This window comes from Castanea sativa, chromosome 4 (assembly GCF_040712315.1).
Source record: "Castanea sativa cultivar Marrone di Chiusa Pesio chromosome 4, ASM4071231v1".
Lineage (NCBI taxonomy): Eukaryota > Viridiplantae > Streptophyta > Magnoliopsida > Fagales > Fagaceae > Castanea > Castanea sativa.
Window position 1 is genome coordinate 46929935 of NC_134016.1, and position 62972 is coordinate 46992906.

Below are 62972 nucleotides of genomic sequence, written 5' to 3' on the forward strand. Positions count from 1 at the left end.
AGAGACATTTGAATTTATTGATTGGGATAAGAATTGTGATAAATAAAAAAATTTGAGTTTTGAACAAAAAAAAGATGATATACATTAGTGTGGATAGATGAGAATTTGTGATAATTGTATAGAATTTGGATAACAAAAATTTTGGAATGTTTTAAAGAATTAAAAAAAAAAATAACCATAGAAATTTCGGGATAAGAATGAATACATGAGGTAGTGGGTTTTTTTTTTTTTTGAAGTAATTTTGTGTGTGTGTGTGTGTATAAAGATAATTGAAGTATTTGAATTCAAATAGACTAGCCTCATCACACCAGCTTCGCGCGTGTAATGAGGCTTTTTTTTTAATTGTCCTATTTTGTAGAAAAAAAATGTGTTTTTTTATTTTATATATATAATTTTTATTTTAAAAATCTAATTTATAAGTGGATAAAGTAATTTAAAAATTAACAAGAGAGTAGTCCTATTTTTTAGAAAATATTTTTGTGGGAGTCAGAGCTGCATTTTTACCGGAGTGTCCTTTAGTTTTGTCTCTACTTAAACATAAGGGTGTAAAGGTATTTTTGAACTAAAAAATGAGAAATTCAAACAGGAGAAGCCCTTTAAATAATAGTATAGATAACCAATACAAATAGGAATTAGACCTTTGAATACAAATGAGTGATGAAAATAACGGTTTTTTTTTTCTTTTGTACATGAGATAGTATTACTGTTTTAACATTTTTTTGCTTTTTGTAGGGAAAAAAATTAAACTAAAGGGTATGTTATTTCAAAATTTGTATGAGAATATTTTAATACGCCAAAAATTGAAGACAAAATAAGAAAATCATATTATTAATAGTTTAGATTATGTTGTTCATTATCAAATGGTCAAATGTGAATAGTAAATTGCAATATATATATATATATATATATATATATTAATAATTAACATACCATTAATTTTAGGATTAAATATACTGCCACATGTCAGATGTGATGTGTTATGGGCAAATCCAATGATGTCTGCAACAAATATAGTTTTTTTTTTTCTTTTTTTTGAGAAAGTGCAACAAATATAGTTGATTAAGTAATTTGAAACATAATTATTTTTAAAAAGAAAATTGAGACTTTTTAGGCTACCTGTCAAAAGGTCTATTTTCCTCTATTTTACTTGTAGGCTGATAACTATCTTTTTCTTTGTAAGGATCTACTCGAAAATTGGACACTGAATATAACTGTACTTCTTGTAGTTGTGGCCTGAACTTCTTCACACTGATTTTTTGACTTGTAGCATGTATAGTATCATCCTACTAGTTAAGTAAGTAATTTGTTAGTCAAATCTAACTTGATTAGTTCAAGATTTTTTCAGTTGACAGCTTCCCACATTCTAGAATTTCTAACCTAATTAGTTCAAGTTATTTTTGAAATTGATAATATAGTCATTAGTTAGACTTGATTGAGTTGAACTATTTTTAGAACAAAAATAGCCCTAATAAAAATTCAACGATGTACATAACTAAGTATTTCTAAAATTTTCAACCATCTTCGTTCATCTTATGAAACAGAAGTATATAATATACATACCTTGTACATAAGGAAAATTTGTTTTTCCAATATCTTGTAGTTGGAAGCTCTGTCTCTATTGTTATAAAGTACATTCTCTTGCTAGTTGTAATTTGTATGGTATGGTTATCAATAAAAAATAGACAACATACTCGTCTTAAATAGTTGTAGATTTGGTTACGTTAGTGGAATGTGAAAGGTTTTTTTTTTCCCTGGCTTTTCAAGGGAATATAAAGGCATTTATTTAGTTTGGTCTTAATCAATTAATGATTTGGTTGTAATGGAAGTAATAATGGCCTTATTTTTTAAATTTAATGTATTTAGTGGTTAGGTTAGTGGTATGTCAAAGTTTCTAAAAAAGGATATGTGACTTTTTTAATGGTAGAAAAATAATTGTTTTAATTATTTTATTCATAAATTATTTTAATTATAGCATATGAATATATAAATGCAAAGTTAAATGTAAAGTTAAAACCATCCATGATGAACATGTCTAGTCAATTTTTGTTGTCTATACATATTCATCATTTTCTTTTTAAGAGATTTTAAAATTTAGGAAAAGTACTTTAAAATTATAGGAGAAATTCAGGAAAAAAAAAATAGTAATGACAAGGTTGCTGACGTGGCTCAACGAGAGCGTAGCAACATTAAATTCTACGTCTAAGCTTTTAGATATAATAATAATAATAATATAGATAGATTGTAGATAGATAAATGGAGATTCATTTACATATTTAACATAATATTGATTAACCTTTTGCATATCTTTCATTTTCTCAAAAGTGAAAAACTGTACAATGTTATAAAAGGGAGATAGTAGTTGCAAGAAATAAAACTAAAGAGTAATAGAAATTTTGTATTTAAGTGTTCATCCAATTTATTTTCTTATTGCCGGAAGTACAATAAGTAGTGTTCTCTCGAAAAGTTATATCTCCCATTCTTTACAACAATGCTCTTATTTATAGCCTTTAACTTGCGGTTGGTTTTGACATATTTACTAAATCAAGTGGAATATTATTGGATCATTTTGGTGGCAGTAAGGGCTAAAGTATTACTGCTAAAATCTACGTAATACAAAGCTGAAATTGGCAACAATTTTATTGCAGAGTCCACCTAGCACATGCAGTAAAATCCAGCTAGCAATTATCTCAATTTCCAACAATAAAAAGATTATAATTTTTTTTTTTGAGTATGAATAGTATACTAATAGTCATTTGCTTTTTTTTATATATATAAGATTTGCTTTTCTTTCTTAAGAGGGTATTTGGACACAACTTTTTGTTGAAAACTTATTTGCAGAAGAGTATGTACTATTTTTTTTTATTAAAAAAAAAGGTGAAGTCTTAAAAACTTTACATAAATAAATATCCAAAAAGAAATAACCCATGCCAAACATAGTAACATACACATAGAAATCTCGCTTTTCACTTAGAGAGAGAGGGGTAGAGGTGAGAAATAGGTTTTTGCTACTTGACCCAAAGAAACCTTATTGGAAGAAAGTCCTAATAAAAGAAAGAGGCAATGAGATGAATTAGTGAATGATGATGTTGAAAATCGTCAATAAGCCATACAATCCTCACAAGCTCAAAACAACACCTGCACAACACCGAAAGAAAAGATCTCAAGAGGGTATCGATGTGGTATCGGCTAAAAACCCTCCAAAGGTTAAGTCAAAAAATTGTCACAACTCTAAAGTACCAAAGCTAGGTAAATTATCTGTACCTTGGTGTCTGAGGGTTTTGGGTTTTTATAGTAGTGGGGGAACTGACCTTGGTTCCTTGGCTGAGAGGAACATTTCCTTGTAAAGAAGATCCTCATAAATGCACATATTTGACGTGATCCTTTCCATATAGAGATTTTGTTGACTTGGGTTAAACATGAAGCACAAGTTACTTCCATTTGAGATTCCTTGAGAACCAAGTAAACCATGTAGGTGTCACGTGGTTGTGGCCACCGTCCACCTTAGTGTTCGTCTACCTTCTTGTTCGTCCAACAAGATTAATCCGTTCACTCACTATGTCGTCGCGTTACCTACTTTATTTGTCTGTCACCCTAGTGCAGCCGCCCAAAGTTGTTTCTGTAAAATTTGACTGTCCATCTCAATTTTATCCACTTCAACGAACAAGGATAATCATACCCACATTTTATGTAGGTCTAAATGGTAGAAATCTACTCTATACTTATACTTTGTCATGCTCATCAAAAATACATCTCACATAAACAAGACTGTGACATACTTAGATTTCTATGAAAATTTCAATTTGCAAAATGAAAAATTCAGTTCCACATAACCACCACATGAATGAACTGGTTGCTTTTAAATTTTTAATCCTCAAAGTTCTAGCTGGGTGGGTCCCTCCTCTGTGGTGTATTTTTGGGCTTATACAGGTCGAATGGGCAGTTAGGGGTGTTAATTCAGGTTAGCGTGTCGGGTTCGTGTCATGTCGAGCTATGGGTATTCGACTAAATGGCTCAACCCTAACTTGATTCATTTAATAATCATGTCATGATCTTTCAACTCTAACCTGACTTGTTAACAATGCAGATTGACTTGACCCAACCCATTTGACACGCTTAATAAAAGAATTGTGTTGAGTTGACATGAATGCAACACAATCCATTTCAACTTGCATAATATTTAATGTACCATCCATCTAGAAATATATATATATATATATATATTTATTTTTTTTTTTTATATCCCAAAAGTAGTGTATACACTTAAAGTCTTCAATCCACATTCAAAATAATATAGTTCAACAAAAATATAACATTCATCTAAAAATAAGTTCTTTACATTCTAAAAGAAGTGCATACACTTCAAACCAAATTCAAAATAACATAATTTAACAAAAATAACATAGTTCAACAAAAATATAATATCCTTGGAACTCGCCAAATGCCAAGTATCAATATTGAAAGAACTGGAGCAAATAGTAGAATAATCCTAACTATGACTACGATTATCATCCAGAGAGAGAGAGAGAGAGAGCAATAACAGGTTTGAGATTTTGAGTTTGAGAATTGGGCATGAGACTATAAGATAGTAGAGTGAATAGTACGACTGAAATTAAAAAATAAAATAAAATAAAATATGATATTTATAAGAAGGTTTAGAGGTTTAGAGATTTAGAGTCTGTAGGGTTTAGAGATCTAGGGTTTGTAAAATTTCAATTTCCAATTATATTCCTTGTAAGTTGTTGTAATTACTCACTTTTTTTTTAATTTAAAAAATATGTTGAATATAAAAGGTATTTGACAAATCTAAAATAAAATGAATATTATTTGTTATACGAATTAAACTGATTGTGTTAAATGGGTCATTTTGAGTTGACACAAATAAATTGACGTGTCGAACATATCTATTGTGAGTTATGCGAATTAACCTACTTATGACACATTTCTTATCGTGTTGCTTTTGAGTCAACCAGTTTATGGCCCAAATCCATTAAGGCACAACCCTAACCTGCAAAAACTCGTGTCAGATTTGTGTTGTGCTCGTGTGTTGAGCCAAACATTAACACTGGCCAGACTCTATTGGGTAGACTCTGTTTTTCTTGTTCATAAATCATTAGTGCTCTCTCTATATGGGCTTCTTGTAGGACTCCACCTATGAAATTATATTGGGTTAAAATTATCTTGGGCTTGAGCACCAATTTAGCTAGGTGCAAAATTTCCAAATCCGCCTTTCTATTTTAGGGTGGTCCAATGGGCTATTACTAGCCCAAAAGTAATTCTTATGGGTCAAAACAAAAGTCTTATAGTAGATAATGACTTGCATACTGCTTTACTACCCAATAGCTTTCATTGTCACCTATTGCTTTTTTTCTTTTTCTTTTTTTTTCCAAATGAAATTTAATAAACTGGAAATAAAAAGTATAAATTTTTGATAAGTTGACACCCTAAACATATGTGGAATGGGATTTAATAACGAATTTCTCGTATTAATCCCTCACCTGTAGTATTCATGATCGGCCTATTCAATTATGTATTGATTAAAAGGCATGGCAACATAGGTCAAGTGGTGGTCAACATCTAAAAAAACAAACAAAAGAAAGTTAAACATAGAAGTAAAATAAAAGGCTTATATAACAATAAAAATTATAAATAATTACCTTGTTAAAAATTTACTAGACTTGAGACTCTTATTGAATTCAACCTCATCCATTGCTATTTGAAGATTAATTGAATATGTAAATCTTAAACCAATTGTAAGTACAAATTAACATTTCTATCGTGTTTGGACACAAAGAACTTCAAAATTGGTCAAACACAACTCTTAGTACTAAAAACTAACTTAAAGGCAATTGTGATACAAGAATATCTAATACATCATGTGCTACTTTCGAGAGAAGACAATATTTTTATTGGAATTCATCTTTAACCTATTCAAAATACAACATGTAATGACTATTTTCTTCCACTCCATCAAACAAATATCCATCCACCTCTGATTTGCTTTCCATATTACCTTTTCTTTGCCAAATACACCGTATAAATAAATTTCACCATTACATGAGAATGTTGTTCAAGTGTTAAGTGTAATCTCAATATTGTATGGAGGAAAGGAGCTATCTTGACCTTGCCTACTTGAACACCCACCCCACACACACAATAGTGCACATACATACAAACAAGAGCTCTTTCTACTTCACAAACCTCAACTTATACCGCTGGTCTAGCAAAACAACAATAAACAACACAAAATTAAGTTTATCAATGTCCCCCTAATACTTACCAAAATTTTTCATGCATATTCCTTGCCATTATGCTAAAAATAGGATTTTTTTTTTTTTTTGTTGATACAATGTTCATTCAAAAGTAACAAGATTGAAAATTTCAATCTTGTCAAAAAAAAAAAGAAAAGAAAAAAAAGAAGTGGGTCATAAACATAAAACACAAAAAGATAGAGGACTAAAATAAAAATTCCACGATTGTCCTAACTCCGAAGCCGCCTCCACAGACCACAACGAAATCTCTATATATATAGCATACACCCTATCAAAAAACGCGTATTCGCAGAAAGAAACACAGAGCCTTCGAAGCTGTGCGTTTTGAGCCATCGCCTTTCTCTCTGTCTTTCCGATTTCGGAGCTCCTCCGTTTCTCTCTCTCTCTTTCATTCAATTTCTCGCTGTATCGCTCGCCGCCGGTAAGGCCTTCGATACCTGTGAATTTCTCAAAGGCGAAGCTTTGAAAAAAAAAAAGCTCAATATTGATTTCTAGGGTTTCGTTGTTGATCTCATTCAATTTAGCTGGAAAAAAAAAATCGAAGATTTTTGTTTTCTCTGCCTGATTCTGATATCTGTTATTGAATTTCACCAGTTTTTGGTTCTATTTTTTTGTGTTAATTTCGATATTCAGTTTGTGTTCTCTCTCTATTTTGTGCTTTATTAAAGAAAAGAAACTGAATTGTTGATTTTGGGATTGGGATTGGGATTATTAGGGGTGGATTAGAGTTAAAGTTTGAAAAAAGAAATTGATTTTGGGGGTTAGGGTTTGGTTGTTCTGTTTTCTGGAATTGTTGAATTGGGGGTTAGGGTTTGGTTGTTTTGTATCCTGGAATTGTTGGAATTGTTGAATTGGGGGTTAGGGTTTGGGGAGTTGGGATTTGATTAGGGATTGTGTGATTGTTATATTTTTTTTGAGTTTGATTATTGATTGAGAAGAGTTGTGGTTGTGAATCAAATGGCGGCAGGGCAAGTTGATGTTTTGAGAAGGGACTTTTATAAGCATTCCAAAAGACAGAATGATCATTACAGGAATGATCCTCATGGCGCTGGATATGGTCGGGGCCGTGATCATGGTGCTAGACGTAAGAATGGGTACCATTATTCTTCGAGAACTCGTGACTGGGGGTCTAGAAGAGATGGGTTTGGCAGTAGAATCGAGGAGAGAAAGGTGGAAGATTTGTCAAAGGGTGATAAAGTTGCAGGTTATGAAGATGGGATTCGGTTGCCTGCAGAAAAGAAGCGGAAGATCTCTCCAATTGTGTGGGATAGAGAAGAGAAGGATGTGAGGGTCTCATCTAAGAATAGAGTTGTACTGGTTGCTCCACTGCCGTCTCCTTGCCCGCCTGCACCCAGCTCGAGTGGTGTGGCATGTCATGATGTTTTGGATGTGGATGTTTCGAAGTGTGCTGTTTCAGGAGTTGAGATTCAGGGATTTGATGATTTGGCAGATAAGGCTGCTGTGGAAGATGGGTTGGTGGGTGAATTGAATTCTCAAACTGATTTGTCCTCTTCATTGCCTTCTGAGCAATCTGGGGATGACTGTAGACAAGAACATGTGGAAGAGGAAGAGTTTGTTGGAGCACGGAATATCTCAATGTCAAGGTGGGCTTCTGATGATGAAGCTTTGGATGACTCTAGGAGGTCGAGTCCTGAGAGTGGGGAGATTTGTACAGAACTCTCAGGAGAGGGTAGGGCTAGGTCATCTAGCTTTGATGGAGACAGTTGTTCTGTGGGACCTGTCAGTGGAAATGCTTATTGTGAGAGTGAGTTGTTAGATGCTGATTCGATGGGTATTGACGACAAACAAGATGAGAATGCTAGTGTTAATGGGTCAGATGCAGACTCAGAGGATGATGGTGATACCCATCATATTGAAGAGACTAGAGTCCCTATCCAAAGAAGCACAAACATGCTTCAGGGTTGTAGAAGCGTGTACGAGTTTGAATACCTTAAAAAGATAAATGAAGGCACTTATGGGGTTGTGTTTAAAGCCAAGGATAAGAAGACAGGGGAAATTGTGGCCTTGAAGAAGGTGAAGATGGGTGTAGAAAAGGGGGATGGTTTCCCTTTGTCATCATTGAGGGAAATAAACATTCTCATGTCTTTCAATCACCCTTCTGTTGTTGGTGTTAAAGAAGTTGTTATGGATGAGGATGACTTTGATAGTGTTTTCATGGTTATGGAGCACATGGAATCTGATGTCAAGGGTGTATTGGAGACGATGAAAGTCAAGAAACAGCTTTATTGTATGAGTGAAGTTAAATGCTTGATGCGGCAGCTGTTGGAGGGTGTCAAGTATCTTCATGACAATTGGGTGATTCATAGAGATTTGAAGACATCAAACCTTCTATTGAGCAATGAGGGTGAGTTGAAAATATGTGACTTCGGGCTGTCTCGCCAATACGGGAGCCCACTAAAGCCCTATACCCCTCTTGTGGTGACCCTCTGGTACAGGTAAGCTGCAGCTATTTAGTTTTTATTTGTGCCCACTGGCTAGCAGTCATGATGTTTTCTATAGTTTACTTTTATTGTATGCATGTCAGGAACTTCCATTGTCAACGTATGAAATTGTTTATATCCTTTTTCTCAACATCAAATAATTTATGTATTGTTTTCACTTTGCAGAGCACCTGAACTTCTGCTAGGTGCAAAGAAGTACTCAACAGCAATTGATATGTGGTCAGTGGGATGTATAATGGCTGAATTGGTAGCGCAGGAAGCACTTTTCAGAGGGAAAAATGAAATTGATCAGCTTGGCAAGGTATTCCTACTTTCTTTTCTTTTTTCCTTTTTCCCTGTTACATGTTTTACACTGCTTTTTTGAGTCATTTCAGTGATGCAATTGGTTAAAATGTTTGCAGATTTTTCAAATTCTTGGCACACCAAATGATAATATTTGGCCTGGATTAACAAAATTGTCAGGAATTAGACCAAACATAAAGCAACCGTAAGTATATCTCTTTATGCATCTTAATCTTTAATTAAGTTGTGGCTTTCCTTTCTATTTATAATCCTCCAAGTGGCAGTGTTTCTCCAACCTTATGCCTTGGGTGGACCTGCTTACGATGTGTGGATCTTGTATATGAAATTTAGTTTTTCAGCATATTTTCTCTCTTTTAGTAATGTAATTACTGAATTTGTTTCAGGTATAATCTGTTGCGGAAAAAGTTTCCTGCCAGATCCTTCATAGGATCTCCTGTTCTTTGTGATTCAGGATTTGACTTGTTGAACAAATTTTTAACTTACGACCCAGAGAAGGTATATCTATGTGCAAATTAATAAATTAGAATTTGATTCCACATTCTGGAAATTTTATGGTTTTTTTTTTGTTGTTGATAAGTTAGGAATTTTATGGTCATGAAATTTATGAGTGCTTCCTTTTGTCTTTGCAGCGGATAACTGCAGAGGCCGCTCTTAAGCATGACTGGTTTAGCAATCTGGCAGCCTGATAATGCTTTAGAGCAAAGCTTTGTGCCACATCTTCTTCAGCAAACTTTATATCCACCTATTTGGTAAGCTTCTTCAAAAGTAACAGAGTCAGAATCCTTTAGAAGAGGAGTGAGAAAGGATTTGTGATGAGCGTTAGATGGTTCACTTGATCGAGAATGCAAGGCAGCCTGATAGCACTACAAAGCAATTTTTTTAGCTTTGTGCCTTACATTCTTTACCAAACTTTCTTATCTACCTAATTGTTAAGCATCTGAAAAAAAAAAAAAAAAGCCAGGATCCTTTAGAAGAGGAGTGAGAAAGGAGTTGTGACGAGAATTAGATGCTTCACCCGTTCAAGAATGGTGGATTGATGCATAATGGATTTGGCAGGTGTAGACTAACAACTGACATTTTATTTTTTGCAATGTACATCTTTCTTTGAAGACATTTTTCAGTTGAAACTTGTCTAAATATTTCAGGAATATATCTTTGTAAATGATGCAGCTCTGGCTGTAACTACTATTGATACAATGTCAATTTTATTCCTACTACTTCTTCCCTTTATTTATGCTGTATCACTTTGTTTGCTAGAGTTTATGGGTGTACAAGAGGGTGCTTTTTTGGCTAATGGGACCATGAGGCTGTTGTCTATGTTTTGTTAATGATTGTGTTGATCGACTTTCTTTGGTAAGAATATTATATAATATAGTTGATAATAATCCTTGTGCCCTCATCCCTTCCAAAATAAACAAAAAACTTAAGTAACTAGAAAATCAATTTTCAAGATTATTTGTAGCCTATGTGATTGATACAAATATTTTTATGTGGTCTGTAAAGGTATCAGGGTGGCTTCGTAAGTTGTGACCTCAGATCTTGAAGTCTTGAAATCTAGTCAGTACACAGCTCAACTGGCTTCTATTTGAGATTTTCTTCCTTTCCATTGCAATTCATAACCCTCAAAAAATTCACACATGGTATGTTGATACGGAGGAATGTCTTGTTTTACCTTTGTCTTTGGCAAAGTATTGATTTTGCTCATTATATGTTGCTAAACTACTTTTTTTTTTTTTAAAAAAAAAAAAAAAAAAAAGAAGTTTATAGATTTCTTCATTTACATGTTCTCTTTGTTATTTCCATCTTTTTTCCTCTCGTTTTTCCACTTACTTCGTTAATTCTTTATCATTATTTATGTTCTCTTCATTTATGACTTTTTTCTGCCTGTGTAAATTTATGAGTTAGGAATTATCACTTGCTGTGTTAACAGAGTGACCTTGCCCTTCAGTTGTACATTGGTAAGCAATTGGCTGGTATGTTCCAAACTTGCTCTTGTAGGAGTGCTGATGAGATACCTTCTGTTTCTACTACATGGTAGGTTATTATTAGTTATTATGGGTGGGCAAAAAAGTAATTTCCTTATGATAAAATGACACTGAGCTGCTAATAATCACCTGAAAATTCTGTTCTACTTTCTTTTGAAGTGAGATATTATTTGTTAGATCATTTTAATTTTATCTCATATTGGATACTAAACGAGTTACTGAAGGTTCTTGATACTTATTAGCTATTCAAATTGAAATAGCTGACACTCTCCTTGCAAACACTAACCATTACATACAAATGCATGATCACAGTTTCTATTTACCTATTTTATATTTTTACTCATGGAATGTATTTAGTTTTTCAATCTAGTTTTCTATCAAAGCAGTAAAGATGGTGGATGATGAGGTCCAATGTTTCTATGATAGTGAGATGATCAACGATGTTGAAATGTTGTTGTTGTAACGTTAGCAGTATGGATAAGATGCACGGTTTATTCAAAGTTATGTGAATTTTAATTTGTGTTTATTCAGTAATTTGATCCATAAAAATATGAATCTGCACTTCCTCATATTTTTGCAATAAAATAAACTATTTGTTATTCATTACCTGGTTTCTACAAGTGCATTTTGTCGGTTGTTAATTACTGATGTTGTAATTCTTCTTAGTAGCGGACAAACAAATAAACAGCTATGGGCCTTCAAATTATTCCATTGCATTCACCATTTTCCTCAAGTATAAGCTTTTACCGACTTACGCTTGTGCTCTGGTCCTAAGAATTAAATTAGTGGGCTCAATCAAGTAGCCTAATTTTTTTAACAATTCGATCAAAGCACATGATTTATCATATTTCTATGTATTGTCTGATACATATGATTTATGCATCATATGATTTGTGAGCATGATCAATACATAACAATGATAAGCTACTTTTTACCTTCAACCGATACATTACAGGATACGTATGATACAACTATGCGATACTAACAACTATGCTACATAACACGGTACATATGATACTAAAAATACTAACAAATATGATTATTTTTTGGTAGAAAGAATGGATGTTTTATTTGATTAAGTAGTAGTTACAAAAGTTGGTCAATTAGTCATCCTTGGACGGAGTCTAGCGTTCCAGGATGTTAAGGGACACTTTAGGAGTGCTTTTTCTTGAAAGATCACATATATAGGAATGAGAGCATCCCATCACATATATAGGAATGAGAGCATCCCATCAATATGTGTATAAATGTGCAAAATGGAAAAAGTAACTATTTTTACACATTTTGAGCAAGAAAACACCTGCATCAGTCGGTATAAACTTGTGTATAAATATACAACTGCTATTATAGTAATTGTGTATATATGTATGCACGGTTACTATAGTATGTGTATTAAATATTTTAATAATTTTTTCTCTCCTAGTCTCTGCTCTCACTCTTACCTGACCTGACTCTGTCCTTGTCTCTGCACTCACCTCACCTCACCTCACTCTCCCTTTTCCTCATTTGCTATCACTCTCGCCTGGGTTTTGATTTTTCAAGATCATTCTCTGCATTTGAGCCCTCTGATGATACTACAGTAGTAGTATTCTCAAAATTTTGACTAGCATTCTCAGCAACCGCCATGATCACCCCCACACTTTGTATCAAAATCTGTTCTTTTTATCTTTCTCAGATTTCTCTGTAATAATTATGTCAAAGATACAATTTTTATCAAAAACCATCAGAATATATAGCTCATGAAATGATACATACCTGGCTTATCCTAAGCATTTCCATTGAAATAAGACCAAACCCACCTCAGGATCGTTTAGCACAAAAAGATTAGAAACCCAGAAACCAAAAAAAAGTGAAAGTAAAAAACAAAAAAATTATATGGTCTCTGTAGATTGATAAGAAAGTGGCAGATATGAAACAGAGCACAACTTTTCTCTTTTCTTTTTCTTCTTTATATATATTATATATACATATAAATTTTTGTTTTACTGAGGATATTTCTACAGAGAGAGATGAAATGGGTGTGTTTTTAACTTTTTATTATTCTTCGGATTGTCCGTTTGAGCTGCACTGCCTCTTCGGACCTTTTTTTTTTTTTTTTCACAACGGTGGCTGGGTGTGAGTGATCATTAGTATTATTGGGTCTCAGAGAGAGAGGAACAGTGAGGGAGAAAATAATAAAAAAAATTGTAAAAAAAAAAAAAATTTATTGTATAAATGTGTAAAATAGATAAACTGATATAGGTGTTTTGTAAAATTGAATGTGTAAAATAGAAAAAAGTAGGTTTTTTGTGTAAAATAGAAGGAAAATTTGCACTCATTGATGTGGATGCTCTTAATTACAAAAGTAGAACATTGTGCATATTTTACTAAGCTACTTTTTTGCATTACTCCTCTCTTGGCCAAACCATTTGTGATATTGTTAGCTTCACGAAAGATGTAACATGGTAGGACGGTCCATGCTCTGCTTAATAGGGCCTTACAATCACAAATTAATGGAGTCATAGCAAGAGTTATAGTCTCATTTGATGTTAACATACATATCACAATATCATGATTAATTTGTAGGTCTATAATTTGTAAACAAGTTCCCAGGCAATTAATAAACCCGGTCTAACTTCCCATAATTTTGCAGCATTATTTGTGTCAAAATCAATATGCATTGAAGTCATTAATCCAATTCCCTTGGCTATATCGGTCCCCCCGCAAATCCTGGGTTACCTTGTACACTATCATTAGTATTCAAAGTAATAAAAAGATTTTGTGGGGGGGGGGGGGGGGGCTGCCATGAAATATGCACGGTGATTTTAGTTTTTGTAAAAACAAAGGAGTGTGCTAAATAGAAAAATTCTGAGGCTAGTTTTTGTGTCCTGTAAATTCCTTGATAGTGAGAAGCTGAAGGGGGACAAAAAATCCTATCATTACGAGCAAGCGAGAGTTACCAAAGGCCATAAGCAAATATAATGTTCCAATGTGTGAAAGAAGACCCTACTAGGTTTGTATTGGTGAGATTTGCTTTTAACCAATTAACCGTAGGAGAGTGAAAAAAAAAAACTGTCCTGGTAAATTTATCCAGAATTCTTTATCCCAAGGACAATTTCTAATAACATGTGAGGTTGTTTCAATATGACTGCATCGAGGACAAGTAGGATCAATATCATGGTGTATATTTGCTAAAAAGAATCTGGTAGGGAGTCGATTATGGCAACATTTCCATATGAAAATTTGAATTTTGTATAAACATGGAATTTTCCATATCCAATTCCAATCACTAGGACCAGCTGTTGTATCCTTGATTTCGTATAGATATCTAGTTGCTTCTTTAATAGTACACTTACCCACAATAGTAGGCCATACTAATTGATCCTGTTGAGAAGACACCATGGCAGTAGGCCATATTAATTGATACTAACAACTATGCTGGTAACGTAAATTGTTGATGAGTATGAGGAACACTTACGCACCGAGTATGGTAAACAGGATTACACAACATTTTTGCTGGAGAGATGTATGCTTTTCAGCCATAACTTAAAATTTCTTAGTTGAAAGGACCTTTAAACTGATGATTGATAGTGTTATCTCACGGCACTGGCAAATAGAATGAGCCGTGTGAAATTACTTCATTATATCATATGGTCTTACAAAAAAAGGAAAGGTCCAATAATATCTGTCAGTCATACCTGGAAATAATATTATGCCAGGCATAAATGAAGTTTTAATATTCGATTAGAAGAGAATGAACTGCAAGGCACAAGCAGTCTTGCTGGTGTAATCAGTCTGCTGCCTTAAAAAAAAAACAGGCCAGACAAAAGATTGCCTCGCCACTATTTTCAAAGTGGGTTCTTAACACCGTCACTTCGTAGTGAAAGTTATGGTCTTCCCTAGTACAAAAGAAACTAGGGAGAACTCGATAAAGAAAATTGTATTAATAAGCGGCCTATCAATCGTCCATCCGTATATGGTTGCTCCGCCAAGGTTGGACTGCATGTACATAACTGCAAAACCAAGTGAAGTTGATTAAAACTTGATGCGCATGTACGTAAATTCAGAGCAATAAGTGTATCCATTGTGTGTGAATATTGAATAATAAAGATGATATGTGTGATACGATCAGTTTAGTGTAAAGCAGTATGTAGCAAGGGCATGACTTGGACAAAAATTGAAGGTGAAGACTTATTGACCTTAAATATAGAAGAATGATAAAAAGGGAAATCTGCAGCTGAAATTAATTATTTATCAAGTTGAGGTGTAACAAACATCTCTAATCTGTGTCTATTTGTGAGGAAGAGAGAGTAATCCTGAGTCTCTTGAAAGACTTGCAACAAGAGAGACATTGCATTTCTGATGCAATAAAGCTCTCACTCGATTGAGTGTTAGCTTGCTGACACTAATTTAATCAACATGTCCTAACTATCAGTGAGAAAACAAAACTGATGCATCACAAAACGACTATCATATAGAACGTAAATCAATTAGTCAAGTTATTCTAGTCAATGGCTATCTCCAGCTGCATTTTTTTTAAGACAATGGTACAGAAAGTGTTTGTAGATGTACCAAAAGCTTGTCTCTTATGATACATGGATATGTAAGAGGCCATTTGAGTATTTGTAGGTACTGGGAAATAATCGATCGACTCCAGATCACTTTCTGAGTAGGTGATGGGCAATGAACCTGCTGGAATAGCAGCCTCCAAGTTCCCACCATTACTTGAAATTCCCCTTTGAGAAACATCATTGGGGTTGCACGTAACTAAAGCATGCCATCTGCTTGAAATTGCTGCAAGACTTAGAGATCTATATGAAATCTTTGCAGCTGAATGAAGGCAAATTATGAGCCCAACAAGCTCAATGATAGAGGATACCTGCCACAGCCCCAATTAAGCACGGTAAGAATGAAAATTATGCGAGTTCTTGAACTATTATACAAAACTAGTCGCAGACCCACGCAATGCGCAAGAAAATTTGATATCATAATTTTTTATTCGAACATTATTAAATTAATATATTATACATTGTATATTTTTAAAAAATTCAGTATGTGTTATTTGAAATTGGGTTTTAAATTACAACATATGAACAAATCCCATGGTATATATAGCCCTTTAAATTCATAACTTTCATGATTACTTGGATTATATGGTAAAATAAGACCAACCTACCATCATTGCATTGCAGAGTCATCTAAATATAGTCATATAAAACCCCTCTTTTGTTGATCTTGTCTCTTAAACCATAAGTGCCATCTATACAACTAATAAGATCTTTAGAGTAACATATGACAGAGAATTCTAGTAGACTGCCTTCAACATTGCCGTCAACCATGTGAGTTTTCTCTTTGATTTTCCTGGTTTCTCACTTTTTAGAATGAAGATAACATTGGCATATACAAAACACAGTGATTGTAGAGTAGTTATACAAAACTTTTCAATACATTATTGTTCATGTTATCTAAAAGTTTATTCTCCATTTAGACTTACATTACAAATACCAAAGACTTCATCTTAAAAACCAACACTATTGAATTGGGTAAAAGTGGGGGCACCGTAGGCATTGCATTTGTTGTTCCCACAATATAAGCTTAATCTAGTGCTGACTGTTATAATAGAAGTTGTGCAATTTCAAGGCTTGCACGGTGACTAAAAGGGGAAAATTAATAATAATAAAATATTAATTCAAAAATATTAAATGAAATAAGCATTGCATATATGTAATATTTAAGTAAATAATAAGACACCACAAAGGATGTCATTATTGCTAGGCTATCACTTTGAACTCCCAAAAATTAATATAAGGGTCTAGATATAAGGATAATTGGAATAATAATAAGTGCCAACAAAAAAATAATCCAGCTACTCAAGTATTTATACATAAAAACATTAATAGGATAATGATGTTCTCAAGTAAACTATATTTAATCTTATTCTCCTTTTGGTCTTTTCCTAAAGATGATCAACTAAGTAAATTAGAAGCTTACCAAGAAAGCTTAGGTCAATAAGAAATTTGATGGAAGAGATGTTTATTATTTGTAATAGAATGACCAAAAATTAAAAAAAAAAATATACGGTTTTGAGAATAAAATATAAGATGTGTAAAAAGAACTTTACCAAACACATGGGATGCAACAATAACAAAATAGCTACATTAAAGATTTTATGACTGTTCTTATACTCTACAAATACGTATGAATTCACCATTTTGTTCATATATAAAAGAAACGCGGAAATTTTTCATTATCAATTTGCTGCATGTCAACATCAACAAATTTGACAATAATAATGGGCTAAATAAAACAGTCTTAATTTCCATCTGCATCCCATAAAATAAAGCAATTATGAGTCCATATTTAGGGGTGGTGTCTCTATTAGCTCCAAAATGGCAAACAGTTTTCTAAGTGAAGGCTCTTCAAAGTAAAAATTTGTGAGCTTCAATAGCCGATTGAGCTTGATTGTTTCCAACAACAAAACATTTATAAATTAGTTTCAAAGTAACATTGGATTTTGTATTAATAACTTTTTTTTTTGTTTGGTGATTTGTTATTTTTATAATTAGAAAAATTTCTAGATTATTTAGCTTTTCAAGTCATGTCTATAAAATTATAAATAAAAAAAGTGTAAAGTATAGTTTTACAACAATCAACAATGCAAACCCGCATACCCACATCGAACATCTTGTTTCTACTACTAACAAACAAAGTCTTTTCCCCCTTCAATCTTATGCTTGCAATTACTTACAAAAAGAAAGTGCACATGCAAATGTGACCAATAGAAACACAAATATTAAAATAAAAAATCCTCACCATAAGGAGCTGTAATTCATGCAATATGTAAATAGCATTCATGGACATAAACTTAAGAAACCTCTCCCAACCATTAGGAGCCACAAAAACATTTGAAGCTCAACTGTGGAGACATCCATTAAGAGAATGGTGCTCAAGTTTAGAAATAGTGTTCAAAGGTATTCTCCCCATTGATAACCTGCTTCTTTCATAACATCAAATTTGTCAAAATTTATGTCTTAAAACTTTATCTAAGAGACATTCCATACCACACATCTAAGAGAAATTTCATCCAAGTATATGTCATGAAACAATAACCAAAAAAGCAAAATTGTCTGTCATTCCACATGGGATAAACAAACAAATGGGTGACAATTAAAGAGTTTGTATTGACAAAAAGAAGAAAATTTTCTAACAGAAAATTAAGCCTAAAGATTGATCGTTTTATTTTTGCAGTTTCATCAATATGTCTCTTTTGCTTTTGTACTGTCTAGTTCTCCCGTTTTCTCAATAGATTAAATTAGATGGACAACAGAGTAACCGAGTGCATGAAACACAAATTGGGTCTTAGTAGTTTGGGTTTTGGTAAATAGAGAAAAATGAGATAGTATGAGAGACAAATTGGTTACCTGGTTGATTGTAAAAGAGCAAAAAAACCGTAGCATTACCGAGTCCAATGGTGTTTTTACAGCATTTGTAGAAGTGGAGAGGGAGCAATAGCAATTTGTATAGAAAATAAATCAATAGGGGGAGAATAGGAGTTGAGATTAAAGAATTGAAGTAGTATTGAATTGATGTTAAAATGGAGTTAATAAGGTAATGGAAAAGAAGGGTGATGTTAACCGTTTGTTTGATGGAGAGAGACCAAGGAGGACTGTTAATTGTGAATTCGAATAGTTAGCTGGTTGGGTTTAATGGAGTAATTGGGGAAGGTGAGTGGGTTGCAGTTAGATCAATCATTATGAAGAAGTTATCCACAAAAAAAAAAAAAAAAAGGGAAGATAAAAAATGGGAAAACATTCAATGAATAGTTGAGGAATTACTTCTTTTTTTTTTTTTTAAAGAAGTTTTTGAGTAATAGGAGGGGAGCATAATTTAATGCAAAAGAGTTAAGACTTTTTTTTTTTTTTTTAATTGTGAGTTAAGACTATTTAGAATGTGTAAAGTCATGAGAATATATAAAGTCATCATATGTTTTGCACAATTTATAAAAAGGAAGCAAAATAACAATAATAAAAGGAAAATAAAAAACAAATAAAGAGATGACACAGATGATGACGTGACTCAATAGAAGCGTAACAACATTAATTACTATGCTTCAGCTTTTAGATATATATACATAATGAAATTTTCATTTAGTTGTGTAAAATACTATGAAGCTCTATGCACATATTAAATCCATGTGAATATTTTTTTTTCTTGAAAAAAGAAGATGAAAAAAATATATATATATAAATAAATAAAGGATTAATGTCCAAAATAGAAGAAATTTTTAATCAGATTTCTTAAAATTATGTTTGAAATATTAATATCAACTTTTTAAGATTCAATATGATATCATCTATGAAATCTCTACGTATGAAGGAACACACTTTCTGCACTTACTGCAAAATCACCACCATTGATGAAGTTAATAATATCAGAGTTTCCCGTAGTCTCTAGCAGAGCCATAAATTGACCAGCTGTCACAAATAACAACTCCAGCGCAAGATATATTCGGAACCTGTGGCTAATTTTGGATAGGTTATGCTTTAGACGAACGTGTTCCTCTATGTACACTGAAACATCTAGATCCCTTTCCAAAAGCTTCCCATAGTTTTCAAAGTGTATTATTTGCAAGTTGCACACCAAATTGAAAAGAGCACTGCCTGATAGAAAGATTGTGGTTGAATATGTCCATGAAACCAACGAGGCAAATAATGTAGCAACAGATTGCCACCATGAATCATTGTGTGCATATACCACATGAATGACCTCACGAGCAGTCTTTAAAAGGAAGCATGGTAATAGCCACACTCCCAACAAGCGGAAGAAACCCTGAAGAAAGAGAATTGTCTATTCAATAATTTACTGCTGTGTTATAAGGTGAATACATAAGAAAATGATATCTGCCCAGATATTGATGCAGGACAATTAAGAGGAAAATAAAATAACAAGAAAATTAAAGATAACCCTATGAATTAGCAGTTAGGGGTTGCCTAGAATTAGCATCAAGCAAGAAAATTTAGGCATTAACACCTAATTTGAAAAATCTCCAATTTGAAATTTCATTAATCAGTTGTCTAATATAAAATAAACCACCTGAAATCCCTGTCCAATCTAATCCTCATTTGAACTCAAAATAAAATGAAATCCTAAACTAATCCAACTACATAAGAAATCCAATCTAATACGGTGTGCTGTCTGCAACAGATATCAGTGCAAAAAAACTATAATTGTAGATATGCTGATGGACCAGATAGACCAATAAAGTGCTATTCACTTTGATTTACCAAACGCTCAAAATGCTAAATTGTGTATTCAATAATTTACTGCTGTCGTTTAAGTTGAGTACATAAGAAAAGGAGACCTGCCCAGATAGTGCAAAACAGCTACAATAGCAGATGATCTCATGAACCATGTAGATTGTAGACCCTTAAAGAACTATTCACTGTAATTTGCCTATAGTTCAAAATATTAAAGCTTTTTTCACTTAAAGCACTTTATCACAAAAAGCTCTGCAACTAAAGCTCTATAGATAAAAGCTATACTTCCTATGACAATACCAATCGGACACACAGTCATATATAGCACACAGAGAAATGAATTCTATAATTTCTATGGGTTTCTCTAGCTGTGTTAGTACAAACTTCACCCCAAGTTCAAATTGTTCAATAAACTAATTCATTAGATAAACATGACAGTTCCAATTATATAATAAAAACTCCAAATACGGAATACTAAACACTAGTAGATGTGTGTTTTGAAAGGCTCTAAATTGCAAGCAAGAAAGAAGAAAGTTGGGTATTTCTCACGTTGATCTTTTGTATGTACTCTTCACGAAACTGTGTCATATAACCATGATACCGATCCACAAACAGAAACTTCCTCATACCATACTTGCGAAGATTGTGTGAAATGAACAGCAGAGAAATAGCTGCCACAAGGGACTCAGAAACCAGAATCTCAAGCTCAAATTTTCTGATCTGATACTTCTCGCAGTTGGAACAATAAGCGAGCTCGATTATAGAAAGTGGAAGTGCAACACCTAGAAGAAGAAATACGAGCCATGACAGAGTGATGCTTAAAGCAGAGTATTGGCAGAAGCCAAAGATTCTGAGAAATGTTTCTAAGCGATGGAGGGAGTGATTTAGTTGAGTGTCATTTAGTAGTTCTTGTTGGTTCGAGTCTAATATAATAAGTGGGGTTTGAGCTGAAGAGGGTGGCTCTGTTTGTGTGTTAGGAACTGCCATAAAGTGGTGAAAGTGTGTGTTATGTCGAAGTTAAAAATGGTTATATTTCATGGATTCAAAGGCTGAGTTGAGTTTAACTGAAGGGTATGATGTATAAATCAAATGAAAGAGAGAGACAGTGTTGTTGGTAGGTATTGAAGATGAAAGGTGGAAAAAAGCACACTTTAACTTATTTCTTGTATTTTTTTCTGTCCATATTTAAACCTGTACCAAAAAGGCAAGTGAAAAAGTATTAAAAGAAAGTATTATCGTGAATCGCTTTTCAACTTTTTGGACTGGAAGGTGAAATAGCTAAATTAATTTCATGACAATTTGTCAATCACTGATGTATGCCTCAATATCAGTGGCGACTCTAGGAATTTTGTTCAAGGTGTTCCTATTTCACTTTGAAAAAATTTTGGGTCATTTCCGTCTATTTCGGGTGTTTCGGGACATTTCTGTAAATACTGGCCTCAATTCAATATTTGGCAAGCATGAAGTTTGTACTTAAAAAAAAATTCTTAAAACCAAAACAAATTTGCATTCTGCACACCGAAAAACCTCAAAAGAAAAAAAAAGGAAAAAAAAAAGAAAAGAAATTAATGAACAAAGGTACCGGTACAATAAACTATAAGTTCATTTGAAATATTAATCAAATTATTAATTATTGTTGTTTAGTTGTTTCATAAATTTGTTTGTCTTTTATAAACTATAATTTGTTGTATTGTTCTTTCATTAATTATTAAATTATAAAATTATTAATTTTTGTTTAGCTTAACATAATTTAATTTGTTTGTCTTTTATAATGTATTAGTTAATTAAATTATTAATTATTGGTGTTTAGTTGCTTCATTCATTTTTTTTATTAACTATTAGGAGTCTAACACACACTTCACTGTTCGAAAACACACACCTCATGTGTGCACACACCCCTGCCTCTGCATGCCTTTTAGTTCAAAATTTGTTTAGCATAAAAATTTTGAGGGTGTTCCTAATATTGCTTGAGGGTGTTCCTTTTTTTTTTTTTAAAGGTAAACAAATAAAAAAAATTAAATTATTATATATAAAAAAAAAAAAAATTCAAGCCAGGGTGTTCCTAGGAACACCCTGGCTACTGAGTGGCGTCGCCACTGGTCAATATTGAATCCGGACTTGTTATATATTTAATTATGACTTAAATTTTTTTTTCATATTACTTAAACTTTATTTTCTCGTTTTAGATACAAAATTATTAATTATGTACGAAGATTTTTTTTTTAGAAAACCTATGGATACAAAAATCAACGATGGTTTCCTATCACACTTACTTGTTATAAAAAATTACTATATATCATATATTTTTGTATGCAAGACCTATACAGCTATACTCATGAACTGTTTCAGATATATGTACATGTACTATCTTCATTATCAAAAGAATATTTTGGATAGAATTCTGCTGAAACTGAAGCAAGACATCTGCAGGAGCAATTAAAGAAAACGGCATCGTTTTCTGTCAAAGGAAAGGAGCAACTACAGAGGAAAAATGCAGTCGTATTGTTAAATGAAACTTCAGTTGCTGGCACGTGATACAAGCAATTGGATGGACACGTGTTGTAATTTTATTTGTTTTCCCTTTTAGCTGATTAGATTACTTTCTGTTTTAGTTAGTTAACTTTGCTTAATTCTCGCCCTAATTTTCCGGGCTCATGTAACTGATTGCTATGATGTATAAATAGCAAATTGAGAAATGATATGTCCACAATATTTTCACAACATTTTTACAACAAATCTTAAGTGACAGGTTGTTACTGGTTGTTATTATTGGAGCAAAAAAGTAATCTTAATGTTAAGTTCAAATTTGAACCAATAATAACTAATTACCTATGATTTGTTGTAAAAATATTGTGGACGTAGCAGCTCTCAATTATTTAGTTCATTTCATTTTCTTTGTGAATACAAAGTTTCCTTTAAGAGAATATCTCTTTTCTTCTAGAAACTTTCTTTCCTAACAAATTCCTTGCAAGAATTGGTAAACAAAGATATTGTCAGTTGATCACTGTCTGATGAATGCAATAGGAGTCTAGGACACTGAAAAGGACTAGTTAGTCTAATTATGAGTGAGCTGGTCGGCAGGGGTGGAGCTACATGTTAGGGCCCCAAAATTTTTTGAAAATTTCTTTTTATAGAAATATTTAATATTTTAATAATTAGTCGCCAAAAAGGGGACTTGGCCCCCAACTATTTGAATTAGTCCAATAATATTCTTAAAAAAATTGTCCAATTTGTCTAGTAGTTATAGAGAACGTATTGTTTCTCAAATTTATTTTTTATGGTAAAATGTGTTCTCGTATTTTTTAAAATTTTGGATCATTCATGTCTTTGAACACTTCATTAATCCAATTGAAATTTTTTTACTCACAATGGTAGAGAATTTGGTAACTTATATTGAAAATAAAAATTGTAAAGATTTCACTATGGAAGATGGTGAAATATTAATTTAATTCTATAAAACGTTTAATTTTTAGGATTCATTATGAAAGATACTAATTTTTGTGTATGTGTATAGATACATGTGTTTGTGTACGTGTATAAAAGTTTATATAAACTAATAAATTAACAACACAAATTGGCCCCCAAACAAAACTTTCTAGCTCCGCCCCTACTGGTGGGTGGAATATTTCAGATTTCCATTGGCTTGTGGGAAAAAGAATTCAACGCAATGGGTCCATGGACGCAACGAACAATTCCAAACCTAACGGTCTTTAGTTTTGGCTTTTCTTTAATTTTGAGCTTTTTTTTTTATTCTTTTCAAATTGAGTTGGCCCAAAGTTGAAATATTTAGTTTTATAATCGAACGTCAATATTGGGGTTTGTAGGCCTGCTTGGACATGCATGAGCAACATGAAACTTGCATGGTGCTGATAGGCTAGGGACTTGGACATCAACTTCGTTCACGTGGATGAAAAGGAAATTATTTTTGTCACAATTTAAAATCTGAATCTCTACAGGATTTAGCCTGCTCCATTTGTTCCATATAGACTCGTTTTCTATAAAACATTTTTATTTTTTGTGTTTGGTTGTGACATTGAAAATTAAAAAAAAAAAAAACACTTCTTAATCTTTTTCATATATATATATATATTGTGCATACCCAATTTTCTGCTGATGGGTCAACCTAGTAATTGGGCTCACAATTTACTTGTTTTGGTGGGTTTTTGAGTTTTCTATAATGGGTAGCTCCTAAGTAGATTCACTCAAAGCCTGTTAAAGTAGCAAGCCTCTCTCACCGACTACCTTTCTTTCTATGCTTAGTCACTTTCCTAATCTCTCCTCTCCAGTGTCTAACCCCTTCTTTGTCTTCTCTTCACCTATTTATGCCTTGATGGTAATGGGCTGATAATGATTGCCCTCTGGCACTACTTGTGCGGGTGGAGCCTAATTTGATTAGGCCTGACAGGAATTTATTTTGCATTGGGAATTGGAGTTTGGATGTTAGAACTTGTGTTAGTCGTCGAATGTTGCTCGGTAGCAATGTTTCCCAAGGCACTCTCAATGCATCGAGGTATAGCCAAACAATGGTGCTGTTGAGACTACTATTTATGAAGACGGTCTTGCTGTGCACTAAATTCCCAAATGATGGGCCGACATCTTTGGGCCACTTAAGATTGGCCATAAGGAATGGTGGGCCCAAGGCTGGATACTGTTCATGGACCAAGTAGGATTGGGCCCGAGGGAAGATGTGGCTCTTTCTGTATGCAGTACATACATACATACATACATACATATATATATATATATATAAGTTATATTTAAGTTATGACAACTTTTTTAAAATTTATTTACTTTTAAATGGAATTCTAGTTTTATTCATCTTTTTTTAATTAATAAATTTTAATCTTTTTAATATAATTCTAGTCTTGTCGAGTATGTAATGTTTAGAATTTTTTTTTTAGAGCTTGAAAAATGGGAAATTTTTTCCATTCGATTGGACTTGTTTTTACTTTTTACTTGATTACAGAAACATTTTCCTATGGTACCAAAATTAGAAAATAAGTTCTCACTTAAACAAGCACAGAGAAAAAAGGTAGAATAAAAATCTCAAATTCAAATATTTACATATATCTAAATGGCACAAGGAGGGAGTTGAAGAGATGCAATAGTACTATGTTCTATTAGGACCGTTGGGTTCACTTGTCAAGCCATTATCACAGTGGCTCAACATTTTCGGACTATTAGACTTAAAAATAATAAATAAAAATAAATAAAAAAAAGAGAAGAAATGTTGTAGTTTTCAAAGGATGCATGGATCAATTGAGTTTCAAGTTTTGAGTTTTGACAAATGTTCGATCGATTGAAAGAAAGTTTCAACAATTCTTAGATCGATACTTGATTGATTGATAGTTCCAGGCTCAGTAGTTTCACTTACGTATTTTAATTGAAGTTAGTGTACTAATTTTTTAACCATACATAAGGACTTCATGTTTCGACTTTAGTACAACTTAGAGAGGCAAAAACAAAGTACTACATAGAAAGAATATTGTAGATTTGTAGCCTCCATTTTGAGTGATTATGTGAATTCAGAATATGCATATATAATCTTAAGTGTGTATCCATACTTGTGATCAACGATCTTGAAACCTCAACCTAATAAGAAGTTCATTATAGTTTCAAACCTTCAAGGAAGTGTCTTGGAGTCGGTGTTTTGACCCATAACACAAGAGGGTCGTTCATGAAAGGGTCCATAAATGAGAAGTTACTTTTGAGAGATTTCGAAGCTGTTGTTTGCCACATCAATGAGTTTATTTATTGGATGTAGTGTCTAGGTAACGAGGGCAGTGGCGGAGGGACATATAGCCTTGCCCCCCCCCCCCCCCCCAAATTTTTGAAACCCTTATAGTATTGTATAAAAATAAATTGGGCCTCTACAAAATGTAATGATTGGCCCCTCCAAAATTTTTTACAGAGGCAAGATTAGTCCTAACTTAGCTTAAATCATATCATGCTAAAGGAAAAGACCTAGTAGTCCACCTACTTGCATTACATGCCAAAAAAACTAAAGTTTTCTAAACTATTGAATAGAAAGAACCCTAGTTTTAGAGTTCCAATTAACTATGGATGTTCATCATCTTCACAGTTCATGCTTATTTTTTACTGTTGTTTTGCTTTGTTTTCGAATAATGAAAACTTATGACTTTCCTTAAAAAATGTCAAAAATGTTAGTCCAATGCTAGTTTTTATGTTTGTTTCCCTTTAAAATCTAGTAATGACTGCGTTTAGCTATTTAAAATTCCAATATTTAGTTAGTTTCTCAAGTGTACACCCAAACAAAACACACACTTTTACCAAAACCAAATAAAACCCTACCCTCCAAGTGCCTTTCTTTTTTTTCTAAGAATACAAATTGTTTACAATTGTGAAATTCAATGTTCATTGCTCGAATTGGTGTGTTTTTCTTTATCATTCTTGGTCTTCAAATGTAATATATTTATTTTTCTTATCTATATCACCACAATCATCATTTTTTCCCACAAAATTTGATCTTTTTCTCATATCACCAATTTGTTTTCCTCATAGTTATATATATTTTTTCTCACATTATCATCATAGTTACAATTATATTTCAATAATAAAATATGGTTATTGGTTATGAGTTATGACTAACCTATAAATACATGATTGCCCCCCCCCCCCCCCCCCCAAGTGAAAAATCCTTACTACACCCCTAAACGAGGGTCTTGTTCTAGATTGTAACTCATTCTTTTACAGTAGATTTTTTTACAAGGAACTAGCATGTCACCTTTATAGTAATTTTTCTTTTGGAAATGTTATGCCTTGAATTTCCACTTCATCACCAAATCTTTGTCTCATTGCTTTGCTTATTGATTGGGTTTTTTTTTTTTTTTGGTATATGTGATCACATAATTGAATTAATTGATAATTACACTAGATCTGGATAGTTGATTTGGGGTTTCGAGTTTCAACCAATCTCTTCTAAACTAACGTAGCACAATGATAACCCATGAAAGCAATGAATTAATAGGTATTTATCAAAGAAAAAGAATATTAGAACCGAATTTCAGATATTCCAATTTTTCTTGTATTCTTGAATTGCTTTAGAACAAAATTTAGTTAGTATAGTCCTTTAGTTTTGACATAAAATATTTTCCCATTTTATACTGTGTTTATTTTGCAGTAAAATATTTTCAATTAACCAAATCAATAAATTTATGAAAAATATTTTACACTTAAAATTTTGGTAAAATATTTTATACTTGATCTCAAGCTCTCACCCCGATACTCTCTCTCCCTAATACGTCAATCCCTTTCACGCTCTCTCCCTTCTCATTCTCAAGTTCTCCCTCCCCACTCTCAAGGTCTCCCTTCAGTGACACTCGTCTTCGGCAGCTCTCATCGCCTACTCCTCCTTTGCCATTGTCGGCTCTACATCTCCACCCATTGATTCTTGGTTCGACCACTCAAATCCACATATTCTTTTTTTGGTCCGACCATACATGGGCTTAACTCTACCAATTCTTATATTCTCTATTATACCGAATCTACCTCCACCTTCGTCAACTCACCCAATGGCTCTCAAATTTGGTTTTTTTATTTTTTACCATTGCATGGATTTATTAATTTGGGCTTTTTGGCTGGTTTATGGTTTTGGTGGGTGGGTGGGATTTTGGGTGGCTGGTATGGTTTGTGGGTCCATTAATGGCTGAGTTGTTGGGTGGCCTTAATGGAAGGCTGAGGATGGGTAAAAGATTTTCAGATAGAGGGGTTCCACAGTACAAAGCAGGTTGTTTCTAAAAGGCTTAATAATCCATTGGCACAACCAATTAACTTAAATTGATGAACAGCACAGCTCCTTAGTGGGAGGTCAAATTGTTTGAACGAATCATTGGTATAGTCAATTACTTTGTATTTGTAGTGCTCTATATGGGGTGTGCATCACAGTGCCTAACAATCAATTTATTGGGTGTACCTGAAAGGTTGAAAATGAATGGATGAGTTGGGAATTGATAAAGGAAAAGCTTGTGTGGATTAGAAGGTGGTTGGTAGAGTGGCGATGAGTTGGTTTTTGCCAGATCAGGTGGTAGTTTTGAGATTGTAAAATTCTTTCATTTTGCTAAAATATACTCTTCTTCTTCTTTTTTGCATTTTCGAGAATGCAAACCAAATACTGTAAAATGAAAATATTTTCAGTAAAATGTTTTGCATGTAAAATATTTTACCTTTGCAAATATTTTAGGTCAAAATAAACAGAGGGTAAATTTTATAAATTTGAAATTAGTAGACTAAAACCTGCCAACTTATTAATTAGAGGGGCCTGACCTATGGATAATTTTTTTTCATAAATTGGAATCTATTTATTTTGAAATTGATGAAGCAGTATCTCGTCAGTTCCTCTGGGATTCGTCCAGTTGGTTCCTGGCAGTACTCTGACAACCTTTAGGGAGCAAGAACTTATTTGAGTGGTCACCGGTGTGGTGCCTGCCACAACGCCTCTGATGGCAAAGTCAGTACGAAAGAAGGCAATAGCTGAAATATCAAGAATAAAATTAGTTCAGGTTGTGATGTCGTTTCTTGTACCTTGTATTGGTGTTGTGAGGGTTTTATATACCCTTGGGGATTATAACCGTTGGAGTGTTAATGACTCCCTGATAACGTCTCTGGTGGAGTTTTGGACTTTAATGCGTTCCCATCGGTTCGTCCAGCTGGTCTTGTAACGGTTGGAGCTTTATTGGCAGCATTGAATGGCATTAATTCTTTTTGATGACGCGGATACTGGTCATGTTTGTCCGTGAAGGCAGCTTCGTCTATACTTATCTTCGTCAGTCCCATCTTCGTCAGTACCATCAGATGCCCCCCGAGCTTCATGGTCGTCGGTGACGTTCGTGGAAGCCGAACAGTTTTTTTTTTTTTTGCCCTTTGGGATTTCGTGCCGCATTGAATGCGTTATGGCGGCGTTATGTGGGTTGTGGCCACGTGGCGTGATGTGGTTGGAAAGGGACTGACCCTTGGGTTTCCCGCCGATTTTCGGTTTTCACCTCTATTTGGTTTTTAAACTCCTTTCTTTGTACTTTACTTTTCATTTTCTTTCAAACTTCAGTTCTTCTCCTCTAAGCACCCTCTTCATATATTTCTTTGCTTCTTTCCGAGTTTGGTTGTTTGCTTCACTGTTGGGCTTCTCGCTTCTTCGAGGTAAGCTTTTTCTTCCTCTCCCTTCTTCTTTTTTCCTTCTTCGCAAGTATCTGATTTTTGGTTTTTTTGTTTCTTGGTTCTTTCTGTGTTTTTGTTTGTTTCTCCCCTCTTTTTTGTGGGAATTTTAGTATTTTTCTTTTTAGACTAGGAGTTCATGGTCAGTAATTTAGAGGTTAGGGAAGCTTGTCCTTCAATTTCTTTTCTCTTTGCTCGCTTAAGGGGGTCTTTAGGCGCTTTTCCCAATTTGAGGGGTTTTTTTTCTGAGGGTAGCAACTTAGGTGTTGTTTTAGGTGACTTATTTCCATTGCTCCGAGAGTCGGTCGATTGGTTTGAAGGCTTGGTGAAGAAGTTGCAGTTGATGTCTGAGGTTAGGTCTAGTGACCTCGATACTGGGTTGTCTTCTAGCGACGACCCTATGGAGGGCGATACAGCCGTCTCGACTTTTAGAGAGGTTAGGGCTTTTCATGCCCTCGTGGAGCCGTGCGGGTTAGATTCCGACGCCGTCAGTCGGTTTAGGGATAGGTTTCAGTTTCCAGAGCGGGTCCGTGTTCGTCGCCCCACTGACGACGATAGGGCTTGCCAGTTTTTCCCCGATGAAGTGTGCTTCTATAAGGCCACTTTCACTTGTGGACTTAGGCTTCCTATCCACCCGTTTATGATGGAGCTCCTGGCATATCTAGGGATTGCCCCTGGGCAGCTTATGCCCAATTCGTGGAGAATAGTGGTCAATTGTATGGAAATATGGTTGGCCGCTAACGGGGATATGATTAAGGTAAACGAGCTTGTCTATTTATACCGTCTAAAAGAGTCCAAAGAGTACGGGTATTACGAGCTAGTACCTTGGGAGAGAAGAACCAAGATCGTCAAGGGCTTACCTTCGTCCTTCAGGTACTGGAAGTACAGATTTGTGTTTATGTCTGGGGACGATTTTGAGACTCCCTCTAGCCAAGACTGGGGTGAGATCCCCAGGTTGCTTCGTCGGTGGGGAACCCCGACCTTAGGTGCGTCAGTCTCCTTTCTCGGTTTTTTTTTTTTTTTTTGAGGTTATTGTTACTAACTTTCTTCGTTCTGGTGCAGTTAAACGAAGACCAAAGTTGAAAAGTAGGTACAAGGAGCACGTCGAGGCGGCCATCACGTATTCCCAGTCCATTGAAAACTGGGACGACTTGGTAGACTCGAGGACACTCGCTTTCTACAACCCCGGCCCCGATCTGTCTCCCTACGTCTTGCGGAGCCTTGATATCGAAGGAAAGAAGAGTAAGCTTCTGAGTTCGTCGGACTCGACCCTGTGGCTGTACTTATTTGACTTGCTCTTTCTCTTATAAAATTTTTCCCTTTCGCAGAGATGACGACGAAATTCAACAAGGGTATGTATGAGAAAATGAGGTCTAAGAAAGACGAACCCTTGTCGAACCTCGGGAAGAAGGTGGTTCGTGTGAAAATCAAAGTCTCTTCCGTCACTCCGACGGCCACGACCACACCCGTGGTTTCGGGTGCCGAGACGACGAGGACGGCTTCTCCAGCCACCTCGGTAGAAGAAATCCCGACACCTGCTTCCAAGAGGCCTCATACATCGGACAGAGGAAAGGAGGCCGCTTGTTCGTCCACTATTTGGGACGACGAGAGATTGGCGACGGATCGGGCTCATGGGGTCGTGAATGCTGAGGACCTAAAGGTGCTCTCAGGTTCGACCCCAAGTGAGTTGATGGGTCATCACATCCATAAGCTCGTCCAGGTAACCTGTTTGTTTTACATGACGCATCTACATATATGCCCCCCCTTCTTATTTATTCCTTCGCATGTCTCCTTCTTTTCTTTTCTTTTTTTAGGTGTTGGGGGAAGCCGTCCATTTTTCAGCGGAGTATCTGGCTCAGGAAGCCAAGGTCGAGTCCTCGCTTTCTCGGATCAAAGTCCTGGAGATGGAGAACTCGAAGCTGAAGAGGGACCTGATAGCCGCGATAGAGGACGTTCACCAATACAAGGACGAGGTCAAAAAGCTGGGTGACGATCTTAAGGTTGAGCAGCAGCTGGTTCTGGAAAAGGACGAGCAACTCACAGCCGCGAAGGAAAACATTAAGGTCGTCGCCTCTAGGGCCATCGAGGGCTTCCAGCATACCGAGGAGTACAACTCCGTGCTCTTCAGCTGTTATTTTAAGGGGTTCGAGCTCTTGAGGAGGTATTGCATCAAGCATCCTTCCGGGGTAGATTTGGAGGCGCTAGATATGGAGGAGGTTGACAAGGAGATCTCTGCTGACGAAGCCGCCCAAGCCGCCGCCGCCGAAGCTCTTAGGGACGTTCTTGATGCTCGCGTCATCGATGCCCCTGCCCTCGATGCCCCAGCTGAAGACGATGCCGATCCGGATGTTTGAACCTGTTATTAAGAAGTTTCTTTCTTTTCTTTTTTTTCTTTTTTTGAGGTGCCTGACATGTTTTTAAGGCTCAATTTCCAGGACAACTAAAAAATTTTCATGTGTATTTTTAGCCCAGTGTTTATGGGTTTTTTTTTTTTATGAACAATGGCCTTTGGTTTTTAGGCTTTTATAATATCGTATCTACTTGGACATGTTCTCCTGTATGTCAATTTTTTGCATTCATCATCAATGTATGTTCATCCGGTGGGAACGTTATTGCTTAAGCTTTCCTCTGTACTTAGGCATTTTTTGTTTATGCCTTCGTCAGTAATGTACATCCGTCGATACGGAATCTTATTACTTAGGCATTTTTTTTTTTTTTGCCTTCGTCAGTAATGTACATCCGTCGATGCAGAATCTTATTACTTAGGCATTTTTTTTGTTTTTGCCTTCGTCAGTAATGTACATCCGTCGATGCGGAATCTTATTACTTAGGCTTTTTTTTTTTTTTTGCCTTCGTCAGTAATGTACATCCGTCGATGCGGAATCTTATTACTTAGGCTTTTTTTTTTTTTTTTGCCTTCGTCAGTAATGTACATCCGTCGATGCGAAATCTTATTACTTAGGCTTTTTTTTTTTTTTTTTTGTCTTCGTCAGTAATATACATCCGTCGATGCGAAATCTTATTACTTAGGCATTTTTTTGTTTTTTTGGGTCTCCGGGACTTGGTACCTGTATGAACACATTATTTGAACCATCATTTCATTAATTTTGACGAATTGGTACATTCTCGATTTACATCTGTGGGTGGTACTTCTTCAAGTGTTCTATGTTCCAAGGTCGCGGGAGTTTCTGTCCGTCTAGGGTCTCCAAATGATAGCTACCTTGTCGGGAGTAGTGCACGACTTTGTAAGGTCCTTCCCAGGTGGGACCGAGTTTCCCGTGGGCGGAGTTTCTAGTTGCAATCGTCACCTTACGTAAGACGAGGTCGCCAATTTCTAATCTTCTGAGCCTGACCCTTTTGTTATAGTATTCAATCATCTTCTGCTGGTACTTCATCGTCATGTTCGAGGCTTTGTCCCTTACCTCGTCTAAGCAATCCAGATTGATTCGAAGCTGGTCGTCGTTGTTCTCCTCGTGGAATACTTCTTGCCTGGTGCTAGCCATACCCACCTCGACTGGGATTACTGCTTCAGTGCCATAAGTGAGCCTGAAAGGCGTCTCTCCCGTGGGGGTTCTTGCTGTTGTTCTGTAGGCCCACAAGACATTGGGCAATTCTTCTGGCCACGAGCCCTTAGCTTCGTCTAGTCGTGCTTTGATGATTCTGAGCAGCGTTCGATTAGTTACTTCCGTTTGCCCGTTAGACTGTGGGTGCCCAGGTGACGAGAACTTATTCTTGATACCTAGCCCTGAGCAAAAGTCTCTAAATCCCTGGCTGTCGAATTGTTGGCCATTATCTGAAATGATCGTTTGCGGAATCCCGAACCTGCAAATTATATTTCTCCACACGAAGCTACGGGTTCTCACTTCTGTGATCGTTGCTATTGCTTCTGCTTCGACCCATTTAGTGAAGTAGTCGATAGCGACAAGCAAGAATCGTACCTGTCCTTTTCCAAGGGGTAATGGGCCGACGATATCGATCTCCCATTGTGCGAATGGCCAGGGTGAGGTAATCATTGTCATCTTTTCGTCGGCCTCGGACGTTCCGAACCTCGGCACTTATCGCACCTCTTGACGAGCTCCATAGCGTCTGCCTGCATAGTTGGCCAGAAATATCCTGCTCTAATAACATTGCTTACCAAGGATCTAGGCCCGGCGTGGTCTCCGCAAATCCCTTCGTGGATTTCGTGGAGGACGTACTTAGCTTCTTCCTCGTCGATACACTTCAAATAAGGCAAGGAGAACCCTCTTTTGTATAAGGTATCATTCAAAATTGTAAATCTGGCCGCCCTTGCTTTAATCTTCCTGGCCTCCATTGAGTCATGAGGGAGATGCCCGTCTTGAAGGTATGAGACGATTGGTGCCATCCAACCACCTATGTTTTGGATGGGGAATACTGGAACTTCCTCGATGCTAGGGTATTTCTGAATCTCCATGAGAATCTCATTGTTCGTTGGTTCTTCTTCGGACGAGGCCATTTTTGCGACCTCGTCCGCCGCAGCATTCTGGTTTCTTGGGATCCGGACGAAATTCAACTTGTCGAACCCACGAGCTAAATGTTTAATCAGCTTGAGGTACTTCTGCATCCTCTCTTCCTTCGCCTCATACTCTTCCCTGATCTGCCCTATTGCCAGTTTCGAGTCGCTCTGTATAAGCAGGTTCTTAATCCCGAGGGCTTTGCCAAGTCTCAGTCCCGTCAGTATGCCTTCGTACTCAGCCTCGTTGTTGGTTGCCGGGAATTTTAATTGGACTCCATATTGGAGTTTTTCTCCATCGGGGGTGTTTATAATGACCCCTACTCCTCCCCTCTTTTGGGTTGACGATCTGTCCGTCTGAATCGTCCACCGTTCCGCCTCATTTTTGTCGTCGTCATCGTCTGGAAGGGTGAACTCCGCTATGAAGTCTGCCAGAGCTTGCGCCTTGACGGCCGTTCTGGGATGGTATTCGATGTCGAACTGGATAAGTTCGATTGCCCATTGGACCATTCTCCCAGCTGCTTCAGGCTTGTTCATGTATTTCCTGATGGGTTGATCCGTCATTACAAGGATAGGGTGTGCTTCGAAGTATGGTCGTAGCTTTCGTGAAGCCATTATTAGGGCGAAAACAATCTTCTCAATCCTGGGATACCTGGCCTCTGCTCCTTGGAAGGCTTGGCTGACATAGTAAATTGGGAACTGCTTCTTATTTTCCTCTCGAATTAAGGTCGCACTGACGGCCGTAGCTGATGCTGCCAGGTATAGATAATTGCTTTCCCCTACTTTTGAGGGACTCAAGATGGGTGGGCTACCGAGGTAACGCTTGAGCTCTTGAAAAGTAGCCTCACATTCGTCAGTCCAGGCGAAGGCTTGCTTCAATGTTTTGAAAAATGGAAGACATTTATCCGTCGCTTTAGAGACAAACCTATTGAGTGCAGCTATCCTTCCCGTGAGCTTTTGGACTTCCTTGACGGTCTTGGGTGATGCCATGTTGAGTATTGCTTGCACCTTCTCTGGGTTTGCTTCTATTCCTCTCTGGGATACCATAAACCCTAAGAACTTTCATGAAGCTACTCCAAACACACACTTACTAGGATTGAGTTTCATCTGGTATTTTCGGAGGGTGCTAAATGTCTCTCCCAGGTTGTCCAGGTGAGTTAACTCTTCTTTGCTCTTGATGAGCATATCGTCCACATATACCTCCATATTTCTCCCAATTTGCTTGCTGAACATCTTGTTTACCAGTCTTTGGCATGTTGCTCCTGCGTTCTTTAGCCCGAAGGGCATTACCTTATAGCAGTAGAGTCCTTGGCTTGTGATGAAAGCAGTTTTTTCCTGATCTTCCTCAGCCATCTTTATCTGGTTGTAACCTGAAAATGCATCCATGAATGTTAGTAATTTATGTCCAGCCGTAGAGTCTACCAACTGATCTATCCTCGGTAGGGGAAAACTATCCTTCGGGCAGCCTTGTTCAGGTCCGTGAAGTCCACACACATTCTCCACTTTCCATTTGCTTTCTTCACTAGCACGACGTTGGCCAGCCATTCGGGATAGTAAACTTCTCGGATGAAGTATGCCTGCAACAATCTGTTAACTTCTTCCGTGATTGCTTGGTTTTGTTCGGGGGCAAAGACCCGTCGTTTCTGCTGGACGGGTTTTTTCTCGGGATCTGTCTTCAACTCGTGCTGGATTACCTGGCATGGTATACCCGGCATATCTTCGTGACTCCATGCAAATATGTCCAAATTTCCTTTAAGGAAACGGACGAGTTCATTCCTCATCTCGGGACTTATGGTTGTACCTATCCTCGTCACCTTTGAGTTTTCCCCCTCAATGAGTTCCACCGTTTCCAGGGCTTTCATGTTGTCTTCTTTTTCTCCCTCGATCGTCCATGTGTGGTTTTCTTTTGCAGCCAACACGGCCTGGTAGCATTCTCTGGCCAAAACTTGGTCTCCTTTTACCTCACCGACTCCGTCTTCGGTTGGGAATTTTATCTTTAGGCAATAGGTGGACGTTGCTGCTTTCCACCGGTTGAGCGTGGGTCTCCCAATGATCACATTGTATGAAGAGGGGCAATCTACCACTAAGAAGTCCAGATGACAGGTCTGCTGCTTCAGGTAGGCGCCTATTGTGACTTTTAGTGTCACAATGCCCTTGGGATATACTCTGTCAACGCTAAAGCTGACGAGGGGGGACTCAAACGGGCGCAATCTACCAGGACCTAGTTTCAACTGTTGGAAGGCCGATAGGTACATGATGTCTACAGAGCTACCGTTGTCGACGAGGATCCTTTTAGTGTTGAACCCTTCAATTGTGAGTGCTATCACCAGAGGGTCGTTATGGGGCTGCCTGACTCCCCTTGCATCCTCTTCGCTGAAGAATATATCCTGGTTCGTCCGTCTTTGTTTCAATAGGGGTTCCATATGGACACTGTTTACTTGTCTCTGGCATGCTTTCTTGAGGGACTTGTATGATCCCCCCATGAAAGGTCCTCCTGCTATTGTGCTTATCTCCCCGATCACCTCTTGTGGTTGAGATTGGCGACTCTCGTTCTTAGACGAGGGCTCTCGTTGGCTCGTGTCGCCCTCCCTGAACCTGCTGGAGTCCACCTTCTTTACGTACTTCTGAAGTTTTCCTTTCCGTATCAATTCTTCCTTTCAGATCTCGGCAATCTTCTGTGTAATGGCCGTGATCCTTGTGGAATCGGCAGTATTTGCTTTTGTCCCGCACACTTAGTGACGAGTGCAAGGGCCTCGGCCACTTTAGGTGGTGTTGATCCTGGATTTGTGTCAAAATCTTGTCAACAGGCATAATTAGAGGTGTGAATTTTACCGGTCGTGGAGCTTTCTCGTCTTTTCGTCTGTCAATGTCACCTCCCCGGTGGCTTGGGCACTCCTTCTTTTGTCCCCTGCGTTCGTCTTCCTTCCTTCCTTCCATCTTCGGCTTCCCTTCGTCTACGATGGCCGCCAGGGCGTCCTCAGCATTCATGTACTTTTGGGCCTTCAATAGCATCTCCGCCATTGTCCGGGGCGGATTCTTTGCTAACGAGACGACAAATTCTCTGGACTTGAGCCCTGCTTTAAATGTCGTCAGCTGGACCTTATCGTCCGCATCGTCCACTTCTAGGGTCTCTCGAGTGAAGCATTTTACGTACGACCACAAGGTCTCCCTCTCTCCTTGCTTAATAGTGAGTAGGTGATCTGCTGGTCTCTTGGGCGTTGCCCCCCGACAAAATGGCGCAGGAAAGCGTTACTTAACTGCTCAAAGTTGTCGATGGACGAAGTGGGCAATCTCGTGAACCACTCTCGTCCAACTCCCTTCAGCGTAGTGGGGAAAGATTGACACATGATCTCATCAGGGGACTGTTGAAGGCCTAAAGTCGTCTTGAAGGTGTTAAGGTGATCTTGGGGATCCTTGAGTTCGTCAAAAAGCTCGAGCTGAGGCAACCGAAATTTCGCCGGTACCGGTCGTTCTAGGACTGCCATGGTAAAAGGGGAGTCCATTGCTTTGACCATTTTATCCAGGCTTCGATCGGTCTTTTCTTTGATGGCATTTCTTAATTCATCCATCTCATTTCTCATCTCTTGGAGGATGTCAGAATACTGTTCCTCTGGGGTTACCGTTCTCCGTTGGTCACTTCTTCCATGGCTATCCCCTTCGTCCTCTTGGACAGCTCTTGACCGGTCTCTTCTTGCTGTAACCTCTGTCTTATCTCTTGATTTGGTAAGTTCTTCGACCGTAGGTCGCGAGAGTTCGGACTTGCTTGCGCCAAGGCCGCCGAGTCCCGGTTGGATTCCATCCGGAGCCGGTAGGGACCACGTCTCGGTTGTATGAGAAAGTCGTTTTCCCACGGCACGGCGCCAAACTCGATGAAGCAAGTATCTCGTCGGGCCTTCCGGGATTCGGGCCCGGATGGTTCCTGGCAGTACTCTGACAACCTTTAGGGAGCAAGAACTTATTTGAGTGGTCACCGGTGTGGTGCCTGCCACAACGCCTCCGATGACAAAGTCAGTACGAAAGAAGGCAATAGCCGAAATATCAAGAATAAAATTAGTTCAGGTTGTGATGTCGTTTCTTGTACCTTGTATTGGTGTTGTGAGGGTTTTATATACCCTTGGGGATTATAGCCGTTGGAGTGTTAATGACTCCCTGATAACGTCTCTAGTGGAGTTATGGACTTTAATGCGTTCCCATCGGTTCGTCCAGCTGGTCTTGTAACGGTTGAAGCTTTATTGGCAGCATTGAATGGCATTAATTCTTTTTGATGACGCGAATACTGGTCATGTTCGTCCGTGAAGGCAGCTTCGTCTATACTTATCTTCGTCAGTCCCATCTTCGTCAGTACCATCAGAAATCATAGCTGAGAAGATTTTAAGTTGCCATCTACTTATGTAAAAACTGTCTTGGTGTAATAGTAACCAAATGGCATTATTTTACGAAATAAAAATCACTCAATTTATAATTTGTATTAATCAAAAGTCATATTTTTAAATAACTCACCATTAAAAAAAAAAAAACCCTTTGTTTAGGGTAATGTTAGTGCCGTATACCTTTTCGTCTTGCTTAAGCATCCATTCAATTCATTACTATCGTCCGAAGTCATATATGTCATATAAAGATCGATTTTTTTATTTAAAAAAAATTACTAGCTTCAAATTAAATGTTACATCATAATATGCAACAACCAATTTTTCCTCTTACACTTTCTTCTTCATAGACAAAAGTTTTTGAATAGTACCTTCAGCATATATCTATATCATATATGTTGTCTTTTAATCAATGATTATTAATATTTTATTTGAATTGCATATACACTAATATGACTTGTTGATCATTGTTTTTATCAACCAATATCTTCTTTTAAAATCTCTAAAATAAGTGATTTGATCAAATATATTGTGAATATTAGATCATCCCTTCTCACATGTTCATTCGAAAGTAATTGCAATATTATAAATTTATAAGTATACATGATTTTTTTGAAAATAACAAAAAACTATTTTGAAATAACCAAAAGGTATTACCTAAACTAGAGGCAAACCAATATAAAAATGCTACTTCAAATTTCATTAATAATGCTTATTTTAACAAAAGTATTTCCAGCATAAATCAATTTATAGATTTAGCTCTTTTTTTAACAGTCTCTAATCATTCAATTAAATATAAGGCATAAGGGTTTATTTCTTAGTTATTGTTTTGAACTTAATTTCAAAACGGGAACATCTCTAAAGTGGTAGAAGATGGCTAGGAATGTCATGAGAGAACTTATGACTGTGATGATAGATTTGGTTATCCTTATAGTTGTTGAAGTACAAGCTAATGATCCAAGCTCAAGCTCTTTTCATCTCAATTCACATCTAATCTCACCTTCAATTCTCATCCTTTCAACCTTGATTATGAGCATCTAATATTTTCTACTTGCTTTCTAGAAAAGGTTGAGAGATGCAAGAAAATTAAAACACAAGTACCCGAACTGACCTATGCATTTTGTGTTATTAATAGTTTTAGTCGTTGTATGAGGGTGGAGTTTCTAGATGACCCATTGCTTAAGAAAGCTTTAGTTGCTGAATCATTATGCTACAAGAAATTTAAGGAGCATAAGAGTATTCTTATTTTTGGAGATTGTTTATTTCAATGGTACAAATGATATGTTGAAGAGTATTGAGTTGCCGTTTATGTACAAAATCCAAAAGCTAGCTCCAATTTTTCATTTAGTAATTAATTCCTAATCTCTCTCTCTCTCTCTCTCTCAAAAGAAATCAATAAATTTTCATTAATCAAAATTACTTAGGTGAAACCCATCCCAAAGATGGGTCTAAAATTATGCCAATAGCCTCATGGAATAGGGTGTGAGAAAAGATTTCTTTTCTTTTCTTTTTCTTTTTCTTTTTTTTTTTTTTGCGAAGCAAAAGATTTCCAAATTGGTTTTATTGACTAGTGGAACCAAATATAACCCTATTGACAAAATTCTAACTTACCATTTAGTTGTGCGCAAATTTAGACTAATTAATAATTAAGCAGGTAGTTTAATCCATGTGTGCTTTCATAATTCCTCTCATGTTATAATTCATTTTGTTTGAAAATTAATGAATTATACTACTTTTAAAATGGATTTTTGTGAGAATAAAAAAAAACTATTTCTCATTGCCATATTCCTACTAAGGATATTAGAATAGATTATAGAAATTATGAATTTTACAAAAAGCGTGTAGGAGAAAGTGCTAAATTGAGATAATAGGACCCATTGAATTGATTGTGGATGATTTGAGATGATTTATTTGTAAAATACTTTGATTGGGAATTTGAATTAATCCCATGATATTCTGCATAATTTTGAAAATAATAATTTCTTGTGTAATTATGAAAAAAAAAAATGTGAACATATTTGTCTTCAAAATTTACCCTAACAAGTCGATTAACAATTATCTCTTAAGAACTTGTATGTTGTGTCTCATGGAGATTAATCTCTTATTGGACATTATGATGGACAAGAATAATGGACTACAACATTTAGAATTTGAACATAATGAATAATACCAGACTCTCGTATTATAATATAAGGGTATATATATATATATATATATGTGTGTGTGTGTGTGTGTTGCTTCTAATTAGTTTAACTGATAAAATCTTTGATGACTAAATAAAAGATCTGGGATTTAATCTCCACCTATACCAAAAATCGATTAATATATTAGTCTAATGATAAAGAGTTATCATTAAAAGTGAGCACTATATATTGAAACTCTCTAACATATATAAAGAAAAAAGAATAGGGTTTATATTCAACCCACCTCGATTAAGTGGCCATAGAACACACACATCCACATATATTGATTTGATATGTGTTTATTTCAATTGTTAGCTAGGGAGTCCTGTGGAAAATTTCTAAATATACATTTTTGAGAAGATTCTAAATATACATGATTAATTGATAACTATGTCTATTTGATGAATATGCTTATTATAATCACCACAAATAGAGATAAATTAATATGCTTATTGTACCACAAACATAATAGGCTTTTTATATTTTCCTGTTTTCCTTTTTTGCATTACACATCATTTTTTTCTTCTATAACTAATCACCTACTTCTTTTACTATAAGCATATTTTTGTCTTGAGTCTGTGTTTCATATTTTCAATATGTTGTGCTTCTAGGTACAATTGAAGTAATCTCAGTGTTGGTGCAAGATATAGACTTGATGTATGGAAATAACTTTCAAATGTGTCATATTTAAAGTGTATTATCCTAGAAAAAATTATTATCTAAATTTATATTGTTATACCTATGAGTCTTAAAAGTTATGTTATTTGGGGGTATTTCAAACCTAATATTGAAGTCATGTAAGAGTTGAGGTTTATATATATTGGAGATTATTAATTTGTGTCTTTTTTATTATTATGTATTATTCTATCTATTCTATGTGTTGTAATGTTAGACGCTATCAAGAAACATATCATACTTTTGTTCTAAACCAATATTATACGGATGAAGCTAATAATTTTATATTATTTTCTTTTGAAATTCTATTTTGCCTGTAAAATTTAGTATATTTATGAGGCCTGGTTCATTTTTTTCACAAATATTTGTTTGTTAGGGATAGAAATCCTAGTATTTCACTTGATTTTTTCCCGGGAACCAAAAACCAAGATAAAATTGGGACCAAAAAACCTCAAAAATTACATTTTTGATTGCAAGGCTGAGGGAATTATGAGGGTTGAATTTATTTTTCCCAATGGGATGCTAAATTAACCTATTTCATGAAAATCCCAACAGTAAACGCCTGGTCCTAACAGTAACCATCAGAGATAGCCAAATGGTTAAAACCTCAAAGAGTATAGTTTCCTATGTTCTATGTCACTTAAGTAATGTCCATGTGGCTAGTTTGATGATTACCCATGTGCGATTCTTCAGTTTTTTTGGTTGGGATAAAAGCCCACTAATATGACCTCCAGCAAGAAACTTGAAAAGCCAGAGACCAAGCCCTAGCCAGGCACTTCTGACCTTTAACGGTAAATTCATCAAAAGAAGGAGAACTGGAGAAGACTTCCATGTTGAATTTTCATGAACATGAACGTAGTTTTCCAAGGACCATGGACCAAGTCCATAGCCCATTAGCAACAGGGCACATACTTCATATTGCTCTTGTCTAAGTAGGCTTACAAAGATAAATTACCTATAAAAATAAATAAATATTCAACATTGGCTACAATAGCAAAGCTAAGGTTTGCTGCATGCTAGGGAAGGTTACAGAAATATATTCTTTGAAAGGTGATGCTTTAAATGTTATTGAGCCCCTAAAGAATTTAGAATCTGACTGCCTCTTTCTATTGTAAAAGCTCTAAATAAAGATGGTTCTAGGCCCAAACCTTTTTGTTTTTCTTCCCTATTTTAGGTTGAGCAATAAAGTATTTATTCAGCAAAAAAAAAAAAAACTAAGGACACAAGCCAATGCACACAATAATTTTTATAACTGCTAGCATGATTTGACAGATTTGTTATGACTAAAATAATGTCGCTTTTAACTAAGTCCATCATTAACATCACTTTTATTATACATACTAATCACAACATATCATGGTAATAGTTGTGAAAAAAAAATAATGTCTTCAACTTCATTCAATTTGAAACCTAAGGTTCCCAACTTTTGACATTTTTGTAGCTCAACTAGCATTCAAATCCCCCCACTCTCAACTGGCAAATTATAATAAAAAAGTTTGACAGCTCTTTCTTGGGAGCTTTTTTGTGTATGATTAAATAATACTAGCTTGTGTTGGGCCAACAACAAGTCTAGGGAAATAACATGGTTTACTAATGTATTGACATGGCTTGTTTAGTTTTGCGAATAATAAAAGTGGTGGATTAGGTGAAACTAATGTTTCATTAATCACATTAGATCATCACAAATGACAAATGACAAAAGTTATGAGATATACTTCATATACCTTGCATAACTCTTGATGTCCCACAATAATATCTTTTGATTATAATCATAAGATATTATAGTGAGACATCAATTTTCGTCACTACTAAAGTTGGAATCTCGACGATCTATCTTGATTCGTTTGTTTCATGAGAAGACGTTTTTTTGAAACATTACTTATCTTGAATATAACTTTATTTTTGAAATTTTTGTTTTTTTTATGTTTGGTTGCAGTACTGAAAATGAGCAAGGTTACTTTTTTTTCCTTGTTATTTGGTTCACATGAAGAAAAAAAAAAAACGTTAATTTTTTGTAATTCAAATAATTAAATGAACAAAAACTTTCATTTAAAAAAATCATAAATAGAAATAGATAATTTGGGAGCCTCAAACAAAAAAAATCATTTGGGAGATGTTAATAGTTAGTTTGCACATCACCGCATACCGTTAGTACGATAGTCACTCTATAAGTATAAATGCTTGTGAGATGTGAGAGGTAAGGGCCAGGGTTCAAGTCTCCAAAATGAAATTTCACACACTTATACATTTAGATTACGCTAGAGTAGAATTTCTACTTTGTATAAAATTAAAATAAAATAAAATAATAATAAAAAGTTAGTTTGCACTAGTGATGAATGATTGGTCAATTAGGATTGATGGCTGGTCTATGGATAGAGAGAAAGGCCTGAAGAGAGAAATTACTAGTATTGTGAGAGAATTTTTGTGGTGTGGAGTATATTTGAGGTGGGTTATTGAGCGTGTAATATTTTCAGAAGTGGGAAATGTTTTCCGTTCAATTGGGCTTGTTTTGGTTAACAGTAGAAAACATTTTCTTATTGTACCAAAGACCAAAAATACAGAAAATGTTTTTTAAGAAAGTGTTTTTTGCTGAAACAGTTTTGGAGTAAAAGGAGGTAAAACAAAAAAATTCAAATTCAAACATGTTCATTAATTAATCAAATTGGCAGAGGAAAAGGAGTGGAAGAAATTCGGTACGTAGAACTATGTTTTTATTAAGACTGTTAGGTTTTTATCACTTGTCAGGCCCTTATTATAGTAGCTTTACAATTTTGGACTATTGGGATTTTTAGAGAGAAATGTTGGGGTAATTTTCAGAATGAAGGAAAGGATCAACGGATGCACCTTCATAAGCTGAAACAGTTACAGCAGTTGGGAATTTGAGGGAGAGACCTTTGAAAATACAGTCGAAAATGAAATTTCTACAAACTTCATGATATTCAAAACAAACAACAATGCACTTTTTTTTTTTTTTAACCACAAATTACAAATTTTATATTATACCAAAATATAATATTATATAACTATATCCAAATCTCTTTCAATGTATACTACAACCACGCATATACATCAAAAGTAAGGAAGTCAATATCGTACCGGAGGCTGTACCGGTTTAGCCACCGGTACGATATATTTCGGATACCGATCAATACCGGTGTACCGTTTCGGGTTTACCGCTATTTTATATATATATATATATACACACACACACACACACATACCAAAATCTCTAGAACCATGTTTATAAATATATAATATTTCACTTATTATATAGTAAATATAAAAAGTTTATCATAAAACATTACCTCAATTTAGAAAAAATTATTCATAGTTTTAGACTTTGGTATCAATTAAAAGAAAAAAAAAACACAATATAAAAAATAGAAAGCTTAGTTGTTCATTGCATACTAAGAAAACAAATAATACTAATAAGTTAATGTAAATAAGTTACCATTATGCCCTTACAAAAATTCAAAAATTACAAAACTAAAATAAAAATAAAAATAAAAAATTTTCTGTACCGGCTGGTATTGCCCAAAATTAGCCGGTATGGCCGGTACGGCCGGTATTTTTTTCGGTACAATATAGAAGTGTACAGGTACCGGTGCACTGCCCGATACGGTATGTACCAGCCAGTACAGCCTGTACTGGTATGGTATCGACCACCCGGATCAAAAGACCATATATTACAAAGTTCACAATGGTTCTAAAATCATAATATGATAACGTGAATATATCAAAATAAAATAATAAAAGTTCAAATATCCTTGCAGTCCTCAAAATTTCAATAATTTCATCTACTTGCATGCCTTAATTAAGGTATTACCTACCATAAAAGATGGGAAAATTTGTCCTAAATATTAAAAAGAGAGATAGTTACCAGGTTTGCATAAAATTGTTTTCTCTACTTACCAGGTTTGAATTCATGTCACCTTTGATTACATCAAATTGTTTTCTCTACTTGCAACCCAAAACAATTCAACTTGTGACTTGTATTCCCTCAAAAGATTCAAAAACAATATGCATATATAACTACAGAATTTGTGAGAGTTTTTACATGTCCAAAGAATTCTGTTGAAATACAATGCCAGTCATGTTAGGACCTGAAGGGCATTGAAAGCACCTGATCACTTAAATTCCAGATAAACATGTGCAACCATCTCATTGATCCAAAGATTGTCTAATACATTACAGTCATACTTAAACGCTGTAATTACTACATATTGACAACAACTTCTAAACACCTAAGGACTTGGCATTGTCCTTTTACAAGACACCAATGACTCCAAGCACAAGATCACCAGCAATATAATATTATATCATCCAAAACAAAAATAGAAACGAATGCAATATTAATTTGAATTTTATATTATATTATATTTCGAACCTTAATACTGAAGTTGTGTAAGAGTTGAATTTTATTTCGAACATTATTAGTTTGTGTCTTTTTTTATTATCCTATCTATTCTATCTGTTGTACTGTAGTTAGACATATGTTAGGGATACTGATTATGTATCTTTCTTGATAAATAACGATAATAGGATACTATATAAATTTTACTTACATAAATTCTACATATCTTACTTACATAAACTCTACAAATATATAAATATATATATATATATATGAGTGATACATACTACAAATTTTACTACTTAAACTTTACAACCTAACATGTCATTAATCACAAAAGATAAATAAAAATAATAATTCAAACATATATTTATTATGTTGAAGTGATACCGTTCATATTCTTATCATATCAATTTGTAAGTTTTTTAGAGTAAAATTTGTAGTAATTTTAGTATTTTCCTTCATTTATTATGTTGTTGAAGTCCGTCATTCCTCTTTATTGTCATATCCATTTGTAAACATCCTAAAATAAAATATGTTGTGGCTTTTATATTTTCCTTCTTAAAATCGTCAATATATATATATATATATATAAAAAAATGGAAATCTCAAGTTGGAGAGTATGAGGTTGTGCCATGTGGCACATTCGTTGGAGTTCTCTTTATTTAGTTTTCTATTTCAACAAAGTTTGCATTTATATTTAAATATTAGTTCATTGAATTACCCAATAAAGTAAATGCATATATTAATTAGCTATTGTTGTGCATTAATTATTTATATTAAATGAAATTTTATGATTATTTTTATAAACTCTATATAGAAAATAATTTTAGGTGAAATAATAATAATAAATTTAGAATATGACATTCTTACTCATGTTTATTGTTTAGAGTGTAGTTGCTTTAATAACAATTGTCACAAAAGCCATAAAATATATATAAATATTTGTGAATTCACTAAAATTAATCTTAATCCTTTAAATTTCCTAACTCATTTGTGTGTGTGTGTGCTCGCGCGTGTGTGCATTCGTGTGTATGTGTGTGTGTAGAACTAACACTGCAATATGTATTCTATGTGATTAGAAAAATTACTAATAAAATAAATATGTTTATTTTTTTATACTAATTATTTTAAGTATAATGAAATTTTAATATCATTTTTCTAAGATTTATATGAGAAAAAATTGGTTTTTTATGTGAGAAACAATTGATTTGAAATATGACATTTTTACTCAAATTTAGTTGTTTTGGCAACAATTGAAACCATGTCCAACAAAAAGGGGAAAATATTTTTAGTAACACACATTCAAGAATGTAAAAAAAATAAATAATAATAATAATAATAATGAAGGATATATGCAATTTTCAATAAACATAAAACATGTCTATCTATATTAGCTACTATGTCATGCAATTTTCAATTTGTAAACACATATATATAGTATGATCAAATCACTATATTACTCGTTTCTCAAAAAAAAAAATCATTATACTACACTTAGTGTATTTCTATTTTGTCTATATATAAAATAACTAAAGATTACAACTTTTTACAATGAAATTTATTGAAAAATCTTTTTTATATATCAATAGTTGGGGGTGGGGATCTGAATCTCGAATGTTTCTATTGGAAATTGAAGAATTTTTTGTAAAACTTATTGAAATATTAGAGAAAACTAATAATAAGTTGCACCGCACATCGTGCGGGAACTCAACTAATTAATTACCAAAGGAAGCATAAAATAGTCCTTCCTCTTCTATATAGGACTATGGACTTGAATGGAACGGTGCATAACCAATTTCCTATCTTTGTCTTTCGGGGGTGGTACTGCCGTATCATTATATATAAAGTAAGATGGTGAAAAATGTCAAAATAATCCCCGAGTACATCTCCAACATCCCATCACCTTAGCAACTTCAAACTTTCCTTCTTAGACCAAATTGCACCCATCTCCCTTTACACTCCCATAGACCCATCATTTTCTTCAATCATTCTAATTACAACGTTGAAGTTCCAAAAATCTTATTCACTAAAAAAGTCATTAGCAGAAACCTTAATTATCTTCTATCCCTTGACTGAAACACTTATTCATGAAGATTAATTGCTCAATCAACTGTAATGACGAGGATATAGCCTATTTTCAATTCCAAGTCCCATGCAAGCTATCATAAGGGGTAGACAGTCCAAACAGGAATAGATTGATTAATTGCTACCATTTGAGCCAAATTCTAGTTGCATTGAGTTTGGAAAGGAATTTCTCCTAGTTGTGCAATATAACATATTTGAGTGTGGTGGAGTAGCAATTACTATGTGTCTCTCACACAAGATTGTTGATGGAACATCATTGGCCACTTTTGTTAATACATGGGCTGGTATGTCTTGAGGAGCTAGTGAAGGTATAAACCCAAGTTTTGATGCAGCCATCCATTTTTCTCAATAAGATAAAACTGGGTACAAGCAAGGCTGGCCCAAGCGTTTTGGAGGCCTAAGGCGAAATCTTCAAATAGGGCATTTATGTTATTACTTAAATAATATTTAACTAGCATTTTGTATAATAATTTTTTTTTAAATTCATTCTTTTTACTTTTTAATATGATTTTTGTTTTTGAGAAAATGTTGAAGTTATAACAAATTTTACCACAAACTGGTATTGTAATGAATGTGATCAATGACATAAGGTTTACAAAATTACCAGAAATATTTTAAAATGTACAACGTAAGAATTATAAAGATATATCACCAATTACAAAATAGTCATTCAAAAATGCTTGTTGAAATTCACTTATCATATACATTGTCACATCAAATTATAAAAATTATGAAGACCATCACGCACCCTTGATGCAGTGATCACTCCATATGTATAAGTTCTTGTGGTGTGTGAAGGGCAATGGCCAAGATTTAAATCTCTAGAAGAGAGTTTCGTACACATATACACTTATATTAGACTAGAGTAGAATTTTTTATCTTGTATAAAAATAATTAAATAAATAAAAGTTATGTAGTAAAATTTATAGTATTTTTAACATTTTCCTATTTGAATTACTTGTGATTAGTAACACGTCTATTTGTAAAACCTATTTATTTAAATTTGTCTTATCTTTATCTCTAGCATTACTTATTTCTATTTAAATTTGTTTTATCTCTATCTCTAGCATTACTTAATTCTTTAAGCCTTGTGAAAAAAGATGTAAACTAAAATATTTTAATATCTCTAAAAAAAAATATTTATATATAAAAAATAAATAAATAATTTACCCCCAAATTTGGGGCCTTCTCTAGTAAGAGTGCCCTTGGCAATGGCCTAATTGGCCTAAGCCTAGGGCTGGCCCTGGGTACAAGCTAACTTCAATTTTGAAAGATAACATCGTGACCGAAAGATTTGTATTCAATAAATTAAGCATAGATGCTCTAAGATTTGTGTTCAAGGGTCCATCACGCGTGGAGGTTGTTTCAGCATTCATATGGAGTCATTTTATTGCAATGGCTCAATCAAAACAAGGCAAAAAACCAAAACAATTTGTAGCATTTCATGCAGTGAACTTGAGACTTGAGAGAATGGTTCCACAACTTCCAGCACATGACTCATTTGGGAATTTTTATTGGAAGGCAATTGTGCAACATCACCAATTAGGATTCAGAAAGATTATGGTTTTCTTGTGAGTGAGATTAGGAATGGAATCATGGAAATCAATGCTGAGTATGTGAAGAAATTACAGGAAGGTGATGGATACTTGGATCTTGTAAAAAAGGGAATCAATAGTCAATCTTTATGGGGTGAGGTAGAGTTTTATAACTTTTCTAGTTGGTGCAGGTTTCCTTTTTATGAAGTTGATTTTGGAATGGGGAAGGTGTCTCCTTGTATGCCTTTTAAGAATTTGGTGTTCTTGTTGAGAACCAAAGATGGTGGTGGAATTAAAACATGGATAAACATGATGGAAGAAAATATATATGGTCATGTTTGAACATGATCCAAAGTTGCTTTCATTTACCTCTTCAATAAATATTGAAGTATGAATGTATACCTGCCTTGAATAAAAGCCCGCTCAAGCTTTTCAATCTATTATAGTCAAATTAAGATTAAGGTTTCTCTATTTTTAGTCAAATTATGATTTAGGTTTCCCTATTGGCAATCAAATTATAATGAAGATTTCTTATAATTGTTTTTATTTTAGGTTTCTTGCAATCGTTAATATAACTTAGATTGATTATATCATATAAAAAGTCGGCACGATTTTTTTTTGTCTTTTCAGTTTCTCTTATCCAATTTAATTTTATTATTTTGGATAAGATCAAGGTGTTGGGAAGAGAGATGGTGCACGTCAAGCCAAGACATAAATGAACTCTTGAGGTAGCATATAGAGTTTAAGGATTCAGATCCTCTAGAGTTCTTAGGGTACTCTACCAGTAGAGTTCATTAAATCCTAACCACTCTTTAATGATTTAATGGTTTAGATTCTGCCATGTCAGCATTTCATTAATAATATTCTTGAAATAATAAAATAATGTTGTAAACAAAACAATTAAGATGATTATTAATGAAATGCTGACATGGCAAAATCTAGACCATTAAATTATTAAAGAGTGGTTAGGATTTAATGAACTCTACTTGGTAGAGTACCCTAGGAACTCTAGAGGATCTGAATCCAGAGTTTAAATGGTGGTGCACACTAGAAGTAACAGTGATCATAATTTCATATAAAATTAATGTTGCACAAATTATAACTTATCATATTAAAAGTTGTAATTCTTTACATGAATGAACTTTTATAGTTATGGTAGTAGATAGAGTGTGAACAGTGCATAAGAAAAATGATGCTTAATAATGATCATTTGAAAATGATATTGCGCAAATCAAAATTTGTCATCAAAACAATCTCAATAAAATTAAAAAAAAAATATTGGTTGCGTTTGGTAGAAGGACATGGAGACCAGCATTGAGGTAACTTCAACATTGAGCTAAGTTGGTCTCAACTCTCAAGACCACACCCAACATCCACTTATGGTTTGTCGCATGGTTGAGATTCAAATTGGTTCCCGAAACCAATTCAATCCTAATAGAATGAAGAGATTCTCATCCCAAAATGTAAAGGTCATTGTCAATCTTTTCCCACTCCGTAAAATAGAAAATTCCCAATCCTAAAACATAGGAAACCGTGTTGTACTAAGGGTCCGTTTGGATAGAGCTTATTGCTGAAAACTGAAAACTGAAAATACTGTACCAAAATAATTTTTAAATGTGTGAATAGTGTCGTGGGACCCATTTTTAATAAAAAATTCTGTAAAGTGAAGTTTGTGGGTCTCGTGAACAGTACACGGGACCCACAAATGTGCTGAAAAGTCAGCAAAAGCGGGCTACTGTTCATGTACAGTGCATGAACAGTAGCCTTTGTCCCCTGACCCGTACAGCAGCAGAAGAAGAAGAAAAAAAAAAAAAAACGCAAAACGCACATACGCAAAACGCATAAGCTGTATCCAAACTCAGCTTAAAGCTTCCAAGTGCATTACCATGCACGCACCACCCATTTACACGTGGGTGTATTGTTGCCATGCACACATTATCCATTAGGTATGTTAGTGTGAATAAGGATGCCCACATATGGGGTACATCAATACACCAATGAAGATGGCTACACACATTTGCATGAGAATATAAAGTGTGTTATAAAAAGGTCATCTTATCTCAAGATTTTAGGTCAATTGTTGGAATTAGTAATTGGGTCATAATAAAACATTTTAATAAATTTTTATACAACTTTTTTATCAAATTTGAAAAATTTGTTAAAATATATTTTTTTTCCCTTTTCTCATAAAGACTTTGCTAAAATGATTCACTAATAAATGTCCTTAAGGTATATCTTAATTTTCTTTTCCTTAGTAACTACAATTTATGTTACCCACTTGCTTGCATGCTTAAGATTTGGCGATTATGCCATGCAAGGACAAAGCTAGGGGAACAATTGCATTCTTCTCCACACCAAAATTTCCACTTTTATTTCTTCTATCTTTTGTTTATGTCAAATTTTTTATTAAAAAAAATTATAGAAAGAACTTTTTTTATCAATATTTTTTAATTAATGTAGAGAAATTATAAAAAATAATAATAAAAAATGAATACACACACACACATATATATATATATATATATATATATATATATATTTAAAAGTACTTTTATAACCTTTTAAAGCCCCAAGGTAAACTTCATATTTGATATTGTTTCAAGTTAAACATAAAAGTTTTAGATGCACATATTATTACTATATGGTTTAAAAGTTTTTATAGTTTAATCATTTTATAAGTTTAAAAATAATAAATAAATAATAAATAAATAAAAAAACAACAACAACAGCATATGTTGTACTTGATGTCTATCAAAAATATAAGTGGAATTATGGCAATGAAAAAGTACAATACCACTTATATAAAAACCCAAACAAATAAATAAATACAATATAATGGATGTATTCCAATGTTGTGTTTGAAGGTTCAAGGAGATGCCAGCATTGTTGTGCTCGTTTCAAAGGGTTATCTTATTCTTACGTGCTAATATGCCATGAGCCATACAAAGCATAATTTCTGATGTTAAGGTGGCTTTAAAGTCTTTTGCTTGCTAACATTTTGTCCATGCTCCTCGGACTTTAAATTTTTTCAACGCTTTGGTCATATAATGTGTGTCTTTGTGCATTCGTTGATTAAGGAGGCTTCAAAAATATATATTCTACATGCATTAACAAATAGAATAGAAGAATGCTGAGGATATATATTACAAATTTTACTACATAACACAAACTGATAACAAAAATGATTGGTAAATTTCAAAAACATAATAGCTAAATATTGGAATGACTCTTTTGTGATTATTACTAACAAATCAATTTGTACATCTTATATGATAAAACTTATAATATTCTTAATATCGTTCGTAAAAATATGGACTTTTAAGTTGGGACTGGCTTGACTATATTTATAAAATTAGCTCTTAATAGGCGCACAAGAGCATTCATTAACAAAACCCTTTTTCCAAATATGGGCGTTTGAATAAGCTTATTTTCATCCATTTTTATTTGTTTATTTTTGGGGGAGTTGAAGATGTCTCAATATCTATACCAATGGGCTTTTGGTGCAATGCTTCAATGGTAAAGACTATGATATACATAGTTGGATCCAAATCTATGGTCTAAATTTTGAATTAAAATGGGCTCTTGGTGGACCTCCCAGTGACTTCTCTCATTGCAAAATTTACATCACTCTAAAGATTTGTTTAAATACCGCTTATTTTGCTGAAACTGAAAACTTATTATTAAAAGTATTGTAAATAAAAATAAAAAGTAGCTAAAATAGTACAGTATAACTCATAAATAGTACCAAAAAGTACAATAAGGCTCATAAATAGTAGAAACAATAAACTGAATAGTGAAATAATTTATAATTTTCACCTATGTTCAAACAGAGACTAAGGGTCCGTTTGGATAGAGCTTATTGCTGAAAACTAAAAACTGAAAACACTGTAGCAAAATAATTTTTAAATGTGTAAATAGTGTTGTGAGACCCATTTTTAATATTTTTTTCTGAATAAAGTGCTTATGGGTCCATGAACAGTACTTAAACAGTAAAATTGGTCTCTCGCACAGTAAAATACCGTGCATGAACAGTACCGGTTACTGTTCATGCACGTTGAAAGAAAAAAAAAAAACGCAGAATCGCTGGACATGGCCACAAAACGCCCAATCCAAACTCAGCCTAAGTCTATATATCAAAGGAATGAGAAATGAGAAGTGGATGTCCCCCACCTTGGAATGACCATATACTTTCTTTTCTTTTTTTGAAAAAAAAAAAAAAAGACCATGTACTATTATTTTTGAAAGTAAAAGAGGCCAATGACCATATACTATCATTAAACCTCCAAAGGCACAAATAAACTAAGTGGTGTGTCAACTACATGCGCATATTTCTTTCTCAAAAAAAAAAAAAAAAGAAACTACATACACATATTTTGGTGCTGAAAGCATCAGAATCGATACATAACTTGCCTATAAGATGGGATAATTATAGAAAATGATCACAGAAATTACTCCTCTACTACCTATTTGCTTGGATTGTGATCAGTAATTAGACAGTGCCGATCAGGCTTGTCTTGGTGCCTAAAAATGATGCCATAGAGTTACATTAAAAGTCAGACTAGTTAAAACTGCCTGAATTTCTTAAAACAGCCCTCTCCTATGCCTTAGGCATACTGATCATAATTTAGATGCACCGGCAGGGAGGACAAGAGCGACCAGCTCCCTCCTTAAGATTTTCCCAGCAGGATTTTTTGGTATAGAGTTGATAAAAGACACTCGCCGTACCTTCTTGTATGGTGCAACCTGCAAGAAGAAATGCATCAAGTCAGAAGACCAACAGATTACAAACATACAACTATCCAAGTTGTGTTGTTAATAGTGGAAAAGCGGGTTTTTTTTTTTTTCCCCCTTTTCTTTTCTTGATAAGTAATCAATTATATCAAAACAAGGAGATATGTCATGTACACACATACAACTATCCAAGTTGTGTTGTTAATAGTGGAAAAAGCGGTTTTTTTCTTTTCTTTTCTTTTCTTGATAAGTAATCAATTATATCAAAATAAGGAGATATGTCATGTACACAGGAATTACAATCGAAAAAAGAATATATATATCATTATCTCCAAGGATCCTAGACCATTGAAACAACAATCTCACAAATAAAGTTTCAGCTTCATAACTAATGCCTCCACATCATAAAAATATAATTGTTCCCCTCCCTCCATATGACACACATTAAGTATAGGGGAGCAATATTCCACACCAAAGATCCTTGTTTCCCAAACCAATTTCTCCATTCAAGAAGTAGATCCATCATTTATAACTCTTCAGGATCACGTAATGAATCCAAACATAGAAAACAAACTACAATTCATAGGCTACTGCACAATGGGTTAGTAGATGATTCATATTTTCGCCACTAGCTAGCTCTGCACATACAATACTAGTCTACCAAAATTATTCCTCTCTTGATGAGTTGTCTCAAATTAGGTTTTTCCTCCATGTTGTCTACACAAAATATGCAGCCTTTTTTTGGTAACTTATTACACCAAATATTCTTTAAGGGAAACCTCACACCACTGGATCCTCTTAGAATATCAAAATAGAGCAAACATCAAAGTATAAAAGTGGGATATAACACCTTACCTGAAGGACTAAATGATTAGTAAGAAGTACAAGAAAATAGACAATGGAGGATCCTCCCTTTAAAGAATATGTGATAGATTTACACAAGATATTAATTATGAAATTGGGAGCTAATCATATGTTAGTTATTCATTTATTTATTCTTTCAAAATTTGGTGGGAAAAAAATCAATCAAGACATCAAAACCTCATGTTCCTCTCATTTGGTACATTAAGCATTTGAGAAGATCAAACCTATGCATATCCCATCCACTATATGTAACCATTGGATGGTCTAACTAGAGGAAAGAAAGCGATTATACAGCCCAAAATTTAGGCTTGCACACCAACACTGATATGCATTATGGAATCCACTTTAGTTGTATCCCATAAGAAAGAAGAGGATCCCAACCTTTTCCTCTTCTGAGAGAGAAGACAGAGAACTTAAATGACTTGCTTTACTATATTACCTATATGAAGATTCTGCCACCTAATGAAATTCACTACTTAACCAGAAATCAAATAATGGACCCAAATATCCAAAAAAATCATCAATTATGATATTCAAAGATACCCAATTGAATGACACAATACATTGCGGAACATAACAATGTCCAATACCATTTTTTGTGCTACAAGAGGCCAGATGCGAGCAAATATTTTTAACCTTGAATGACAAATTGCACACTAAAAAGATACTGTTATCAGCATGTTAACTTAAGAGGGGAAAAACCATTTCATTGTTACCATAGATATCCAAAAATGTACCTGTTTTGCAATAAAATCAATAACTTGAGCCTCTGTAACATTGCTTCCAGGCTTTCTTACCACAAAAGCCATGGGAATCTGCCCTGCTTCTTCATCAGGGTACCTGATTCCAAGATATAAGATGAAGAAAAGAGTTAGAACTTAGAACCAGTCCTAAATGCTCCTAAAATAATGACTCTTCATGCACCAGTCTTATGCCTATAGATGAGTCCTTAAATTTTCTCTATGAACTGATGCTGCAAAAGTAGTGAACAAGATAACACTATCTGAAAAATGTGTAAATTTTAAGTTAGCAGAAATCAATCACTAAAATGCCCCGAATATGAAAAATTAAGAAAGTCTATGTTTCCCACAAGAAAAGAAAATGCCAGTACTGGATACTTACGGAATCACAGCAGCATCAGCAATTTCAGGATGGGAATGGAGTAGTTGTTCCAACTCAACTGGGGGAACCTGCAATTTGTTCAGATCCAAAGGGATTAAATTAAAGAAGAGAGTGAGATGGCACCTATTGCAATATGTTTGTGAGAAGGGTCAAAGTAATTCAATCACCTGATATGCTTTGTATTTTATGAGTTCTTTTAATCTGTCAACAATGAAAAGGAATCCTTCTGAGTCAAAATAACAAAGATCGCCAGTCTTCAACCACCCCCCTGAAGCAAATGTTTCAGCAGTAGCCTTGTCATCTCCAACATAACCTGCAGAGACACCAGGATTCTTTTTTTTCAGAAAAGGTCGCAACTTTATTACCATGTTAGAATTGATTTTGGGATGAGGGTGAGAGAGAAATAGAGAGTGGAAGCAGAGTTATCATGGTACAACCTAACTGCTAACGTCACATCAGAAAGTGCTTGAGTGGTTCAAGAACTAGGATTACTTTATTTGCTCTACACAAGTTCATGAGCCTACAATGTGTTTGGGCCTCTTGGACCATAATCTAAGATGTTCTCATGTCCATCAAACAAGAAGCATATTAGGAGTTTGGAAGCTTGCAAAACAGGTCTCAAGTTATCAAGGCATGTGATGCAATTGATCAGAAACACACATTTGAATCAATTAATTTGAAAGGAACACTTATATAGATATCTGGAAAGACATAGACAAGACATTTACGCAAAACTTGGAAGTCTAATACAAAAGGTGAAAAAGTTATTCCATGAGGCTTCAACTCTTAATTACATCATCTACCGCCCTTTGTTTATCCACTTTCCATCTAGTACAGGAATGCAACTATCAATTTCTGTAAAGAGGACAAAGATTCGGAACATTTTTTTCCCCATTAATATGTACACTATCACATGATGAAGAAGGTAGCATAGTTCACCTTTCATGACTGTAGGCCCTCGCAGCCACAGCTCCCCTCTCTGGCCAGGTGGTAAGGCCTCTCCAGTTTCAGGGTCAACTATCTTGGCTTCCATATTTTCAGCTAAGCGACCTGTAGAACCATACCGTAGACTCTCCTCAGGGCCTAATGTTCTTGTTGCCCCTCCTCCAGTCTCAGTCAAACCATATCCCTAACACAAAGAACAAGAAAGTCAACATTCTACAATTGGCAATTGCAGATTACAAAATTCAAAAACACATCATTGAGAACCAACCATCTGAAGTAACAAAGAAAATATCGCATCCATGCAAGCAATGGTAAATTCATATTCCATGAGGCTTCAACAATACAGTTCATCACATGTTTCAATTTCATGCCATATTGCAACCAATTCTAAATCATTGTTCGGCCATTGGCAAATTCATCACATTGGAATCAACTTTTTATGATACATTAGAATTTGAACTCATGGAGTTTTGTTCCATGATAATTAATCTTTTAAGACACCAAAAGGTTTCTTTTTTGATGATAAGAATTGTTTTTTAACTGAAGTAACTGAAAACTACTCAACTAGGGAATTTTAATCACAGAAATTAGCACCACAAAAAATAATAATAATAAATAATTATAAACCTAAAATAGGTGGTCCTTTACACAGTTACAAAGCTGTCTCATTTTTCTTTTCTTTGTCACGTTGCCATGAACTGTCTCTATTTCACATGCATTCTCTCTCTTTTCCCTTTCTGGGTTTCGGCTTTACCTACCCACGTTTTTTTTTTTTTTCTTGTTTTTTGTTTGTTTAGAACCAAGATTGTAATTTTATTCAAGAAGCTACAAAACAAGTACACCATACATTCTATGTCTATGTGCGGAACTGATTCCATCCATAGAATAAAATAATTCACTGTTCAGTTTGAAACAGCTTTTCTTTGCAAACGCATGCGCAACTCCGTTTGCTATATTCCTACCTACCCAAGTTGATTCATAAAGAAACTAACAATAACGCACACATTTCATAAGGCAATGAAGCATTGATAATGCACACATTCCACTTGAAAGAGCAACCATATATTTCTTTTTCTTTTTTTATTAGGAAAAAGAAACAACTAAGAATTCAATCCTTGTCGGCACAACTATCACCCACATAAGATACTCCTTAGTCCTTACCTATAAAATTATATATACACAATAGAGAGAGGCTAGAAATATTATAAATTTATAACATAAATTTCATAAAGTAATATATCACCAACCACAAAAATACAATTGAAATATTTATTTATTATGTTGTTAAAGTGGAACAAATCATATTCATTGACGTGTTGGTTTGTAAATTTTTTGTAATGAAATTGATAGTAATTTTAGCAATGATAAAGAATAACTATGTCCATAACTTTTGTTAAAGTGACAAATCATTATTTAAGCAAAACACCACTTTCAAACCAACTCATCACTGACACTATTTTTATTATGTACCAATCAAAATATTATGAAAAAATTTATCACTAGACTCATTGTGATATATCTATCTACTTTAGAATATTCTAATATTGCAATAAGAGTATCATTTGACACATTTTCTTTAAAATAAAAAGTTATTATTTTTTGAAATTATCCTTTTCAATAAAAACTTAAATCAAAACATAGTAAAAAATAAATAATAAAAAAAAAGAGAAGCTAAAATTCAATTTAGTCCATCGAACTTTACTTCAATCGCTAAATTAGTCTCTAAAATTTAATTTTTATCAATTTGGTCAATTACTCTAAAAATGAGTCAATTTGCTTATTCTGTCCAATTCTGCTAGCAAACAACACCATTTAAACTTTTTTTTTTCCTCTATTAAAAATTTAGACTCTGTTTGGATTGAGGGGAGACGAATGGCGAGTACAGTAAAGTCAACTAGAAATAAGCTAATTTTTTGTCAATTCTTATCTACTACTTTACTCTACTCCCCCTCCCTCCTCCTCAATCCAAACAGGCCCTTAATTAAAAACATTTGTTGGATGCAGTATTTGATATATGTCGGTTGTTTGAAAAGTATTATTGTGCAAAAAATATGTTTAAATGGCTTTATTTTGCAAACAAATTGGACGGAATAACCAAATTAACTCATTTTAATAAGGACAAAGTTTTACCCCAATCCATTAGTCACACAAGAGAGCCGTTATTTCTTAGAACATCCTCTTTCAAATGATGTAATTTATATTCATTTTTGTTAAGGAAATTTCAGTATTTCTATCTCACCCAAAAAAAAAAACTTTTTTTAATATAATATGCATAGGTGAATTTATAAGTTGAATGGTTTATCAATCGCCACCCAATTTACCTTCGAACCTGATTGAAGCTAAACTTTTTTCAAATCACTTGACAAAATTATATCCCAAAGACAAACTTGACCATTTGACAATTCAAGTAAAACTCAAAGAGATTAAATTAAAACTGAATGATACGAATTGCAATGTAATAGGTTGGAGGAGATTATTTAAGAAAATAAAAAGTTTGGCTCCAAAAGTTCGGCTTCAATTTAGTCACATTATTATTATTTTTTTTTAATAAGTCAAATAAATTGTTTAAACTACACCCATTGGTAGTTTCATAATTTAAAGAGACTAAAATTGAATTTCAACTTTAAAAAATTAAATCTTTTACGACTAATTTTGAGTTTTGACCAGTATTTGACCATTCAAGTAAAAGTGAAAGAGAAAAAAATTGAATTTCAACCTTAAAATAATCAATTAATTAATTAAAATATATAAATAACAATTGTGTTTGTTCACTATTCTATTATTATATTACCTGCACGATTTCAGTGTTTGGGAACTTAGCATTGAACTTGAGAGTGACCTCTTTACCGAGCGGAGCTCCACCACACGCGAGCATTCGGAGCGACCCGAGATCGTACTTCTTCGCCAAATCGGACTTCACCAGCGCCACCACGAGCGGCGGCGACACCGGCATGTACGTCGCCCTGTACTTCTCCACCGCCCTCAGCATCGTCTCGAAGTCGAACCTCTCCACGATCACCATCGTCTCCGCATTCGACACCGCCCTGACCGCCATCATGAACCCGAACACGTGGAAGAGCGGCAGCGTGAAGAACGACACCGGTTCGGGCTCGTCCGGGTCCGGGTTCCCGAAGTGCCGGAGCTGCACGAACCCGGCGATCAGCGCGATTAGGTTCCGGTGAGTGAGCACCACGCCCTTGACTCGCCCCGTCGTGCCGGAGGAGTAAAGAATCGCCGCGGAATCGGACTGAGCTATCTCAACTCGGCGGTGAGTCGTCGAGGCCGCCTTCGCGTTTATCATCGAGTCGAACTCGGGCGAGTCGAGGAGCACGGTACCGAGTGGAATGCTCAGTCTGCTCAGCTTTTTAACAGTCGCTGACGTGGCGAACGAGATGACCGGGTTACAGAGTCGGACCTGGTGGGCGACCTCGGAGTCCGACCCGATGGGGTTAGCGGGCGAGACGGTTACACCCAAGGCCATGAGGGAAAAATAGAGTACGGGGACGTGTAGGGAGGTCGGGGTGAGGATGAATGCCACGTGGCCTTTGGAGAGAGAAGGGAAGCGAGTTTGGAGAGAGGAAGTGAGGGAATGGACTTGGGAGAGGAACTCGCCGTAGGAGACACGGCGGCCGGTGGTTGCTTCGATGAGGACTGCTTTGTCGGAGACGAGAGTGGGGGAGTTGTGGAGCTGAGAGAGAGTGTAGTCTGTGATGGAGAGCGGCTGAGACGGCGGTGGAAGTGGGACTTGTGGGCGGAGGCTTTGGTAAGTTTTGGTTTTGGAGCAGAAGCCGCTCTTTGGGTCGACTGATGAAGGGAGGAGATTGGTTTCGGTAGCCATGGAAATGTGGTGGTGGAGGAGGAGAGTGGAGATAATTGAAAACTCCCTCTTTTTTGTATTTTTGGTGGTAAAAGGACAGAGAGGGAAGTAAAGATGTGTCTGATGTTTTGACCTCAAAAAAAGGTGTAATGTCTTAACGTCACACCTTTTTTTTTTATTAATTATTGAGGTTTGACCATTTCTTTCCATATATAGAATTCACTAATTTTAGGCTTTTTAGCGCAACGTAAATATTTAAAAGGTGGATGAGGGTTAACTTAATTGGTAAAATTTTTAATTTTTGAATAAAAAATTTGAAAGTTTAAATTTTATCTATATTAAAAATTGAATAGTGTTTTGGTTTAAAGAAAAAAAATCATAATTTTTTGTTATAACTGAACATGATTCTTCTAAAAGAAATTATAATAAGGGTATGTTTAGATATCGCTTATTGTTGAAAACTGAATATACTATAGCAAAATAATTTTTAAATGTGTGAATAGTTCTGTGGGACCTAGTTTTAAAGTTGATTTTTTTATATTTTGTATTTATGGGTCCCGTGAACAATGCATGGACCTAAGGAAAAAAACGCAAACGCGCAAAACATGTAACCTGCTGCTATCCAAACTCACACTAGGAGTTTATTTGGATACTGTTTATATTTTTAAAATTGTGTAACAAAATAATTTTTAAATGTGTAAATAGGATCGTGAGACCCAATTTTAAAGTTGTTTTTGTTGAAGTTTGTATTTGTGAATCCTATAAACAGTTCATGAGACCCACAAAAAACACCAAACACAAAGCAAAATATTTTTTCAGTGCAATCCAAACATACACTAGATTGTTATTGGATTAGGATATGGTGCAATTGTTAGGGTATTGTACTCAATACAATTATTATCATCCCCTCTGCAAATTTTTTTTATTGATGTTATTTTTACTTTCACTTTTTTACTTTTTTTTTTATTATTCGTATGTTGAAATTTAAAGTTTTTTTAAAAAAAAATTTAAATTTCATTCATTCATAATTATTGCATCAAGTACACTTGATCTCAATCTGTTATTGGCTATCTATAACTTTCATATGAATATATCATTTTTTCTCTGCTACACATAATCTATTATGCGAATAGTTATGATAAAAGTTATGGGTTTTTTTTATAGATACTTTTATAACAAATCATCAGTGATAAGTTGTTATTGATGCTAATTTATACTCAACGCTAAAATTACTCTTTATCCCATCAAGCTAATAACAACATCTCACTTAAAATTTTTTGTAAAAATATTATGGACATATATATATATATATATATAGACACACACACGGTGAGTGAAATTTTTATTAATGTACACTTTCCAGTTTTGAGAATGGAAATTTATTTTTGTCAATAATTTGTATGCATCAATTATTAGTCATCACACGTTTTGTTTCTAGCGGGATTCATGATTTGACGTACCGCTAGTCTGGATCAGAATACAGGCATCAATTAGTCGTTGTCGTATTATTATAATTATTATTATTTTGGATAAGCATTAGCGCTAGATAATAGAGTTAATCCGAATCAAACGGGTCTAAGCTTAGAATAGTAATTACAGATAGAGATAAAGTCATAAAAGGAACAGCTTCCTACACAGCCAACTTTAGCAAGGAGATCCGCAGCCTCATTAGCTTCCCTGTAGGAGAGTTGTATCTTGACTTCATGGAAAGGAATGCCAGGAGAATTCATGCATTTAACCAAAATTGGGTCAATAAGCCTATCATTAGTATTAGTATTAGTATTAGAATTTGACTTGCTTGAGAGCAAGGTAACACTTCAAAGGAGTCACGCTAAATAATTAACTAATAGGTTTATGTTAATAGAGGCTCTTAAAGCAATTGTTAATAAAATCATTTTAAGAAATTATTTACACTACTTTTATGAAAAATATAAAAACTTTCAAAAAATTATTTAGTTTATCATTTCTCTCACAAATATTTTTCAAAATAGTTCATAAACTAATACCTTTAGAGCATTTGTAATGCCTGAATTAAGGACGACAACATCGGTGTTTAGCTTATAACACCCAATGGCTGGCTTAACCCATCAATTAGTTGTTTTTATTTTTTGATAATCTCCATCAATTAGTTGTTGTCACGTCACATGTGTGCTTTTCTTGATATTTAGACACGATTTGAATTTTTTAACGCATAAAATATTTTTTAATTAGTATTAAATGTAATTTAACATTTTGTATGGAGTATTCAATGCACTTTTTTTTTGGCGGTACTTAACTTATTTTTAATAATTGATTCTCAATAAAAAAAGACCATAGTAATTAAATAATAAATATTCAATTATGTAATGGACATTTCTTGAAAGTAAAAACTAAAAATACACTTGATAATAAATCATC

At 34.6% G+C, this 62972-nt stretch overlaps 3 protein-coding genes and 1 pseudogene across 3 annotated transcripts; 2 read left to right on the forward strand and 2 right to left on the reverse strand.

Moving 5' to 3' along the window:
• Positions 1–6952: 6952 nt before the first annotated feature.
• On the forward strand, positions 6953–10761 carry LOC142631082 (cyclin-dependent kinase G-2-like). The gene is made up of 6 exons (XM_075805154.1): positions 6953–8725; positions 8897–9032; positions 9133–9218; positions 9418–9529; positions 9664–10387; positions 10538–10761. Exons 1-5 carry the CDS (start codon positions 7227–7229, stop codon positions 9718–9720), a joined length of 1890 nt encoding a protein of 629 aa, XP_075661269.1. The 5' UTR covers positions 6953–7226; the 3' UTR covers positions 9721–10387; positions 10538–10761.
• A 3821-nt stretch (positions 10762–14582) lies between these two features.
• On the reverse strand, positions 14583–21376 carry LOC142630734 (uncharacterized). The gene is made up of 4 exons (XM_075804773.1): positions 20805–21376; positions 19396–19827; positions 15571–15877; positions 14583–15011 (listed from the first exon to the last, which is right to left on the reverse strand). The coding sequence occupies exons 1-4, from the start codon at positions 21240–21242 to the stop codon at positions 14869–14871; spliced, it is 1320 nt and encodes a 439-aa protein (XP_075660888.1). The 5' UTR covers positions 21243–21376; the 3' UTR covers positions 14583–14868.
• A 25865-nt stretch (positions 21377–47241) lies between these two features.
• LOC142633036 (stemmadenine O-acetyltransferase-like) lies at positions 47242–49490 on the forward strand (annotated as a pseudogene).
• A 3768-nt stretch (positions 49491–53258) lies between these two features.
• Positions 53259–60688, reverse strand: LOC142632018 (4-coumarate--CoA ligase-like 9). Its single transcript, XM_075806442.1, has 6 exons — positions 59550–60688; positions 56753–56942; positions 55981–56126; positions 55814–55881; positions 55429–55531; positions 53259–53839 (listed from the first exon to the last, which is right to left on the reverse strand). Exons 1-6 carry the CDS (start codon positions 60594–60596, stop codon positions 53714–53716), a joined length of 1680 nt encoding a protein of 559 aa, XP_075662557.1. The 5' UTR covers positions 60597–60688; the 3' UTR covers positions 53259–53713.
• Between the last annotated feature and the right edge of the window lie 2284 nt (positions 60689–62972).

Bases quoted from the DNA above. Each gene is read 5' to 3' on its own strand.
- LOC142631082 (XM_075805154.1), top strand. From the start codon at position 7,227: ATGGCGGCAGGGCAAGTTGATGTTTTGAGAAGGGACTTTTATAAGCAT. The intron at 9,033-9,132 runs GTATTCCTACTT...AAATGTTTGCAG, and splicing joins AAATTGATCAGCTTGGCAAG to ATTTTTCAAATTCTTGGCAC. The intron at 9,530-9,663 runs GTATATCTATGT...TTGTCTTTGCAG, and splicing joins TAACTTACGACCCAGAGAAG to CGGATAACTGCAGAGGCCGC.
- LOC142630734 (XM_075804773.1), bottom strand. From the start codon at position 21,242: ATGGCAGTTCCTAACACACAAACAGAGCCACCCTCTTCAGCTCAAACC. The intron at 19,828-20,804 runs GTGAGAAATACC...CTCTTTCTTCAG, and splicing joins AGTACATACAAAAGATCAAC to GGTTTCTTCCGCTTGTTGGG. The intron at 15,878-19,395 runs GTAAGTGCAGAA...GGGCTGTGGCAG, and splicing joins TCAATGGTGGTGATTTTGCA to GTATCCTCTATCATTGAGCT.
- LOC142632018 (XM_075806442.1), bottom strand. From the start codon at position 60,596: ATGGCTACCGAAACCAATCTCCTCCCTTCATCAGTCGACCCAAAGAGC. The intron at 55,882-55,980 runs GTGATTGAATTA...AACAAATTGCAG, and splicing joins TAAAATACAAAGCATATCAG to GTTCCCCCAGTTGAGTTGGA. The intron at 55,532-55,813 runs GTAAGTATCCAG...TCTTGGAATCAG, and splicing joins GCTGATGCTGCTGTGATTCC to GTACCCTGATGAAGAAGCAG.